This window comes from Gossypium raimondii, chromosome 11 (genome assembly GCF_025698545.1).
Source record: "Gossypium raimondii isolate GPD5lz chromosome 11, ASM2569854v1, whole genome shotgun sequence".
NCBI classification, from domain to species: domain Eukaryota; kingdom Viridiplantae; phylum Streptophyta; class Magnoliopsida; order Malvales; family Malvaceae; genus Gossypium; species Gossypium raimondii.
In genome coordinates, this window is record NC_068575.1 from 14567154 (window position 1) to 14639242 (window position 72089).

A 72089-nucleotide genomic window follows, 5' to 3' on the forward strand; every position below is an offset into this window, starting at 1 on the left:
TGTGTTTCAACAAATTAAGTTGTTGAGGTAAGTAGGTTTGTTATATTTCTTTAGATAAGTAATGTTAAAATAATGTTTAGGTTATGTAATATATACGTAAACGATAGGTACAGTATGTTTGAATTTAGTAATTAAGTAAGTATAGGTTAAGAATTATAATTTAATGTATGCTTGTAAATATTGGTAACTACTTACTTTAGGCCTATTAATAGAGTAAATGAATGTTTATATGTTCTAGTGTATTTTGGATTAAAACTTATGGCTTGGATATGAAACTTGAAATGGCATGTTTCAATTGTATAGGTTGGTATAAAATAATGATTTAAGTGTATATGTATAGTAGGTTAATGGGATGGCCTATAATAATGAGTATGATATGTGTTTTATATCATAATATAAATATAATATGGATTGGTTGATACATATACAAAACTCGAATATGTAATGTCTAGCTTAGTATGGTAAAGAAATATGGACTTTGAAAATGGTATATTTGAGACCATATATGAGCAAGTTATAAAGGAAAATATGCATGTTTTGATTCTTGGAAGTTTTAAAGTAAATTGTGTAATGTTTCTTATGATTTTGATTAATAAACCTTATATTAGGTTTCATTTAATATACCAAAAGTAGATATATTATTAAGCATAAAGTGTGTGCATAGTAATTATATTTATTATTTGAATAACTTAGAAGAACATGTGTATTATTGAACTATCAAATGTGGTATGAAATAGTGTAATATTCGGTGATATAATTAATGGTATATAATATGTTAAGTTGTTCGGTCTTAGTATATCATTAATTTATGCAGCATATATGTATAAGAACAAAATAAAAATTGGGACTTGTAATATGGTTGTTATGTTTTTCTTTAATATGTGCATGTCGTCAATTTTAAGAAAATGAAAATGATATTACCTACTGATTGGCTATGAGTTAATTTCATTGATATTTATTCGATGTATGACAAATAAGGATATATGGTTGAATATGTATTTATGAAGTAAATGCCAATATTGTTAAAGTTATATTATAATGTTTGAATTATATATGCATTGAGTGCTTGTAACATGATTTTTGTTACTCATTATTTATTTCAATATGTGAGTAAATAGTAGACATTGACATGCTTAAAATTCTAGAATATGACTTACGGATGAATTTTAAGTTGTGAAGTTAATTTGAACTTTAGTTGATTAAATGAATTATATGTATTATAATTATTTGCATGTGTTATGATTTATAAATTATGTTATATTGTTTCAAATTTAAAATTGTATGTGTATTGATAAGATTGAATTACGAAAAAAAATAGTGAATACTTGTTTTAATCTGTGTTATGTCTAGTAATACCTTATAACCCTAATCCGGCGACGGATATAGGTTAGGTTGTTACAGGGAGTAGCCCTCTTCATCTCCTTCAACACCTTAAACTTTGATGGCAGCCCCACAACTGAGACCTTTGGAGTCAAATGGTTGTAGAACAGAACAACCAGACCATGTCTTAAACGTCGGGATGCAACGCCTGTACACCCTTATGCAAAGCACCCATCTCCCTTTACCATGGCTTTGCATGCCCTCCAGCAGTCTCTTACTGGAGAGGCACGACACTTCCCTAAAGATCAGAGTGGTTGAATTGTGTCTTCCTCCTTAACTCTTCATTTTGCCTCAGTAGCTCTTGATGAAATAACTGCTGCTACTCAAAACTGATGCTTTATTGTGCCATTTGTTCCTTCATGAGTCACAACTGCTCCTCTTTGGCCTGAACTACCCAAGTTTTCTGGTCGGTCAACAAACCAACCAATAAAAAGGTCCATCTCTCGGAGTTGATTGCTGGCTTCAAAACCTCCGACTCGATATGTTATGTGGTAAGTGGTAACAAAGGAAAACCATCTCATTGATGCCTTTTCGAAATGTTATGTGGTAAGTGGTAACCATTTCACGATATCATTTATCAATTTTCTACTATCAATTCGAAAATTGTAAATAGTGAACAACATATTTGCTCTCGAAAATTTTTAAAATTAATCATTCAAACTATAATATACATTGATTTATCATAATTATATATTGATTTATTGAACTAAATTAAAATTCTTATTTACTTAAATATATATTAAATAAATTAGGGTAAACTACTTGTGTGATCATCCAATTTTAGTATGTTCTATTTTGATCACTCAATTTAAAAAAATTCAATTTCATCACTAATATTTTCAAATTTTAAAATTTTAGTCACCCACAATTAAATATTTAATGGAAAGTTGACATAAACATTTTTATGGACCTAATAACAAATTAGCCCTCTAATGTTTACATAATTTATCAATTTGATCCTAAATATAAAAATTTAACAATTTTAGCCCTCAATGTTTACAAATTTTTCATTTAGTTCTAATTCTAAAAATTTAATAAATTTAACTATCAACATTTAAAAAATTATCAATTTAGTTCTAATTTTAAAAGTTTAAAAAATTAAAAAAAAAACCACTTTTGGGTAAAAATGTGTTTTTTAAATATTTTTGAACTTTGAATCATGGCTAATGCAGCCAAAGGCTCGACCTTAAGAACGTCATCTATCTTTCTCCGAGTATCACCAATCTCAACAACATCAACTAAGAATCAAAAGAAAACGAAAACATCAAGACTTGCAAAGCTACATTTTCACAACAATCTTATTAAATAAGAAATGTCAGACAGTCAAATACTGAAACCAAATAGTGGAATTACCAGGGTCATTTAGAGTTTGATAAAGAAGGGCCTTTCCATGTTTGTGGAAGCAAACCTGTAATTCCAGTTTATATTATAGTTGAGGCGCAAGTAATGGGATTATAACAAGACGCCGAAACGAAGTGCTGAAAATAGCCCCAAAAGCATTGAAATGAGTAGAAAATTAAACACACTCAAAATCAAAGAATCTTACAGGCAGTGGTGGATCTAGAAATACGATTTAGGAGGCAGGGGTGAAATTAGAATTTTATTTTAGGGGACCGAAACTAAATTATATATTTTTATGATAGTAAAAATATAATTTTGTCATTTTAATAGCCTATATTTTTATAATTTTTAAAGGATTAAATCAAATTTTTATCATTTGAGGGGTCAAAATGTAATTTTATCATTACTAATTTAAAATTTTATAAATTATAAAGAACCTAAGTAGAATTTTTTTTTTCATTTTAGGGGGTGGTAGGGATCCGCCCTGTAATATTGAAGCTTGCCCTTCTTAGTATCCTGTTTAATGGAAGTGTATGGCTCATCAGTAGCAACCTCCATTTTTGCATTTTACTCTTTGGGTATCTCCACAATAAAGTTAATGTTAGGATCGACCTGATTAAGCAACAAGTAACAAAAAATAGAGGAATAAATGGAGAAATTTAACACATAAATTTAACGTGGAAAAACCCCTCCAAGGAGGATAAAAAACCACAGGCAAAAGATAATTTTACTGTAATGACAAAACGAAGAGTACAAAAGATGGAGATAAAAAACTAAACCCCGAAAAACCTAAAAACAAAGAACCCTCAAAACGTAAACACAAAATTCTCTAAATGTGTTATGAGTTATAATCTCTAATGGTGTATTTCTAAGGTTGTAAAAGAACCTATTTATAGGCTAAATTAGTAGGTCAAATAAACTATGCTAATAAATACTAAATACATTATACTAATAAATACTAAATCTTCTAGAAAGAAAATATATTTTGTTTAACTTGACTTGCAAGCAATCTCTTAGAATTTGGGTCACACAACTCTAACAATCTCCACCTTAACACGAATTATTACAACGCCATCTTTGCAAAAGCCTGCCACGGGCCTATCTTGAACTATGCAGGAAATTAACTGAGTCGAATCTGTGCTTAAAAGCTGGAAGACTCCTAGCCTTCGACTTGTGCACTGCCAAATCAAAACTAACCCGGGTTTGATTTTTACGAACATAGTGCCCTAACTTTTCAAAACTTGTATCCAAAAGAGAACATCTCTTCAACGAAACGGTCATACCTTTTTCCCTCCTATGACCAAGTTTCCTCTGCTCTAAATGAGTTGACTTCGACTCCATAACGAACGAGGGACGTCTGATTTCACCAGTCACTGTAGAACTTTTCAAAATATAAAGACTGTCGATTCTTTTATCTTTAACAAAACGAGAGCTCCACGAGATACTTTAATGTCGCTCGACTCGATATTGATTTGGCATACTTTCAAGTCTAAAATACTTAAGGAGATGAGATTCTTTCGTAAATAAGGTACATACCTAACATTTAAGAATGTCCTAATCGTCCCATCGTATATCCTAATTTTAATAGTACCAATAACAATTACCTTACTAGATGAATTGTTTCTCATGCGCATAACTCCACATTCAACTGAACTGTATGTGGAGAACCATTCTTTATTGGGACACATATGGAAAGAACATCCTGGATCTAGGATCCATTCGGACGTGAGCTTGGAGTTATCACTCGTTGACACTAACAAGAAATCATCACGCTTTCATCGGCCAAATTAGCCCCAACTACATCTTCCTCGTTACTCTCATCAGCTTTTTTATTTCACAGTTTATAACAATCTGCTTTGACGTGACCTAACTTTTTACAATAGCGACATCTTTTGTCTCGTTTCTTTGATGCTACCAAAACGGAAGCTTGCCTATCTGCCTTGCTATCCAAACCAAACTCATTGTCGAGTTTGTCTCTACTCAACAAATGACCCTTCACATCTTCGAAAAAACTTGTATGAAGGGGGTAAAGAGCATAATAATAGCATAGCCTGATCTTCATCATCAATATAAACCTCAACGTTCTTTAAATCATTTAAAAGAGTAATGAATTGACTGATGTGATCTCTAAGAAGCTCACATTCGTTCATGTGAAACGTAAATAGACGTTTTTTTTAACACTAAACGGTTAGCCAAAGACTTAGTCGCATAAAAAGTTTCTAACCTTTTCCACAAGGTAGACGAGGACTTCTCCATCAACACCTTCTGTAATACCGTATTCGCAAGGCACAACTGGATTGCAGACAAGGCCTTTTCTTCAAGCTCTTCCCATTCTGTTTGATTTAGATTCTTAGGCTCTTTCCCGATAACAACCTTTTTCAAGCCTGTTTGAGCTAGAATTACCATCATCCGAACTTGCCACAGATTGAAATTTGTCTCACCATCGAACTTCTCAATTTCAAACATTGTTGTTGCCATCTCTAAACGGGCTAATCTATAAAAATTGAACTAGCTCTGATACCACTTGTTAGGATCGACCCAATTAAGCAACAAGTAACAAAAAATAGCGAAATAAATTGAGAAATTGAACACACAAATTTAATGTGGAAAAACCCTCCAAAGAGGATAAAAAACCACGGGTAAAGATAATTTTACTATAATGGCAAAATAACGAAGAGTACAAAAAATGGAGATAAAAAACTAAACCTCGAAAAACCCAAAAACAAAGAACCCTCAAAACGTAAACACAAAATTCTCTAAATGTGTTATGAGTTCTAATCTCTAATGGGTGTATTTTCTAAGGTTGTAAAAGAACCTATTTATAGGCTAAATTAGTAGGTCAAATAAACTATACTAATAAATGCTAAATATATTATACTTATAAATGCTAAATCTTCTAGAAAGAAAATATATTTTGTTTAACTTAACTTGCAAGTAATCTCTTAAAATTTGGTCACACAACTCTAACGGTTAAAAACATCATCTCCCAAGTGCAATGGTATTTCATGCCAAAGAGAAATCTAAATCACCACTAAATCTCAATTACCATTCAAATACTTCAACAAATTATATTTCAAAGATTTAGAAATAAAGCCCCAAAAGAAAAGTTGAGACAAATACCTATTTTCGTGGAGTATCTTCGAAGAAGACTTTGTAATCAAGGGTTTCGGGTTGACCATCATGTTTGATTTGAACCTGAGGGTTATAAATGGCATTGCAAGAAAACAACCTTTTGGATAAGCATCTTCCATTGTTGAAGGTAAGAGCATTACGATAGCGTTAAAAAGCGAAGGGTGCTTTGAGTAGCAAGTAGGAATAGGAGGCAACAATGGAGCTGTCGGCAAAGGATACCATTCTAGCTGTTGTTGCTGCCACGGTTGATTTATATGAATTTTTTAAAATTAATTTTTATTTTTTAAACTTTTAGAATTAGAATTAAATTGAGAAGTTTTGTAAATGAGTAGGCTAAATTTATTGAATTTTTAAAATTAGAACTAAATGAAAAAAATGTAAACATTAATAGCTAAAGTTCTTGAATTTTTACATTCAAAATCAACTTGATAAAATGTATAAATATTGGAAGGCTAAATAAAAAAAGTCCACATCAGCTTTACATTAAGTATAATTATCAATAACTAAAATTTTAAAACGTTAATGATGAAATAATTGTTTTTGGAACTAGATGACTAAAATATAACCTACTTAAAGGTTGGATGACCACCCAAACTATTTACCCAATAAATTATTCTTACCCAGGTAATTATCCCATCAAATCATCAATCATCAAGTTCCTAATTAACTTATTAATATTAATACTCTACTTTTCTTTTAGATATTTTAACTTATTAATATTTATAATATTCGATATAAAAGCAAAAGCTAATAAATAATCTTAAAAACAATTAATTATTTTAAATGCTACTTAAAAGTGTTGATACTAACGCATCTATTTATAGTGATATATTTAGTTTTAATTGATATATTACTATAACATTAATTAAGTAATAATTATTAATTTAAAATAATAAGTGTAATTTATCAGTATAAAAAACACACATAATTTGTCTGTATTTATGATATAAGAATACTATAAGAGGATAATTAAAAATAGGTTTCTTGTTTATTTCTCACAATAATTGTTTACTTAATTAAATTAAGTATGTTGCTTATTTATTTATCATTGTAATTTTAATTATTAAAATTAATTCACATATCAATCACTACTAATTAACAACTATAGAGTTGTTTAAATATTAAAATACTTTGTATGAGTATGAATTTGTTTAATTAATGAATTGTTTTAATATATTATTATAATTTTCTTTTAAAAATTTTAATTATTAAGAAATTAATTATTTTATTTAATATTTTATTATTTAAATATTAATTTAGTAATATAATGAACAATAAAAGATAAATTCATCAATTCAAAAATTTTCTCAAACACATGCTTGTATATATTACACATAATTAAAGTTTTCATTTGAGTAAAAAAGTAATTCCATTAATAGGAACCCTAAACGACAAATAATATAAAGACATGTAAGAAAGTACAAACCACTAAATGTTGTTGCACAATACCAATGTCATAAAAAAAACCCCAATAGAGGAGACAATTAACAATAAACGTGACATTGGAAGTTTCATAAGTTAACTAGAAATGTATTACTTTGATCAACAGCCAATAACTTAGATCTCTTCGACAATGAACTCGGATAAACTAATTTCCTACAGCCAAAGGACCTTAAGAGATCCCACTACATTCTCGATGCATGAAAGCCATTAATAATGACGTATCCTCCTCTTCATTATCTTAGAGTTAATCTCCTGTTAAGAATCAATCTCATGCTCACCATCATGTTGCTCTATTTTGACAAATCCTTCTTATAACATTTCTCAATAAAATTAGTGGCACACTTGCTTTGATAAGTCTCATAGAGAACACAACAAAAACTAAAAGAGATTAAAGTAATATGGTTTGAGAAAATCATTGTTTTTTAATTATAAAAGTATTAATAAGCTTTAAAAAAATAGTGTCTTTGGATGAGAGGTTTGAATGTGAAATTTCATTTGTATCAAATTTTAAAATTTTAATAAATATTTTACTTGTTTGGATAAACATAACAAAGAATTTTAAAATTTATGAGGAATTTCAAGTGGGAATTTGAGTACCTTAATTTCATTTTTCAGATTCCACCTAAAAGGTATTTTTTTAATATTTTCATAATTTTATTTCATTTAACATCTAGTCCCGCTACAAAATAAATAAATAAATTTATAGTTCAAAACTAATTTTATTTAATTCCAATATATTTAAATTTTATTTTATTCATAATATTTATAAAATTTTACAAATCTAATGATATTTGTATGGTATATTTTTATATAATGATTCTTATTTTATAATTATTTTTATTTGTAGAACTCCAATAGCTTAAATTTTATAAAATAATTATTTATCATAATAAAGTAATTACAATTATTTTTGAATTAATGATTTTTAAAATAATAGCACTTTAAAATACCTAAAATTTTAAAATTCTTCACCCAATTAGAGACTCTAAATGTGTGTTTGACCGAAAAATTTGAAAGATGAATTCCATTTCAATCAAGGTTTTCAAAATTATAAAATGAAATTGCATTTTGGGTAAAAATTAATGGAGGATTTCAAAATTTATAAGAAATTTCAAGAGGATCCTGCTGTTTTCAAAATTTCTCATTTCTTATTTAATCTAAAACATATGGTCCGATTATAAAACAAAAAAATTTAAAACTTTAAAATATAACTTTTATTTAATTTTAATATATTTTTAAAATTGATATTATTAAAAATATTTACAAATTTAATAGTATCTATATTACATTTTTTATATTTATTTATTTTAACATCATTAATTATTTTATGATTATTTATTTAACTCATGAAATTCTAATAATCTATTTTTAAAACAATTATTTCCAAGCAATACAATTATAAGTATTTTGAAAATCTTCACAATTTTAAAATTAGGTTGTTTATGGTTAATGCAAAGTCTTTTTATTGAACTGGTGGTCGAAGCAGTTATGTCACCAATTCATCGGTCTGATTGTTCAATTGATTCAATCAATTTGATTAAAAATTTATTAAAAAATTTAAAAAATAATTTTTTTAAAAATACTCGATTCAACCGGTTCATACCAATTCCCGATCTAATCAATTCAGAGTCACCCTCCAAACCAACATCCCGACTTATTTTCGATTCAACCAATCTAATTCGATCCGAACAACATTAGTTTAATGGAATTAAAATATTGTCTTTCTAGCCCAATTCCAATTAAGAATTGCTAAGCAGGATTCAAAGGCCGAACTGGTTGTTGGGCCTCATAGAAAATAAATATATTCACATTTTTTTCCAACAAAAATGAAGTATTTTTAAATTTTTGTATTAAGGGTTAATGCACTATCCGAGGTCTAGATTTAGTCATTGTTTTCATATTGGGGCATGAATTTTTTTTAGCTTAAGAGTGTAAAAAGTACTCTAACTTTTTTAAAAAAGCAATGAAGTCTTTTCTTTTCTTTTCTTTTTGCACTCAATTGAGCACTTAAACTTTTAAAATACATCAAAAGGGCTCTCAAACTTCTTCAAAAAAAGCAATTAAGCAACTGTTTTTTCACTCAATTGGGTACTTGAGTTTTCAAAATGCATCAAAAAGACCCTCAAAATTTTTCAAAAAAGCAATTAATCCCCTGCTCTAATTAAAAAGTAAAAAAAATATGAAAAATAAAAAAATAGAAAATTATTAAATTTTATGAAAAGATTTAAAAATTAAAATTTATTAAAATTAGAATTTTTTATAAAAACGTAAAAATTATAAAATTTATAAAATCATAAAAAATTTAATGACCCTAATTTTTTCAATTAAAGTCATCATGTGTTGCAAAACAATTGTGACATGTGGCGAAAATTGATAAAAAATAAAAATCAATAAAAGTTATAGAAAAATTATAAAAGGCTTCTTTTGGTACGATAATTTTATAAATTTTTTATGAAATTTATATTTCTTACATTTTGTATAATTTTCTTACAACTTTATAAAATTTTATAATTTTTTATATTTCTATATATTTTATATTTTTTACGATTCTTATATTTTTTCTATTTTTAATAAATTTTTAATATTAAATTTTTTATTGAATTTTAATAAAATTTGTAGCTTTTAATGATTTTAATTATATATATATATTTCTAATTTTTAATAAAAGCAAGGGTTTAATTGCTTTTTTGAAAAAGTTTGAGGGTCTTTTTGATGCATTTTGAAAGTTCAAGTACCCAATTGAGTGCAAAAGAAAGTGGGGGGTTAATTACTTCTTTTGAAAAGGTTTCAGGCTTTTTTTTATGCATTTTAAAAGTTTAAGTACCCAAATGAGTGCAAATAAAGAGAGCTGAGGCTTAATTGCTTTTTTTGAAAAAGTTTGAAGGCTTTTTGCTTCCTTAAGCCATTTTTTTTTGTTAAGGTTAGTTCATGAACTTGACAACTGTTTTTATTTTAGGGTCTAACTTTATTTTGACCAAAATTTTTTTGAGAAAATATCATAGACTCACTTGGATTAAAAAAAATTCAAATCCCAATGTGGGAGATAGAATGGTCAAGTTTAAAGATTAAATTAGACCAAAAAAGAGTTCAAGCCTCAAATCTAATAGCAATTATCAAGTTTAAGTCCTAAATAATACATTAACCCTTATATTAATTGATGTTTTGGTTTTAAATAAGTTGCCTAACAATTATAACTCTTAGGTCAAAACATCTTCCATAAAATGAGGGACAATAATGAATTCTTAGATAATAATAATTTTTTAAATTTAAGATATTTAAAAGATTATTTTAATATTCTTATAAAATTTTAAAACCCTAAAATTAAATTCCAAATTAAAAACAAAACAAAAATCCATGCTCAGCGTTGTCCAAAAGTTGAGCTTATCATTTTCCATCGTAAATATTGCTTCCTCAAGCGCATACCCCCTCCGTTGCTTCTAGCACCTTCTCCTTTGTCCACCTCGTTCCCAATTAGCTATGATGCAAATCGTTTAAATGATCATGTTAATATAATAGCAGAGCAGGGTTGAAATACATGGAAACCAGTGACATAATTTAACTATGCATTAAATCATAGATTTGAGAATAAATTCTACAAAGATGGCAATTGCAATATCCTCCTTGTCAGTAATAGATGGTTTTCATTTAATTCTAGCTACAAAAATTTTATTATGTAAGCTTCATAATAAGTTGAATTTGTGTTTAATCATGATATATGTTTCCTGAACTTGGTCAGATTTCTTTGATGCCATGCATGAACTGAGAGATGTTTAGCTGATGATTTCTACCAACAAACCTTGTTCCATACGAACACTAAACTTCTCCTTAAACCTAAAATTTAGCTAGGTTACCTGTTTGTTTCTCCACGTCTTTTTATCAGTCCAAGTAGCTTCAAATGGAGTTTTCCTTACCAAAGAAGGAGATCAAACTTCATAATGGAGCATAGATGGCACCTAATCTACCAAATTCTAAATTTGTTTTGTTTATGGTTTGACTGTCAATAAGTCCTAAGTGGCCCAGGTAAAGCCTACTGTTTCTCCAATCAGTATCTTAAAGTCTTTCTGTTAAAATCCCACATCAGTAAGTCAGCGTGAGAGAAAGCGAGAAGCAGCTTTTAAAGGAAGCCGACTTGGACAAGAGAAGGCATACCTTTCTCGGCCTTTTGGCTAAGATCAAGTGTAGTATCTGTTCTTATCAGTTTAATATCTGATACGTGGGCCATTGGCTCACATGATATTAAATTTATTTTTTTAGGGGGAATGCCCACCACAGTAGCTTGCTACTGGGGCTTTCGCGCGTCGCCCCAGCGTTGCACTATAGCTCGGGCCAGGCGCACCCCACCCAATACCAGTTTAAAATTTATGGACATTATGTAATTGCTTAAGTAACAATGTTTATTTCACGAGGTATTTGTTGAAGTTCTTGACTCCGATTTTCTCTTTTGCCACAGCTTCTGATCCTAGTCCTCTTCAGGACTCTTTTGTGCTGCATTCTATCCTCGCTTTCTTCAGGACTTTTGTGTAGCACTCAAGGATGCCAAAAATGGTCCTATCTTCGCCCTCTTAGTTTTTATCTGTAGTGTTTACAATATCTATGTTTTGAAATGCTTAGTGTATGTCAAGTGTCAACTCACACTTCCATCATTCACGCTATATCTGTTAATTGCTAGTTCTGAAAGGACCCAAAGCATGTCCTTTTCAGGACTCGACATGCCTGGAAACAGATCAAATCAACTAGGATCAAAAAGTCATTCCTGTCAATAACAAATATCAGGACTTAATGCTCTGTTATTACGCACCTTATGACCTAAACCCTCCTCACACTCACCGTCGGGCCAATGAGATCTTAGTAGTTCTAGAGGCGCATTCTATGTGGCCTGTCACATCCAACCTGAAGAACCGTTTCATCGCTAAAGTGCTATACCATGGAGATGCTTTCTTAGTCCCTATTGATCTATTCAATTCCAGTTCAACATAGGGAAAACTAATGCAGCTGCCTTTGCTGGTCTTAGCAGCCAGAATCCAAGTATGGTTACCATTGCGAATGTAGTGTTCAGATAAAAAACTCCTACTAATCCTGATGTTTTTGCCAAGGCTTTCCAGCTGGATAACGATGTTGTTACTTATCTTCAGTCACGGTTCTGGTGGAAAAACAACTTGATTGTTTTCAACAGACTTGCAGTCTTAAAGTAGTACTTGTTGCTGATGATGTTTTTTCTGATTATAGAAAATTAAGGTTCCTGTTGAGGTGTGATGCTGAGGTTTTTTATGTGCGGTATCTTTTATAAGGTTCTCATTGTGTTGTTTTGAGTTTGTTAACAAGATTGCAGGTTATTTACAAACTTGGACCCATGTCAAGGTGTAAATCTATTTCCATAAACAGGGGGCTATGCAACATATGTATAAACATATATGCACAGAGAGAGAGAGTATTAAGCTTGAGAATATTTTCCTGAGGTACTAAATATGTGAATATTTGGATGAATAATCGTAAAACTACTGCCCAAATTCACATGAAACGTAAACAAATTCCAGAAAATGGCTTTTAAGAATTTTTTTAAGTGAATAATTTAAAAAAGCTAACAAGAAAGCAGCAACATTTACAGGGGGCAAAGATTTACAAAAAAGCCAAAGCTTGTTTCATTGTTTGTCTCCTAGGATGAAGAATTGCTCCCTTTGTTGTTTCCTCTCTAACTTGCTTATATTAATTTTTGACAATATTGTATAGACAAATCTTGCATGGTTAATTATATAAGATATTTATTCAAAGATAAATCACCATTCTGAAAAAATGATTGGAAAATAAAGGGAGAGAAGCTGATTTCTAACATTTCATCATACGTTGTGATGGTTTAACATGTTCCATTCTCATTCGGAAATAGTAGACAAAATTTTAACTGCTTATGAATATGCTTCTTGAATAGTTGTTTATTTTCCCTACATTCTCATTATTTGTTGACTAACATTGCCTTGAAAGGAAGATTTGACGACAAACCCTTGATGCAATCATCACAGCTAAGCCAAGCTTATTTCACAAACCTATGATCGCCATTCTTTCATGCAGAATCCAGTCCCTTCAGAACTCCAAAACCTTTTAATTTTCTCCCACATCAAGCTCGGATGACAGTAGGAAGCGGGAGACTTCTTATAAAAGGAGCAAGCTTATCTCGGAGAACGCATACCTTTCTCGGCCTTTTGGCTAAGATCAAGTGTAGTATCTGTTCTTATCAGTTTAATATCTGATACGTGGGCCATTGGCCTATATGATATTAAATTTATTTTTCGAGGGGCAAAGTTCACCATAGTAGCTTGCTACTGGAGCTTTCACGCGTCGCCAAAGTGTTGCACTATAGCTTTGGCCTGGCGCACCCCAACCACTACAAGTTTTGAACCGTTATTTTCTCCGCCAGGATTTGGTTGAAGTTAATGTTAAATTCTTTTGTCTATCTGTTGATCCTGAAGTTTGGTAAGGACACCAAATTAGAAAAAGTGTAACATCCGGAACAACTATTGAAGCAATTCCCACCACAAAAGTCGGCCTTGATGCAATGGGAAGTGTTCAGATCCTCTTACCAATGTTGTGGTTTTCTTTGGCACAACTATTTCAATCGTTTTGCAATGCATGGTGTATCCGTGTATTTCAATCATTCATACAATGTTTGTTGATGGAAACTAAAACAAAATATTCAACATAAGAGGTGAATCCTCATTAGGTACTAGGGCTGTTGCCTCCAAAATTTTTGAAAAATATTATTAAATCTTTGAAAATTTTTAAAAAATTCAATTAGACTCTAAAATTTTTAAAAATCCTCATTAAAACCCTCAATTTTTTTTTTAAAATTTGTTAAATCCCTCAAAAACTTAATGCCAAGGTCCACCACTAATTATAATAATATATAAAGTGACTTTAACACTCTCGAGCTTAGGTGGAATCAACAATGCACCTCATTACCTAAAATCCTCCTCACAATTACTCCTGAGTCACACAAATTCTAATACTCCACACTCTATGCCCTACATGATTATCTCATCACTAAAATGCTATAGTTTAGGGACGTTTTTGTTTTCTCTTGGTTCAACATCGAGAAAACTAACACAGTTACCTTTTCTGCTTACCATTACAAGTACAACGTTTGGACTAAAATCACCCATTAAGCATAATGTTGTTGCCAAGACTTTTCACCTCCTACATAACAATCTTGTTACTTTTATTGTGGAATAACACTTTTTTAAGTACTCAAACTCGTAACATGAAATCTGCAAAGAATGCAAATATCATAAATGCAAAAAATTGCCGAAACTTCCCTATTCCCTAGCGCAATAACAAGATTCTGGAGCAAAGATCAGCTTCCTCTGTTTTTCCCCCATTTTATCAAATTTCTAGAGGAATTTGATCTCAATAACAAGATGATTAACTAGCTAGTTTGATGTGTTTGAGAAATGTTCATTTATTCAGTTAGAAGATCTTTATATTTATGTTCAATTAAAATCCTTTAGTAATAGAAAACATTATTTCTTTTGCTAGTGATACTAATAATTAATCCAAAATACTAAATAAAAAATGCACCAATCAAGCAAAACAAACGGAAACCATTCATTGATGCCTTTTCGAAAATTGTAAATACTCAACGACATATATGCTCTAATTTTTTTAAAAATTATTCATTCAAACTGTAATTATACATTGACTTATCATAATTATATATTAATTTATTAAATTAAATTAAAATTTTAATTTAATTAAATATATATTTAATAAATTAGGTAAGCTACTTGGGTAATCATTCAAATTTTAGATAAGTTCTATTTTGATCACTTGACTTAAAATACTTTCAATTTCATCATTAATGTTTTCAAATTTTAAAAATTTTAGTCACCAACCGTTAAATATTTAATGGAAAGCCGACGTAAACATTTTCCTATTGACCTAATAACAAATTTAGCCATTCCATGTTTACACAATTTATCAATTTGATCCTAATCTAAAAACTCAATAATTTAGCCTCAATGTTTACAAAATTTGTCATCTAATTCTAATCTAAAAATTCAATAAATTTAGCTCTGAACATTTACAAAACTTATCAATTTAATTCTAATTTTAAAAGTTAAAAAAAACTTTAAAAATTTATTTTTGAATAAAAATGTTTTTTTTTTAAATATTTTTGAACTTTGAATCATGGCTAATGCAGCCAAAGGCTCGACCTTAAGAACGTTACCTATCTTTCTCCGAGTGTCACCAATCTCAACAACATCAACTAAGAATTGAAAGAAAACGAAAACATCAAGACTTGCAAAGTTACATTTTCACAACTATCTTATTAATAATAAATGTCAATCAAATACTGAAACCAAGCAGTGGAATTACCAGGGTCATTATCACCACATGCTCCTTCAACTTCAGAGTTTGATAAAGAAGGGTCTTCCCATATTTGTGTAAGCAAACCCGTAATTCCAGTTTATATTATAACTGAGGCGCAATTAATGGGGTTATAGCAAGAAGACAAAACAAAGTGCTGAAAATAGCTCAAAAAAACATTGAAATGAGAAAATATTAAACACACTTAGGTCCGTGTGTTTGGCAGTAAAATATTTTCTGGAAAATGATTTCTGCAAAATGTTTTACTTTTCTGAGAATAATTTACATTTCTGGTGTTTGGATTAATCTGTGTAAAATATTTTCTGTTGTTTAGCAGATTTCCTGAAAATATTTTCTGGAAAAGCTGTTTTTACATATATTAATAAATTTATATTTTAAATTATTTTTACATATATTGCAATGATTTATTTATAAATAAATCAAATTAAATATATAATAATACTCAATTTTTAAGATATAATATTAACCGTCATAAATTGAAAACAACCAAAGTCAAATAAATTATTTATAATTATGTTATAAAAAATAAAAAAAGGATTGAATAATTATAAATTAGCTTCCAAACCACAATTAATACTAGAAATTAATAATATTATCCAAATACATAATTAGTAGTACACCACATAATAACAACAACATTGTCCAAGTGCATAACTAATATTACACCGCATTAAAAAAAGTATCAATATCTTCAACCTTGAGAAAATTTTTAAAGCCAGATTTTTTTATGCTTCTTACTTTTAACTAAAAAAGCTTTGGCCTCGGATTCATGATTCACTAGATAATCAAACACAGCACACAAGAAGTCATCATCAAATCCTTCTTCCTCCATTGACATCACTTCTTCGTAAAGACGTTGTGTCTTATCTGTAGTAAATTGTTGCAAAGCATTAGCAATTTTGCCAAGTTGTTCACCCACAAATTTAATTTGTTCATCAACGGCACTTTCTTGAACATTTTTTCTTTTACGTTTGGATGTGCCAGATGAAGATACATGTGTTCTTACCTCTTCAGTCTCTTCATTGCCGCAGTCTATAGGCATTGAATCTTGGTTACCATCATCAAATCTATGTCAGCAAATGTTCTGGCAAAACTCCCAGTTGCCATATCTTTGCCAACAACCAAAGTCATTTCATCATAATGATCAATGCTTTTATTCAAAAATGGTCCATACTTCTTGTGTGCATGTTGGATATTATACACAATTAGAATAACAAGTAAAAAAATTGAAATATACTTAACATATATATACATATATTACCATCACTGTTGCATCATATGTCACTCTATTACAAGTGATCATTTTCATGTTATCATCCTATCCAAATCCACTTTCACCCCGAATTGTGCATATAATCTGCCACTGGTTTTTTACAGTCCTCAAATGATTTTCTACATGCTTCGCATCGCATTGGACTTCAAATCTTTCAGAAATAGCTTCGACAACTCGATTAATAGAAACTGCTTTGAAAGTATTAGAAGACTTATTTCCTCTCTGGGCCTCCTCTGCTAAAATTTCAAGAAAAAGATGTTCCATTGGTTTTGTCCACCAGAATTGCTTGGAGGTCCCTTCTTTGTTGCCCTTACCCATTCTACATTAATAATTGTCATTGTCAATCATTTTAATATCCAACAAGCTTAAAACATAATAAATTCAATAACCAACAAGCTTAAAACATAATAAATTAAATATCTAACAAGCTTAAAACATAATCAATATCTAACAAATTCAAGACATAATAATTTCATAATCCAACAAACTAAAATTACAATATCATTATCCAACCAACATTAACAAAAAAAAAAACAATTTTAATACTAAAACATACATAACATACCCTAAGCCTTAAACCTACCTAATATTTCTAACCATATAATTAGTCCACATAGTTTGTGCAATTTCGTCTCTCTTAGCAGACCACTCTCTTGCTTCTTCTTTTTCTTCTCGCTCCATAAGAGTTGGTATTATCAAATCAGACTCAGGCTCCTCATATAATCCTTGATTAAGTAAATCACTAGGATCAACTCCCATTATATGATTATGAATGATACAACAAGCCAAAACTATATCTACTTGAGTTTGAAAATTCCAAAATGGTTCAGCATCTAATATACGAAATCGTTTCTTCAAAATCCCAAAAACACGTTCAACAGTGATTCGTAATGATGAATGACGAAGATTAAAGAGTTCCTTTACATCTTCAGGCCCCTGAGCACTAAACTCTTTTAAATGATATCGGACACCACGATATGGGTAATATATCCATTTCGGATGGCAAATCTAGCATCAACAAGATAATATTTACCTACAATTTTACAAAACATAATTAATACTAATAAATTATGAGCTTCCTAGAACTATTTGGTATTTAGTAATAATTATTACCTTCCGAAATTCTTAATCCTCTTGGGCGTGAAAGTGCATCACTTAAAATACGAGAATCATGTGCACTACCTCCCCAACCAGCTAGAACATAGGAAAATTTCAAATCAAATGTGTTGTCCCTCCTTTACGGCTACGAAATCTTCCTTGAATGCTCAGTGGAACGGATGCACGAACATGAGTTCCATCTAATGCTCCAATACAATCTTTAAAATAAGGATAAAACCTTGGATTGTTTCTGATTTCACTAGGAGTTGACTCATCAGGTAATCTAATAACTAGTTTATACAATTTCAAAATAGCTCTCAATACAACCCTAAAGTAATGGTGAATTGTCTCAGTTGATCTATAATATCTAGATCCAATCACTCGAAACCTTACATTATGACCAATTATATGCAAAAATATAACTACTTGCTCCCTAATATTCACAGATTTAGTTGATTGTAACAAATTATTCCTACTAAGAATATCACACAAATTAAAAAAGTCAATCGGTCTCATCCTTATCACATCAATGCAATGCTGGTCACCACTATATAAAATACTATATTAATATAATTTTCTCTTTCATAATCTCGATTCACACGAGGGTGAGAAACAATTTCCTTTCTAGTTTTTAATTTTTTAATCCAGAGAGCCCCAAAAGCTAAAACTGAAGCCACGACTCCGACAATTGCATTTTGATCTTGATTACGATCCATCTACACAAAATAATGTCACACAAATATTTGATCACTACAAAAAAGATGCAAGATTTTCATAAGATCACATATATCACTAAAGTTACAGTGACTAGAGTGCATACATACATATTAAGCTAATTATAATTGCATTAATAATTTTTTGAGAAATTAAGCTACTTTCTTTGTACCAATTTTAACATGATTTTTAACATAAGTTGACGTAATCCTCTTCAACTCATGACATCTAAACTTCCAATCCACCATGTAATTAACAATGGAGATATAATCATTCATGAATTTAACACTTGTGCTATGTTTATCTATCATCTATATCAAAATTTCCATTGTATCTACCAAAAGGAAAAACTTATCAATTTTAGTTATAAGCTACGGTAGTAGAGAGAAATGAGAGACCAAACTTTCCTCAACAGATTTTGGTGGAGAAAGATGAATAACTAATTATGTTTAATATTATAATTTTTACATTTTAATCAAACATAATTAATGAAAATTCAATGGTCATGATTTTCTCAAAGTTTCAATAGTGGCAATCAACCAATCATTTCATGGCAATCCACTAAACTAAATTTAATAATGGTTTATTAGTCTTTTAATTCTTGGCTTAATTGCACAATAAGGGCTTGCATAAAGTTTTAACCAACTCTCTTCATTTAATTAACCTTGCAATTTACTTCCTGTATTATTTGTATAATAACTTAATCAATATAATTACACACAAATTTCATTTCTCACTCCCATATTCCACTCATGACGTTCTCGTTTCAACTTTTTAGATGAATCGAATTAAAATTGATTCCTTACTCTGTTGATTCCTTTTCGATATTCTCTATATATTTCTTACTCTGTTGATTCCTTTCTGATGTTCTCTATATATTTCTTTTGTTTCCTCCCAATTTTGTCTGCTCCTCACACATTATTATCAGTCAATTTCAGGTTTTCCCAATAGTCTATCTCTTGCATTTTATATGGTACAATTATCCAAAAGAAATCAAGGCAGAGCAGTGGAACAATAAAATCAGCAGTTCAATTACAGAAATATTAGTAAGTTTTGAAACATAAAACACAAATGCAATTATACTTTCATCCACTCTGGTTTATATACAGTTTTCAAGCATTATAAGATGAAAACACTATATCATGCATCCATATTAAGGAATTCAACTTACATCTTATATGGTATAATTATCCAAATGAAAACAAGGGAGAGCAACAGAACATGAAAATTTGCAGTTAATGATAGAAATATTGCTAATTTTGGTACACAAAACACAATATGCAATAATACTTCAATCCACTCTGGTTTATACAGTTTTCAAGCATTACAAGATGAAAACACTATATCATGAATCCATATTAAGGCATTCAACTTACATTATATATGGTAAAATCATCTAAATGAAAACAAGGCAGAGCAGCAGAACATGCAAATCAACAGTTAATGACAGAAATATTACTAATTTTAAAACACAAGATGCAATTATACTTTCATCCATTTTGGTTTATACACATTTTTCAAGCATTACAAGATAGAAACACCATACCATGCATCCTTATTAAGGCATTCAATTTTCTAATTTCTATCTCAACAAACATGCAAAACCATATAAATTATATACAAAAAAAACAAACCAACCTTCAACAATGGAATAAAGAACTCAACCAAGTCCTGCTCTTTCATTTGAGCACCAATTCTACACAACGACTCAACAACCTTATCCCTCACACAATACGAATAATTAAATTCATCTTCACTTTCCTTACTTCAATTAAAATCCAAGCCAAGATTGAATCAGACAAGAAAAAGCCAATATTATCTCAGTTAAATTCTTCAATGTTTCTACATTTTTTTGACTAATCAAAAAAATCCAATTTCACCAAATGAAATGCTCCATTTAACACTGTAAAGCCAGTTTAAGCTCAAAAATTACCCCAGAGCTTCCAATCAAGAATGTGAGTAGAAATCTACCTTCGATGAATCACGAGAAGAGGTGACAAACAAGGCTATAATTTTTAGCAAGCTTAGATTGTTTAAATTAGGGACACGATTAAACAGATTAGGGAAGAAGATCTAGCAAACCTAAGACCAAAATCTATTCATACAGAAGCATTTTGCTTCACACCTTTGCAACAAATTAATAAGATCCTTCAATATAAAACATACAGGAGCAAAAAATAGTAGAGAAAAGGAGGAGAGGCACACCCAAGAACAAATCATGATCAACAAAAACAATAGACAGAGAAAAGGAGAACAAAGCCTGTTGATAACAAGCACAACCAAGAAGAAGAAGCACACCGAAGATAAGGAGGAGAGGCTAACATTAATGGACGGAGAGGAAATGAGAGGTTGACCCAAGAAAAGGAATGGAAAATGTCTTATAGAAAAAAAATCTGTAAGACATTTTATGCAAAAAGGGGGATATTTTCCCGTGTTTCTGAAGTTGATTTTCCTGAAAATCAATTCATTTGGTCAAACAAACAACGTAAAAGACGAAAAATATTTTCTGAAAAATGAACTACCGGTAAACAAACAGACCCTTAAAATTAAAGAATCTTATGGGTAATGTCGAAGCTTGCACTTCTTAGTATCCTATTTAATGAGAGTGTATGGCTCATTAGTAGCAACCTCCATTTTTGCATTTGACTCTTTGGGTATCCCCCACAATAAAGTTAAAGACATCATCTCCCAAGTGCAATGGTATTTTGTGTCAAGGAGAAATCTAAATCGCCACTAAATCTCAATGACCATTCAAATACTTAGACAAATTCAATTTCAAGGATTTAGAAATAAAATAAAATAAAAGTTGGGACAAATACCGATAGATGTTTCAATAGAGGTGTGGGCAAAACACAACAAGTAAACAAATAGGAAGAGAAAAATAAACCCCTTAAAGAATGTGAGTCAATGAGATAAGTAAAAATAGAATCAACACATTATTTGTTAACGCAATTCGGATTCATCAATCCTATTATGTGTAATCTTATTTAGAGAATGATTTTAGTCAATAATTCATTTGGTACAATTATTGGCTAAAGCCCAATCTTCCATTTTCCAATAAATAGTTGCAACCCCAAAGTCGAATTTAAATTATTACAAATCACTCTCCCCAAATGCCTCATATTTCATACAATATCTCTTCAAAAAAATTCTTAAACAATGAGTATCTAAATACACCCCTAAACGGCTCAATGAGGAAGTCTGTCAATAGCCTAATACAAGAGTCCCTTTAGCAAAGTTTATATCTATTTACCAGTTTACTTTTTAATTTAATACATAGAGACTAATTTATTTATTTTTTAAAATAAAGAAAGTAAAATGTAATTCGATTATTACCTTTTTAAAAGTTATATTATATACAACATAATTACTACTAGATTATATTGGAACATTTTCAAATATTTATAGTGTTCCAATAACTATAAGTGAAATGAAGTAATTAATTAAAAGTTAAATCTTTTGATTATTGGTTAAGAGTCATATCACTTGAATTTAGACAAAACTATAACTATTCAAATAATTGTTAGTACAAATATCTGGTGAGGAAAATCTCAAACACATGAACGAAACTCGAATAGAAAATGAAGAAATAGGACAAGGCTCCAAGGCGTGTATCAAGCCACTATCTTTAAGGTTATATTCGCCCCCACCTATTTTCACTGTGCAAAAGAGTTTCAAGAAAATTAACCTCGAGAATACAATGAAGTTGATGACTATTTGCGTTTTGCACTGACGAGAATAGTCCATTAAGCACTGAGTAAGGTATAAAAGGAAACTCAATTTTTACAAAGGATTTCTATAGTAATACTTTATAGAATTATCTAATAATATTAAAAGAATAGAGGAAAGGATAGAAATAATTTTAGAATTTGTTGGTGTGATTTCCAAATGAAATCTCATTCCTATTTATAAGAACTCTCATATCTCTTCATAGAGACATCTTTCAAGATGTATTTTTCTAAATAATAATTTGTCAAAATCAAGTGATATGACTCTTGACCAATAATCAAAAGATTTAAATTTTGATTAATTACACCATTTCATATAGTTATTTGAACACTATAAATATTCGAAAATGTTCTAACAATCTCCCCTCATTTTTAAAATATTTTAGATTTTGATATTATTGGAAATCAATTTGCATAAATGAATGTGTCTTACGATTGAACCTTCACTTATTGAAAATATGTTAAAGTTAATCAAAATTGTATGGTAAAATAAGCTTTGAACCAACTATTCTATTTGATTAACCGAACACATCTCACACTAGGGGTGTTCAAAAATACCCATCCCGTTGACCTAGTAAAAAAATAAACGGGTATTTTTTTAAATTTCTGGCTCGGGTACCCAACCCACTATTTTTTACAGGTTCACAGGTTGTGCCCGGGCCGCAATTTCTAAATTCCACGGGTACCCAACTCGATTACCTATGTGTATTTGTATTTTTTTTATTTTTAAATTATTTTCATTTTTTTAGTTAAAACTTAAAAACTGATTCTTACTTTTTTTACCCTAATTACTAAATCACTATCCCACTCGTTCAATTCTTCGACGCAAATCATCTCCGTCAACCCCACTCCCACCGATCGACTAACCATCTCTGACCACCTGACACCCGCTGTTTGACCGTTCCCACCATCATTGTTCGACGTTGTCTCAAAGCTCAGGTAAGCACTACTATTCAATATTTTAGTGTACCCGTCTCTCTCTTTGTCTCTTCTCAAACTTCTCTGTTTTGTTCTATTTTTGTTTGTTTTTTCTTTGGTATACTAGTCAGTCAGTTTGAGCTTTTGTTTTCTATTTCACTATGGTGCTTTGCAAATCTTTTGGGTGATAGAAAATTAGAAATTTTGAATATTTTATAACAACCGTAAATGCTAAAGCTTGATATTTACTATTATTATGTTTAAAGATTCTAAATTATTACTTGATTGTTTCCATTTTATACCTCATGTTGTGACCCTATAGGAATGAGGAGATAAATGATTTGCTATTAACTTTGTCTAGTATTAGACAATTAGACTTCCATCAATTGTATTTTGCAATCTGTTTAATCATAGAAGAAGACTTTTTACTTCTTTTTTTCTAAATGCACTTTGTTCTTGCCTATGCCTTATGGATAATTTCTGTTCATAAATCATGTTCCTTTCTTCTTATGTTATTTGTTGACTGTAATTTAAATTGTTTTGACGATACTGTCTCTGATGAAAACTCATTTCTTAATTAATTGTTTTGACTGTAATTATTATCTTAATTGTTCTCTTGGTTCTTATTTAGTCCACTTTTTCCACCAGCTCTGTGAGAATAAGTAATTGAGTTATGGTAGTTGAATTATATAATTTTTAGCTTATTTTTTTCCAAATTGGTTTATGATAAAAGTTCAAATTTTCAGCCAAAAGTATTTGTTATCAGGTTTTCGTTGCTTTCACCTTTCATTGTATATGTTGGCAATTTGACTTTTTCTTTATGTTGTCACTTTTTGCATGTGTTTAATGTTACGCCCTGAATAATTTATTTTTGTTTCTGTGATTTTTGTCATAAATGAGTATCCGCTTTAGTGGTTAAGTACTCTGGATGTGTGTTTGATGTCTTGGGTTCAAGTCTCACTTTTGAAAAATTTTGTTATTTTAGATCCTATCCTGATCTTTGGTGGGTTGGATTATATTTTACTGTTAGTAAACTCATATTAGAATAAATTTGTTGGTTTGGGTGGTAAGGAGTTAGCTTGTTGGAGGTGTTGTGTTCAAATCTTTGCACGAGTATGGGTGTTAATTTTTGTTTCGATTGTCAGTTAGAGGTTCGGTGGAGTTGGCAGACTGAAGTAGTTGGATGTGGTTAGTGGGGAGGATATTATGGGATGTGTTTGTTAATGGGGAGTTGGGTTATTAACCAAATTTATTATTTTTATTTTTATTTTTATTTTTTCTCAAAATATTTCTCTCTCTTTCCAAAAATATGATGTTAGTTTTGTTCTTCCCTTTCTCTGCACTTTCATTTCTTCTCTTCTTTTTGTTGCCTCCTCCTATCCTTTTCACAAACTATCTTCAAATCTCTGTGTTTTGATTATGTGATCCCTGCTCGAATTATGGTTGGTAAGTGTACTTGAAGTTTTGTGCGATTGTATGTCGTTTTCGGATGTGTTAATATTGTGAATTCTAATGGTAGGTGCTAATCAAGGGGATCAAAATTCATCGTCTATCGTGTTGTGTGTTAGGGCTATCATAATTGTTCTGGTAAGTGATCGAACTTTTTGTTTGTGTACTACGTTCAAGTATGTCGATTGGGGTTTTGATAATTGGTGTTTCGGTACTTAGGATTAATTGTTAGAATGCTATTTTTAGGTTCTAGTGGGCTCGAGATTACAGTAGCATCAAAATCATACCAGGTGTGTACCTAAAACACAAGAAAATGAGATTTGACGAAAGTCAAAAAAAGAGATTGTCGACGTCACACGGACGTGTGCCCGGTCGTGTGCAAGACACAACCCTGTGACGGTGAGAGTGTGGTCGTGTGGGCCACACGAGCTAGCCAAAGTGGCGTATGGGTGACACAGGAATGTGGGTTCTAGGCCAAGCTGTGTGGGCCACACGAGTGTGTGGGCCCACATAGGCAAGCCACAAGGGCATGTGGGCCCAAAATTATAAAATTTTCTCTAGGATCGCACGGGTCATTTCGATTGACTGTGGGCCCTCCATAGGATTGACTGTAGGTCATATAAAGGTCTCATATTGACTCAGTCACACTATGTGGACAATATTCTTGAGAAATTTAATAAGGATGATTCTGGTATAGCCAAAACTCCAATAGATATAAGCCAACATCTATCTAAAAACAAAGGTGAAAGTGTTAACTAAGTGAAATATGCAAGGGCCATAGGCAGTCTAATGTACCTTATGAGTTGTACTAGACCATATATTGCTTTCACTCTAAGTAGTTTAAGCAGCTTCATAAGCAACCAAAAGGAAAATCACTAGAAAGCAATTATGAGGATACTAAGATATATCAGACATACTCGGGACTATGGATTGCATTATTTCAGAAATCATGTTGTTTTAGAAGGATTTTCTGATGGCAGTTGGATATTTGATATTCAAGATACCAAAGACACAAGTTGATATGTTTTTACATTGGGAGGAGGAACTGTGTAATGGAAATCCTCAAGACAAATGATTATAACCAGATCAATGGAATCTGAGTTTATAGCTCTAGAAAAATCTAGAGAAAATGTCGAATTGTTTCGAAACTTCTTGGAGGATATTCCTGACTGGCCAAAGCCTGTGCCTACAATATGCATATATTGTGATAACCAAGCAACAATTGGTAGAGCATAGACTGTAATGTACAATGGTAAGTTGAGACATATGTGTCGTCGACACAATACTGTTAGACAACTGATCTCAAACAGAGTTATCTCTATTGATTTTGTAAAATCAAAAGATAATATTGCGGGTTCGCTAACTAAAGGCTTAAACAGAGACCAGGTTGATAAAATATCGAAATGAATGTGACTAAAGCCCATGAAAAATTAAAGGCTCTATGTGAAGGAAAACCCAACCTAGTTGACTAGAGACTCCAAAATCTAGGTTCAAGGGGACAACCTACTTGTATAGACATTGTGAGGTCACTGTGGGGGTTTTATCTTGAGTCCGTTCCTATGATATAAATAGTGATTAAAAATGGGATAGGTTAAGCAATACTTTTAATGACCGTTGTGAGTTTCAATGAGCCGAGAAATATAAGTCGGTTATGTGAGAGTTAAGTGAGGCCACTTTGAAGAGACTATTGGGGGCATAGTTCTCTCAAACTCTTGTAGAACTAGGAGATGTTTACAACCATATGAACAAACCCATGAGAACTAAAATTTTGTCAGGGGGTAGTTGTGTGAGGTATATCATTATTTGCACAAAAGGAGGAACAATTCAAGGATATCGCTTCTACTGGTTGGCTAGTAAAGTAAATATATTTTCACAAAGGAAGGTTCAAGGGTTGATGTTCACCTTCATAACGCTGCCTATATAAGAGTACGAGGGCCTACTAAGCAAAGCTAGACACGGAGGCCTAAATTAATGTATTGTCGCCACTAACCAATTAGGGATAGGTTGGTTAGCCACCTATCGTCTAAAAGTTTAGAATTAATACTACGGAAAAATTCTAAAAGTCTAGACTCAATCTCATCACCAAATTTTGGGTTCGGGAGTACAGTTACGTGTGAGGAAGGTTATAGCACCCCCACAATGCCTATTCGGGGATAGTCCTACGGGGTCTTAGGAGCTAGGTTTTTTTATTTAAGCATATTGATGTCTTAATTTAGGCTAAAATCTTATGGAAATCTTAAATAAAAAGTCTAAACAAAATGCCTCCGTTTTATTTGTAACTCAATTAAGATGTGTTCACCAAACTTATCTAATTTGAAACTTAAATTAGAGATTTTTACTTTTAATGGGCACCCTAAAGGTTACCTAAATAATTCTAGTAAAATACTTTCAATTTCTACAATTAATTCTATTTTAGAATTCTAAAAAACCTAGAAATTACCAATGAATTAAGAGAAATAATAAAATTCATCTACAACTTATTCGCTCTTTTATTATTATTAGCTTTTTTAAGATTTAATTAATAATGTTGAACCTATCAAGATCTTATGAAAGCATCCTATTCGAGTTTATGATTTATCTTACTTTAAAATTCTTGATCTAAGATTTAAGTTCATCAAAATCCTAAAATAATATATCTTAAATAATATTTATTAGCTTTCTTAAAAGGTTTCTAAAATAAAATACTTAGAAAGACCTACTCATGATTACAATTCACCTACAAAAATCTTTAGTTTTAATCTAGAATAAATTTCTAAAGAATATTTATATATTAATTTAATATTCTAAAGACAAATCCTATACAATATTTAAAATTAGTTTAAAACCCTAAAAAATATCCTACATATTATTTATAATTTTTCTAAGGTAAATGGTAGATAAGATCTTAAAGACTAACCTAAATCCAATTTTAAAACCTTTATGGTTTCATTAAAATATAACACTTACTTAACTAACTTCATGTCAACAATTATAGGATGGAAAAATGACCTAAAGTTCCCTCTTTTAAAACGAATAGTAATAAAATAGGAAAATTAATTAAATTGGCTAAAGTTAATGAAAAGTTAAAACTCTTTCAAAAATGAAAATAATAAAAGAAAACTTAAATAAATGAAATAAATAAGACATTGACATGATGATGATAATAATAACAATAATACACCTTATTCATAATACATAAAAAGAATCAAAGTAACATAAATAAATAATATTAAAATGTATGTAAAGGAATCAGAAAAAATATAAATATAAATAGGCACGAAAATAAATAGAGACAAAATAAGAATAAATAAAATTATACAAGTATGAAAAATTATAAAATATTAAAATAAAGTGCATAATTGACATTAAATATATAAGGTATAAATGCAAATGAAAGGGAAGATATAAATGTAAATAATTTATTAAAAATGGAAATAAAATGACATAGCTTGATTTTGGGACTAAAAGATAAAAAATGTAGAAGATAGTGGACTAATGTAACAATTGATTTGCTTTTAATTTTGAAATTTTGGATTAAATCGAAGGTTTGAATATACAAAAGGGTTATGGGTGTGCGGTGTTGCAAAAAACGAGGTATTTTTTATAAATTTAAAAAGTAAGGGGGTGGGAATAAATTACCCATTTTCGGCACCTAAAAATGAAAAAAAAAAACTATTCATTCTTTCATTTTAACCTCATTTAAAAAAAAAAAACATCTTCCTCTTTCTCTTCCTCCTTCTATGTTGGTCATGGCTCCACCACTGGAGAGCCCAATGGCTCTACGACCTCCGGTGGTGGAGCCATCGTGTACGGTGGCTGGAAATTTTATTTTATTTTTTGCAAAATCAAAGTTTTCTTTTAAAAAGTCATTACTTTTCTTAAAAATTAAAACTTTATTTCAAATGGTTGAAAAAATCAAAACTTTTTGAAAAAATTTAAACTTTTCCTTTAAAATGACTAAAAAACAAATTTTTATTTTAAAATTTAAACTTTCTTTTTTTTAAAAAAATCACTATTTTTCTTAAAAATCAAAACTTTATTTCAAAATAGTTAAAAAGATCAAAATTTTATTTTAAGAATTTAAACTTTTCTTTTAATATGACTACGAAAAAATTTTTATTTTAAAAATCTAAACTTTATTTTTAAAAAAAAATCAAAACTTTTCTCAATATCAAACATTTAAAAAAAACATTTATTTTAGAAAGGGGAAGGAAAAAATGGGATTTTTGGGGCTCCTAAGGGTAGAGGACCGACGTTCTGGTGACGTCTCCTTCATCGGAGCCCAAACCCGATCCCTCAAGATATGTATATGGCAAAAAAAAAAAAAAAAACTAGAAAGCTTTTTGTTGTTGTTTTGTTTTGTTTTTACTCTTTTTTTAAGAACAAAATATGAAAAGCCTCTTTTTTTTCTTTCATTTCATTTCATCTCATCTATATATATTATTTTTTAAATTTATTTATTTGTAAAAAAAATATAATAATAGTATTTAATAATAATAATTTGGGCCCTTGACAAGCCCAAAAATGAAAGAAAAATAAAAGAAAACCAAAGGTCTTAAATTGACCAAAATCGAATGGGCTTCAAAAGGCCCAAGAGAGAAAAAAATTTAAATGGGCCTCCAATTGGGCTTGAACAAGAATGGGTGTCTACACCCACCTATCCTATGCAACTATCAAACGTAGATTCTATCACCACATCGAGTCAATGTTTTCGTTAAAACTATCAATTTTCATTCATGTGGGGGATTGTTAGAAAAAATGGATACTTTAGAAGCTTTGAGCATATTTTTGATTAGTAAAGGTAGAGATTTGAATCATAAAACTATGGTTTTATGTTCTACTCTATGTCATCTTTACAACGGTATATCATATACTCAAAATGGTTGAGTAATGAATGAGAAATTGATGCTCAAAGTAAGTCACTTGTGAATTAAGTTGAGAAAAATGAAAAGCTTAGTCCCATATTGGTTAGATATCAAACATGGAATATGTTTATATATGAGAACCAACTTAGTAGTTATTGAATCATTAGATTAACACTCTCTTTCACGTGTAGGGGGTATAAATCCAAACTTCCTAGGGTTGGGGGCACACCTACACGATGTGGGAGACGTGAAGTGTCTGGACCAGTCAAGCCCAAAAAGGACTTGCAAATATTATATAGAATATGTTTTAAAAAGGACAAATATCTCAATTTGATTTGATTTTATTCAAATTGATTTAAAGGCTCATTTAATACAAATTTGTATCTTTATTCATTAAAATTTCCAAAATTCCTCCATACTGAATGCCTATAAAAGCCTAGAGAATACTGCAAAATTCTTTACAGACACACCACGAATTTATTTCACTCTAAAAAATTCTTTTCTTTTTCCTCTCCAAATTTTCAAACATTTCGGTGATAGAAAAAGGCAGTGTTTGTTTGTTGATCACTACAAAGGTACTTTTGTCGTGATCATTTTGTTGTTATATCCTAGGAGATAGATGAGCAACGTTTCTCCAAGTACTATAGGAGCAGTCGAATCTATCTTAAGGAAACTGTGAAAACAAGCCTTAACATCTAGTAAAACTCGATTTTCTTATTCAATTTCTGGTTTTCAAGATCTTGTTTATTTAATTGTTTTTCAGATCTGATGTTTTAAATAAATATAAGTATTTATTAATTTTTTTTTTGTTTAGATTTGGTGTTTTTACATAAATATAAATATTTGTTTATATTATTTGTTTAAATTTTGTATTTAATATAAATATTTATATTTATATTTGCTCGCTAACGTATTTTATTCAACAAGTTGCCTGCAGGTAATTCCAGTCCCAATCAAATCTCATTGACATTTGCATGAAAGGCATCTTACCCACACTGTAATAAGCCAATTTTAGCCTGGACCCAAATTACAAATAAAACAAACAAATATAGTCCATTACAAAAAAAAATGCCCACAAACCCAAAACAAATAAACCCTAGCCCACTCTTAATATTTCAAAAAAAGAAAACCCTAGGGCTAGCCTAAGAGCTTCAACCACCACTCCTAGAAGCCGCCTCTAGGCCTGCCGCTGCCGCATGCGCTTGACACTTCTTTGCCACCACCTGCAAAAAGAACAACACACAAGAGGCCAAGCAGAAGAAGACAATGGGGAAACAAACAAAAAAATATAAAACAAACCGTTTGTAATGGTCTATAAAAACAACAATAGGCATTTTGTATTTTTTTTCTTCTTCTACGAACGCACAAAAAAGATACACAAAAAAACAAACTTTGAAATAAAAGGTGATTTTTCCGGTATATTTGTGATTTTCATTTTTTTGTATTTTCATACTTTTTATTATTTCTTTTTTTTCTTTTAAAAGTGGTATGATAAAAGAAAAGAAGGAAACTCACCTGAGTCGTTTCGCATATTCGTCGGAAACCTTCTCCGGTGTTGAAATTGGCTAAAAGAGGGGTCAAAAGTTTTTAATTTTTTAATTTTTGGGTTATTATAACCCCAAATCCAGGTTTATTTCGAAAAAGGAACAAAAAGGGTCTTTTTACTTTTCGGCCACCGTGTACAGTGGTGCCGTTACTGGTGACCGATGGTCGGCACGACTATGAAATGCCGGAGTCAAGGGCGGTCAAGGAGAGGATTGAGAGAAGGGGAAAGCTTTGAATTTTTTTTTATAGAATGGCTGAATGAGTTTAAAAAAAAAATTGATTTAAATAACGGCACGAAACGGTGCCGTTTTGAACCACGGTCACCAGCGTCAAAACGGCGTCGTTTAACCTTGACTCGCACGCGACCAGACCCGCTCCAGGGGGATTCGCGTGTTTTCGTTCAATGGGATATTTACGCCCCTAACCCTTCTGCATTCTGTTTCTTTTTAATTTAGTCATTTTGCTTATTTATTTATTTTATAAATTTGACCCAGAATTTATTGCGCGTTTCAATCGAGTCCCTGGCCCACTGACACGCTGGAAAGTGGACACGTGTCCAGGGATTGTTTTTTACATATTTTTCCCTCTGCCCTTTCGCGCCCTTTTATTTTGGTCCTTTTTTATTTATTTTATTATAGTTTTTACCTTTAATTTCATTTTTGTCCTGATTTAGTCCCAAATCTGTTTGATTTCAACTTATTTTCGCAAATTTGTTATTTATTTATTTATTTTAAACATTTTCTCATATATTATTTATTTTAAATTGTTTTATTATTTATTTTAAGTTTTCCACATACCATGTATTTTAAACTATTTCAAACTATTATCCATTTTAAATTTTTATATATTATTTATTTTAAACTTTCACATACATTCTTTATTTTGAATTGTTTTTTATATATATCATTTATTTTTTAATTGTTTTGTATATCATTTATTTTAAACTTTTTATATATTATTTTAAATTGTCTTATATGTTATTTATTTTAAATTTCTTTGTATATTATTTATTTTAATTTGTTTTACACATTATTTACTTTAAATTGTTTTATACTATTTACTTCAAATTGTTCTATATATTATTTTGTTTCGTTTTCTTTGATTGTCAATATTGATATTAAAGTGACATGTGTTATGTGATTATTGCTATTATGTGTATTATAATTTGTTTATTCGTATTTTCATTTTATTGTGATTCATTAGTGTAACATTTTATTCGTAAATTGTTACTCCATGTTGTATATTATTATTCCACCACATTTCATTAAAATCACTTCAGAGGTCACGTTTAATTTTTTCCTTTATCCATAATGTGCCATTTTATTATATTTCAACTAAATAACACGCATCGTTTAGGTTTTGTAATCGCTATTATTTAAAAAAAGAAAATTTTAAAAATAAGGCGATGTTTCGTTTTTGAAAATTCGAGAAGTCGTACCCTAACTTACATGGTTTCGATTTTCACATTAAATCTAAACAATTGAACATCCTTCTAAATTTAAAATACCTAAGTTTTGAATAAAAATTAAAGGCAAGCTTATTCTCGAGGGTTTAAGTGTTGCATCCTAACTTACAGGTGAGGCATATTGTTATCACGGGACGAGTGGGCCGTTGATGCTCGTTTCAATTTGATTCAAGCGTTTTTAAAATTAACGTTAATAAAAGGGAGGGATCGTATTTTAAATTCTTTTGAAGTTTTCAATTTCTGACATTTAGACATTAATTAATCAATTAGGTACCAATTTTGAGTGTTAAGAGGGTGCTAATCCTTTCTCGTACGTAACCGACTCCCGAACCTGTTTTTTTGAATTTCGTAGACCAAAATTGTTATTTTAATAAATTAAATCATTACGAGGTGACCCGATCACACCTCATAAAAATGATCGGTGGTGACTCCCTTTTTTTTTCGTTTTCGTGTTTTTTTTTTTAAAAAAAGTCGACCCCTTTTACAAAAAATGATTTCGACACACACCACACACTCTCTCTCTCCCCTTGGGTCACATCGGTTTTGTATAAATTTTCGGGTGGGCAAAAGTCCGACCAGTTGTTGTCTGGCCATTTCTGTTTGTTTCTTCGGAGGGATTGAAGAAAACTCCGAGAGAAGAGGTAAAGTTGGTAGCCTCCTTTGTGGAGGAAATAAGGGCATGCTCAATTTTCAAGTCAGGCAAGGTTGTCAATTCAAAAGCACCAAGGTATAAATTGGGGGTGTAGGGGTATTATAAACGAGAATGCAGTAAAAGTTAAGCATGTTGACGACCCAAGAAGCATAGAGGAAGTATGGGTCAAATCCTAGAAAAATACCAGTAATGAGGTTTTACAGATCTTGCGATCTCAAGCACACTTGAGTCCGGATGGGCATCAAACCAAACCATTAATAAATCACAACTGAATGGTAAAACATCACCATAAAGAGAGATGCACAATTTGGTAATTGTATAGAGAAATATTCATCTACCTACATTGTTCATTCCACAATATCATGAGCAGTACCATAGACAAGCATATCACCATATAGAGTGGGGCAGAGAGAGAACGCTGGGTGAGGGCATGTGAGCCGATATCTATAAACCCATAACTCTGAATTTCACCATTTCACTATACCAAATTTGTAATTTAGACCCTAAAATCTCACAAATAAAGTTTTATCAATTGATTATAAATATATATACTACTAATTGAAGTATAGTAATCAGAATTTCACAAGATTAAAATTTGAGAATCAAAACCTAAAATTTTAATATAAATCTAAAAGATTTAATATATGTATAATCGAAAACACTAAATCTAAATATCAAATTCATAAAATTTGAAAAACGAATCAATCCAAAACTAATAAAGAATCAATTCGTTCTCAACAACATGACAAGACTCGGATGCCACTTGTTAGAACCATAAAAACAAGATATGATATAAAACTTTATTAACCAGGATCTATCATGCCAAATCATTAAGAATAAATCAAGAACAAAACTAGATGCGGAAGCATACCTGAATCCATCGATTTCTTGAAATCTTCGAATATTATAGTTTTTTATCTTCTAAATTAGCATGCATGTAATTCAGAGAATGTAACTCTCTTTTCTAAAGATGAGATATTAGAAAAATTGCATATGTGTAATTTAGAGATCACAAACCTAATATATAACTTTTGCACATTAACTCTAATTTGTAATCAGCCCATCATCAATCATCAATTAGAAATTAGTTACCGAGTATCTACACACATTTGACTCATACTTTATTTAATAACTAAAACTCAATAATCCTTAAATAAATTAGATTACTTTTAATTTGAACTAATATTATATAATAATAAACAATGACATTTAATTAATTAATTATATATTATACATGTGATGTAGATACTTCCCTAAAAGAACTGAGTGATTGGCATGGGTAAAATTCGAACTCCCATCCTCCGCTATTATATCAAAAAGAAATAAAACTGAACTTATTTCTAACATGAGCCAAATACATAAATAAGCGATTAGTTGTGATAGGTAGTAGCGCACTAATGCCCTCCACCATTTCCGCCAGCAGCAAGGCGACTCCATCCAGATTCAACCCGCTTAACACTTCAGCTAATAAGGCTTCTGCAGCTTTGGCTATCAACACCAAGGTTGGCCATGTCATTCGCCACTTTTGCCTTTGCTTTGCTCTCTGAAAGCACCCTCCTCAGCGCTTCCAGTGAACTTTCATACAACATGTGCTTTGCTTCGTTCCATGTTTCCTCCTCTCTCACTCTTGCCTGCATTGAAAATTAAAAAGCAATAATTAATTTTTTTAAAAATTTAAATGACTAAATTTACACTAACTCAATTCTTACTTATGGTTAAAAGAAATCACAAATAAAAGAACAAATATCCGGTGAAATGATAACAAAATCCAAATGGAATGCCAGGAATTTAACTACAAAATTACAAATACAAGCAAATTACCATGTGTGCCTGCAAAAACTGGTATGAAAAGTATCAGACTTGTTGTGAGAGTGAGAAACTGAACTGGAAGTGGAAAGGCTACCAATCAATTTATAAAAAAATTCACGTTTATCAATTATTTAAAAAAAATTACAATTTATATATAACTCAATAATGAATCCAACTTTTTGACTAGTAAATTAGAATAATCTTCGGGTTAAATTATACCATTAGATTCTGTCATTTTTAATTTTTGTGCTCTTTAAATGTTAAAATTTCAATCCTCACCAAAGGATAACGGTTAATTTATTAAGTTAAGCTTTGGTATTTCTAGAATTAATCTAATGCAACAAACATATTATCGTACATTTAATGTCATGTCAACTTCTTATTTCTACATATTACTCACTAAAATTCAATTAATAGATTAACTACTACAATTTACGCCAAGATTGATATTTCAAAATTCGAAAAGTATAGGGACTTAGAATGATCCAATTGGAGAATATGAAATAAATCTACAACTATATGCAATGTACATACTAGTAATTGTATTTAAACAAACAAATCTAATTGTTGTCGTTTCGGTGAGGACTAAAATTTTAAAATTGAATAAACTAAAAAATTCAAAATTCAAAAGTATTAAAATTAAATTTGACCAATATTTTAAAAATATAAATACTAATAACCGAATTTAATCCTTTTAAGAACTCTATTAAAAACAATTAATGAAATTTTTTATTTCGAATTAAAATAAAGTTTATTATTTTAAACTTAGATGCCAGATTAAAATTCTGGAAATAAATTTTAATATATGTTTTAACTTTTTCTGTTTGTCAAAAAAAGTTAACTTAGTTCTTAACATTAATATAAAAGAAAATTAAAACCTTCAAATAAAACAATTTGGAGTAAATCTTAACTTTCTTTTACTTAGTGTAACTTACATAGAAAACAAAATAGTTACCGTTTGATGATATATTAATGTATTTTTTTCTTTACAAATAAATTTAAAAAACATTTATTTTTAATATTTTATTATACCTTAAATATTATTTCATCTTTTAATACAAGTAAAAACCTTATTTATAAATTCGGTAAGTATTATTAATAGTAAAATAATTTATGGATACTCATTTGTTCAAAATTCTGGGTTTTTTTCTTTAAACTTAGTACTTCTTGTTAAGGTTTTATATCTTAATAGATATTTTAATATTCATTTATAATTCATTTTCAAAATTCGTAATTATACCTAATATTTGTTAGTAAAATAGATATTATTTATCTATATTATTATTTATAAAGTTTTTGGTTGAGTCATGAGTGTAGTTTTAAATAATATTAATCCAGTAGCAAAATGACAAATTAAAGGATTAAAGTTGAATGACAATAAACTTATGAAATAGATGGTGCGAAAATACGACAATGGAATAAAAAACCAAAATAATAGGTCATCCCATTCGTCACTCTGCAAAAAGATGGTGTAATGCTAGTGAATGACGAATATGCGTTTTGGCGCCCCCTCTCGGACCGCCGACGGAAGATGGTGCGAAAATACGAAATGGAATAAAAAACCAGGTATGAAATTAAATATGAAGTGTTCATGGTAGTGGATGACGAATTCATTTCAACTCTTACCAAACCTTTTCCCTACGAAAATTTAGTTAATTAATTAAACAATCTGCTAACAAGTAAACACTAATAAATCTTCCTCACAAAGAATTGGTTATATATGCCTTCAATATATATAGGTTTAATTAAGTAGCATATTGTTACTCAACATTTTACTGTGAATTTAGCTTTCCCATATCACTCTAGGGTGGTTTTTGGAATGTTTTTCACAGTAAAATTTTGATTGTTGGATCAATACATTGAAACTTATTAGATAATATTATGGCACTTAAAGATTTTTTCACAAACTCCAGAAACCAGTAAAATAAAACAAAGTATCACAATATTAATTGTGCTTGCTATAACTGTCCTCATGACCTCCACCACTTCCGCCAACAACAGGGCGGCTCTCGTTCAGCGCTTCGGTGAAGGCCCTTGTAGCTTCGTCTATCATGACCATGGTTGCCTGTTCAATGTTGAAATCATTATCAATTACTGCTTTGATTACCAGGTTCACCAAGTCATCAACCAGTTTTGCCTTTGCTTTTAAATCCCAAATCATTCTCTTCAGCTCTTCGAGTGAACTCTCCACAGATAGTAGCCTCGCCTCGATGCCTATTTCCTCTCTTGCAATGTCCCTAGAACTGCCCTGATGCCCTCCGACATTTCTGGCAGCAGCGCGGCGGCTCCCGCGAGATTGAGCCTCGTTCGGCGCTTCAGTGAAGGCCTTTGTAGCTTCATCCATCAAGACCATGGTTGGCTGGTCAATATGGTTTAGATCCTTATCAATTACTGCTTTAATGACCAGGTTCACCAAGTCATCAACCAAATCTACCTTTGCTTTTAAATCGCAAATCACACTCTTCAGCTCTATCAGGGAACTTTCCACAGATAGTAGCCTTGCCCCGATGCCTATTTCTTCCTCTGGTATTCTTGCTAAGTCAGCTTTTACGGCCTTATCTAGACCCTGAATTGAACAGCAGTCATAGAAAATAAATAAATTTATATTAATGTAAAACAAGCAAAATTGCTAGTTCTTTAATTGACATGAATAATTAGCATTAGGTTATTCATAAATGGAAAAAAGAATGGGCAAGTTGCCTGCAGGTAGTTCCAGTCCTAATCGAATCTCATTGATCTTTGCATGAAAGGGATCTTACCTACCCAGACCTCTCTCTCTCTCTCTCTCTCTCCCCCCGGGTCACATCTGTTTTGTATAAATTTTCGGGTGGGCAAAAGTCCGACCCGTTGCTGTCTGGCCATTTCTGTTTGTTTCTTCCTGCTGTAATGTGGGATTTAAGGGTTTTGCTTTTCAGGCTGTATCTTCGGAGGGATTGAAGAAAACTCCAAGAGAAGAGGTGAAGTTGATAGCCTCCTTTGTGGAGGAATAGGGGCATGCTCAATTTTCAAGTCAGGCAAGGGTGTGAATTCAAAAGCACTGACGCATAAAGGTTGGGCGAGGGCATGTGAGCCGATATATATAAAGCCATAACTCTGAAGTTCACCATTTCACTATACTAAGGGTGAGTTTAGATGAACGGTGCGTTTCCATGAGGTTAGTGTAAAAACAGTAGTGGCGGTGAGATTAGATACTGTAGCGATACTGTAGCGTGAGACAAAAAGTAAGTTAAACGCACAGCACCGTACCCAATCGCTTATCCAAACTCACCCTAAATTTATAATTTAGACTCTTTATCATAATTTGTACTTTCTAAACAATTGTTGGTAAAAGGATATATCTATCTCGGACTTTTGACTAGGATCAAATATAATTATTTGTTCTTTATCAGCTTAAGGCTATTATAAAATATATATATATATATATATATATCGAACCACCATAAATTTGTATGTTTAATCTTATTAATTAAAAATATTTTATAAATTAGTAGCAAAATTTTTCCAACATTACTCAAAATATATGAACAGAGGAAATAAACAACTCACTCCTTATTAGTCAGCCCCCCCTGCGCAAACGAAAGAATCTTTTACTGTGTTACTGTTACATGTAAATATCCTCTCGCTTAAAAAAATATTGACAGTAAAAACACACACTAAAGTCTGCAGATATTCATCCAAAAATCTAGTTGTATATTCAACGGCAGTGGTGACTAAGAAACACTTGAAGAAGGAAAAACATAAGACCTGATTGGAATCCAACGACAGTGATAGATTGTAAAGAAGCGTTTGTGTGTTTGCTTATGAAGAAAAATGGAAAAAAGAAAATCACTGAGGACGAACGTGGTGAGAACTGAGAAGGGTGGTTTGATTGAGAATCTAAGAGAAGGGTATGGATTAGATAATCAAGAGATTCATGATCCAACTTTTTGAAAGACTTCTTTTCTTTTTGATAATGGAGGCTGCTAATTCAAAACATAGAATTCCTAGTCCCATGAAAGACCCACATGGTACTTCTCCATTAAAACCCGAAAGGTTTCAAAACTTACCACTAACTCAAATCCAAATATCTATAATCCAGATCTCCATTAATGAAATCTTCAAAATCCCAGAAATATTCATCCAAGAAGCAGTTGTGCGTATATATATAATATGTTCAAAGAATCCATTCCCAAAATGGTATATTAAAGGAATATGAAAGGTAAATGTTTGATTTCTTTATTCTTTGCATCATTTTGATTTTCATCAACAAACACCCCCCTCCCCTTCCACTAGTGCTCCCTCTTCGTTTCGTGAATGGTTGGTGGTTTGAGTAACAAATCTAGAAACACAAACCACCCCCTTATTCCACAACAACAGCAACAACCAAAACAAAGAGCAGTTTTGACATGATTAGTTTCCATGGTGAGTTTAGGGATTGAGAGTAGGACTGGGCAACGACCCAGAACCTAGCACTACATCTGGTTAACAATTAGTAGCATTAAGAAAAGGGTCGACAAGGACAAGCTGGTAGCGACGAGCCTGATGATTAGCAGAGTGGATGTGGGCATCGCAAGTGACTGCAGCTGAGGCCCCTGGCCTACTCGCACACCCACACCCTCTCATCACCAGAAGAGACGAGCTTGCTTTTGCCAGGGTGAACTATGGAATCACAACTCAAGGCACACCCACTACGGGGAAATTGGAATTCGGGCAAGAGGAATCGAGATCGGAGAATGTTTTGGTTCGCTTTTCAATCATAGGCCAAGGGTGATTCCAAAGCTTTTTCTACTGAAACTCACCGAAGGAAATCTCACCGGTGCCATCTTTGTCGCAGTTATTTCACGTTTCCAGAAATCACAACTCAAGGCAGTGAGGCACCTCTTTTAAGATCTAGAGGTTTTCTTTTTTTTTTTTTTTTTAAATCGTGGATATTGAGATAAAGTGCTGGATTGGAACCGGTTATTTATAGACGATTTGTTATTTGAGCACCTCTTTTGCAATAAACCCCAAAGTCCAAATTAGGGGTGAGCAAAACTCGATTCGACTCGAAAAAATCAAAAAAAAATTCAAATTTCGAGTTAAACGAATCGAGTTATTCGAATCAACTCGAATTTTTTTCGAATTTCGAATTCGAATCGAGTTGAGTTTTCAAATTCGAATAACTCGAATAATTCGAATAATTCGAATATCAAACTATAATATTTTACATTTTTACCCCAAACTCCCAAATCTTTTTACTTTTCCCTCAAAACTTTTACTCCTTTTACTTTTCCCTCAAAACTTTTACTCCTTCCCACTTTCCCCCCTAAACTTTTACTCCCCTCCCCTCCCAACCCCCCAATCTACCCAAAATCCATTTCCCACCAAAATTTTACTCTCCCATTTATTTTTTCTCAAAATTTTACTCCCAAAAATTCTCAAAACCTTTTATTTTCCCCCAAAATTTTTACTCCCTCCCACTTTTCCCCTAAAACTTTTATTCCCTTCTCATCCCACCTCCCATTTATCCCAAACCCTCCCCCCTACAATTTTTTTTTTAATATTTTTCCTCCAAAATTTTACTCCCCCTTATTTACTTTCACTCAAACTTTTATTCCCCAAAACTTTTTATTTTTCCCCTAAACTTTTACTTCTCACCCTTTACTCTCAAATAAAAATCAAAATTATCCAAAAAATCACTAAACATAAATAGTAATAATTTTATTTATATCTACTATTTATATTATTAAATTAAATTTCACATTTTATATTATTTATATTATTGAATTGTTTAGTCATATTGAATATTTATATTAAAATTGAATTATTAATTATGCCATAAAATATTCGTGTTAAAATTTTATATTGGTATTAATTTCACATTTTATTTTAAAATAACTTTTATTAAAAATTATATTTTTACATTTAATATATTTTTAATTCTAAAATACATAGTGACAAGAATCAAGATAATTGAAATAACTAAGCAAGTAAAGAAGCTAACCAATATATAAAAATTAATAAATAAATTATGAAGCGATGAAAGTTAATAAAAAATTTGATTAATGTGGACAAATTTTATTACGATGGGTGACAATGGTTACAAGGACCCAAAATTATTTTTTAAAATTTAACTCGAACAAATATATTCGATTCGAATTCCATCTCACTCGACTCGATTCGAGAAAACTTCAAATAAAGTTAGGATGATAAAATGAAATTCAAAAACTCGATTAACTCGAAAATTTTCGATTCGATTTGATTCGATTCGATCGAATGCTCACCCCTAGTCCAAACCCAAGATAAGGTTTGTTCCTAGCAAAAATTTGAGGCGGAAATAACAAATCCCCTATCAACGGTGGAACCATGTGGTAGAGTAGTGAAAATTTAGGCCTTAACCCTAAATCAGTCAAACTAAAAAGAGCAATATTTAGTACTTAAATTAAATAAATTTTTTTAATTTGTTACGAAAACTTTTTTTATTCTGATTAATCTTTAAATTTAATTTTTATAATATCGAGGTGATGATATAATGCTTTAATTTTATCATTTCATTACTTAATTAAAAAATTATATGAAATATTGTAAATTATAAAACATATAAATATATATTTAATAAAAAATTCATATAAAATTATTAAATTTGAAAAACCTAAAATCTTAAATCAAATAAATTTAATTGTGGACATAATTTAATTTTATTACAACCTAAAAGGTGAAACCCAATTCAATCTTATTTTTAGTAGTCTTAAACTAACATAATTTTAATAAATATACATTAAAACAATCTTTTTATCAAGTTAAATATCATTCCACCTAAACTAATCTAAAGTAACTCTAACAGCGTGTTTGGTTCGCTGTTTTCCCCCCTCTGCATGCATATTCCCTCCTATGCAGCGGGCCCACCAGGAAACGGTTGTTTGGTTCGCTGTTTTCCCATTCCCCCCCGAATCGGTTACTCCCCCATTACATTGATTGCACATAATAGGCATTACGCCCCCTCAGCGCCGATTACCCATTCCGCGTCTTTTCCTTTTTTCTCTTCCGTTTTCTGCCCTCGTCCTCAACGCTCCGATTCTCCCACGCTTCCTTGCACAGGTAATTTCTTTTCCCTTCCACTCACTCTGTCGTCGATTATTGTTCATCGTTTCTTTGATTTTCTTCATTTTATAAAGAAGGAGAAATCGATCCTTCCAAGGTCACCCCTTTTTCTCACATTCATTTCACGATTTATTGTTTGATTTTATATTTCGGTGCTTGGGTTCTTAGGAAGAAATGATTTTCAAATTATTCTTTTTTGGAACTACGTGTAAAACTGGAAGTCTTCAAAATCGAAAATAAGGTAATTATTTCAACTTTTTGTTCTATTCTAGAGTTCTATCCTCTGACATTGCTTCATGTTGATCTTCAAGGCTGGGGGTCGGGGGTGGTGAACCAATTCTGAGTAGCACATTTGTGTGTGAATACGTTGGGGAGATCTTAGGCGAGCAAGAGGCAAACAATAGGCTTACCAGGTTTCAATCTCATTTACAGAGATCTACTTTTACTTTGTGCTTGCTTTTATGCTTATATGCTTTATGCTGAATCGGCTGTATGATCTAATATCAGGTATGGTAGAGATGGTTGCAACTATCTGTTTAACATTGGTTCTCAAATAAATGATATGAGCCGGTTGATTGAAGGACAAGCACGATATTTTATTGATGCATCCAAATATGGAAATGTTTCGCGTTTCATCAATCATAGGTGAGGATACACTTGTATGCATCCACTATCGCATACTGAAATGTTTTCCCATTCTGGCATTTCCAAGTTGTAACTTGGCCATAAAAATTGTGTGACTAAAGTTCCAGAGATTTTAAATATGTTCACCATTTTCTAATTATGTGTAATAATGACTTTAGCATTTATGACATTTCTGAAGGAATTAGTTTAGCCAAGTAGCTCAGTTCAACTTGCTGTATTCAGAAAATGTTGTTATATCTCTACTTTTGAAATCCCAAGTTTCTATCAATGCACTCATGAAAACTTCGTATTCTGTCCTTGAATTTTTCTTAGCTGCTCGCCAAATCTTGTGAATCATCAAGTTCTTGTGGACAGCATAGATTGTCACCGAGCTCACATTGGTCTCTATGCCAGTCAAGATGTAAGCGCTTCTAAAAAATATTGAGTACAAATCTATTGCATATATGAAACCTTAGATGATCTATTGTTGAAAATGGTTTGTGGAATAAGATGTGGTTTAGATGGCTGAGTTTAATCGAGTGGCTAGTTATCAAAAAAGTTTAGTTGGGTAAAGAAGCTTTTAAATAGGCATGTCTTTGACATTTCTTTCTCCTCCTATTTCACTATTTTGCAGATATCTGTAGGTGAAGAGCTGACTTTTGACTATCGATATGAACTCCTGCCTGGACAAGGATATTCATGCAGATTGATGTTTTCCTAATATGCTCGAATGCAATGCAGTATAATGCACCAGATACAATTTATTTTTGACAGGTTTGTCTAGGTCTCAATTGTATTAATTCCTTTGTCATGATCTGTTGTGGTCTCAATTGTATTAATACCTTGAGGATTATTGTGTTTCTAATTTTTGATGTTACAAATATATATTCAGTTGTCGACAGTTCTTAGACTAAAATATGCTGTGATGTTCTCTTTTTTTTATGAATTATGGAGAATGTATGGTAGATTTCTGAAATTTCAGGTAGGCAACGTATATGTTGTTGGGTTTTTAGGATGAGATGTCAAAAATTTGTCTGTTCAGGACAGGATTTTTGAGAAAACATACTTCATAGGATAGGAGGTTGCCTATAGCGGTTATCTTGCAGGTGAGACAGAGAAAGGTGCCGGTAGAACGAAGCGGGTTGCCGATGTCTTAGAGATATGTCAATTTAGATGTAGTAGATATATATTCCATCTTGTTGAAGTGTTCAAGTCCATTCAAATGATACTTTGCATAAAAAAAATTAGTGTTACATACTGTATAATGCTTGAAAAATGTTTATGGAAATGCTACTCAAATATGCATAAATTTTTGCTTCTTATGCACATTTGTGTAGAATTTCCTTCAAAAAAGAAAATTTGCTTCTTTAGTATGTGAGATTGATGCTATTCCTTTATGTCTCGCTTTCTCTATCTCCATCCTTCAGTTTGTTTCTTTGTTATCTGGTTTTTTTAGTCTATATTTCTCGGGTTTGTAAATCGGTTGTTGATGACATTGCATGACATTGAAATGAATAACAGGAAAGTTAAAGTGCATCAAGGTGATGGTGGTTTTGAGCATATGAAATGGATGGATTTGAAAGTGGGGGGTACCATAGTTCAGATATGAAGCTTCGTGCTTAAATTCTTTTAGGCGGTTGACTTGTTATTGGCTAGTTTTAATTCATAAGATCAATGGTGGACTTCATTCAGCTTCATTGTTTAGTTTCCAGCATTGGTCTTAATACTCACTGCATTTGCTTGCTTATGTAATTGGTATTTGTAGTGCTTTTTACTTGCAAGTTTAATGCAATGTAACATATGTTAACCAAAACAGAGTGTCAATACTCAATAGCGAATTGATGGTAGATCTTTGGAAATGTCATTATGTTTGGAGTTTTACCTATAATAGAAAAATGAGGAGCAACAAGCTTTTCAAGTGCTTCAATTTCTTCCAATGAATGCTTGATTTATGTTTGTGCATGAACTGAGATATTGAGGCAGTACTGCAACTTGTCAACAGATTTGCCTTATTGATCTTATTCAACATTGAGCCAATGTAAATTGAAGCATTTTCCTAAGCTCTTTTTGGATTTAGCAATAAGGAAAAGCAGAATCTTTTTAATTACTAAAACTTTAAGTTACATGGCATTATAAAATAATCAGAGACGTATATAATTTGTGTTTTTTTTTTCATATGGTAAAATAAAAAACAGAATAAATTATAATTAATTTTTTTTCTTTTACCATCGTAGTAAGTATATATAATCCTTGTTTTTTTATAACACAATTATATTTAATGTTAAGAATTTTAAATTTTTTATAACACAATTATATTTAATGTTAAGAATTTATATAAGAATATTTGATGTTAAGAATTTTATTAAATTATATATTTTATTAAATTATATTTAATAATAATTATTTTAAATTATATTTTATAGTATTATATATTATGATTTTAGTAAATTCATATAAGAATATTTAATACTAAGAGTTTCATTAAATTATAAATTTTAATTAAAATATATTTAATAATTATTATTTCAAATTATATTTTATAGTATCATATATTATGATTTTAGTAAATTCATATAAGAATATTTAATACTAAGAATTTTATTAAATTATATATTTTAATTAAAATATATTTAATAATAATTATTTCAAATTATATTTTATAGTATCATATATTATGATTTTAGTAAATTCATATAAGAATATTTAATACTAAGAATTTTATCAAATTATATATTTTAATTAAAATATATTTAATAATAATTATGTTAAAATATGATTAAATTATTTATTATTGATATTAATAATCTTATTAAAATTTAATAACAATAACAATAATCATTTACCTAAACAAATTTATGCTAAGGGTAGTCTAGTCATTTGAGTTTTTTCCCTTATGTTATTACACTTCCATTCCATTCAACCAAACACAAGAATACTATTACGCCTCTATTCCATTACATTCAACCAAACAATTGAATTGATATTACGCCTCTAATCCATTACGCCTCTATTCCATTACAGCGAACCAAACGTGCCCTAATTAAATTTAAATTAATCTTACCAACCAATGTTAATAAATTAAAAATCAATAAATCAAGAATATAGATTTAGCTTTCTCAACATTAAAAAAAAAAGTATTTGTCAACTGAGTATTAGCTCGATTGGTATGGACATTGTTGCCAATGCAGTAAAATGTGAATTCGAGTGCATTAAAGCGCGTTATTATTCTATTTATAAGTTGGGATAGACTATGAGTAGTTTTGGGAATTTATAGTACGGAGGGATGAAAGGAAAGAATAGAGATGTAGGAAGAAAATATATATTTTATATTCTTCATGTCCATGTTACATCCTGAACCATAAAAATCATTTTTTTTCCAGATTGTAATGATAATAGGAGAGAAAATAAGAGCGAAATGTATGGTATTTTAAAATTATGTATTTTTTAAATATTATATTTTATGTCATTTCATTTTCCAACTCTAATAAGTAAATGATTGAAAGAAAATTACTTTTTCTTTCAATTTTTTATTTTCTTATCAAACACACCTATAAAAATATTATATTTTTCATCTTTCTATTTTTCTACCCTTCAATTTTTCATTTTCTTAATTTTCTTTTCACTCTACTAAGTAAAGCTTCATTAACACATTCCATTTTAGATTCATACCAATTTACTTATCTTGCAAATTGCACCCTTGTATATTTGTTGTCAATTCCAAATGTTCCTCCAAATACTTAAATCATATCTTTTTCCCATCAACTTATAGGACTTGACTACATTGGGTTGTTTTACTTTCGCCCTCTAAAATAAATATGGCTCAAACCACAAAATGATACTAAAATAATGTTTTTTTTTCTCAAGTTGGTTGTAACATCCTTATTGTAATAGCCCGTTTTTCAGTGGTGTCGAAAATAGTGATTTTGGGACCACAAATCCGACAAGTAAATTTGTAAATGTTATTATTTAATATTTAAGAATCAAATTTGGTATTCAAAAATAAATTTTGAGTTGGAAATTTATGCTATTTGCTTGAATAATTAGGTTCAAGTGGTATGATCCTAAAGTCAAGTGATTTTAGAAAATGAGGTATCGAGACCTCGTTTCTATAAACCGAGCTATAAATATTTTATTAAATATTTATGGAGTGTTATTAAGGTCGTATTAAATTTTGGGTAAGAAATTTTAATATTTAGGTAGTTAATTAAGCAAAAAGACTAAATTGTAATAGTTGAAAAATTCAATCACTATTAATTTAAATGTGTTAATTTATTTGGGAAACATGATTGGATGGCCTTAATTGGTAAATTATTCATTCTTAAATTAGTGTGACGTTTTGGGCTTAAATCTACTTTTAATTTATATGTTTTTTTATTATTAAAATAAAGTAAAAACGTTAAAATATGAAACATAAAGCCATCTTCTTAATTTATTTCCTTTCTTCGACCGAAACGCCATTGTTGGGAGCTTGGAGCTTCGGCTTTTGCTTCCCTTGCATGTGTATGCTCTTAGGGCCCATTTTTAGTATTTTTTTTACGTTTTTGAAATCGTGGTGGTTTAATCTAGCTAATTAGGGGTTAATTTGTTAAATTGTTAAATGTTTAGAATTTTATTATGGATGAATTTGAGATGTTTTTGAAAGTTTATGGTAGAATCTTAAGCTTGGTTGCTAGATAGGACTATTTTGTAAAGTAATTTTGGTAATTTTAATGTTTAAGGACTAAAATGTGAAATTAGTAAAAGTATAAGGACTTTTGTAAATAATAGTAAATATAAGCTGTAATAGGTTCCAAACAATTTAGCTAAACTTGAAATTGAATAAAATGGTTAATTTGCATGTTTTGGGTTAGGGATTAAACGTATAAAAGTAAAATGTTGGAGGAAATTTTGTAAAAATGTCAAAAGGACTTAATTGTATAAAATGAGTTGATTTTTCTGCTAGAATTAGTGAATTGAATGAAATTATTATTTTAGATTAAGAATGAGTGAAAAATCGAGGAGAAGAGAAAATAATCAAATAGCCCATGTATTTAATTATTGCTGCAATTTAGTCTGGTAAGTTCGTATGAACTGTAATCGTTATAATATTATTTAAATTAAATGTTTACTACGTTGTTTTTAATGTAAATGAATCAATATATATGAGAATGTATCCACATTGTGACGAATCGACGGATATCAAGTCCCGGTTGAACCTTAAGAATTCTTAGGATACAAATGACATGTCATTAAGGATTTCATGTTTCGGGTGCTGGTCTTGAATGTGCTACTGATGGCTGAGGTCCTACATTTTTTGAGGATTCTCCACAGCTCGTATGACCAGCATACGAACTTACCAAATTAAATGTTTACTATGTTGTTTTTAATGTAAATGAATCATATATATGAAAATGTATCCACATTGTGATGAATTGACAGATATCAAGTCCCGGTTGAACCTTAAGAATTCTTAAGATACAAATGACATGTCATTAGGGATTTCATGTTCCAAGTGCTGGTCTTGAATTTCCTACCGATGGCTGAGGTCCTACATTTGTTGAGGATTCTCCATAGCTCGTGTGACCAGCATCGTGTAGCTTATATTTTGACCCATAGCTCATGTGAGCAGACCCATTTCATAGCTCATGTGAGCAATGATGTAAAGGAAAGGTTACGATTATATGTAAAGGCACACTTCGTGTGAGCTTTCTCGAGTATACAATGTAATTCTAGATGGTTCAACGGGTAAGAAAATGAATGGAACAGTAAGTGACTTAATGGAAAGGTTCAAGACTATATGAAAGAGTTTATGCTTATGTAACATATCTTATGAAACTCTACTTATGATGTAAATGGTTTTATATATGTTGTTGATGGCCTATTAACATGTGAGTTCGATGATGCTGAATAGGTTTATACTAAACTCAAGGCATTGGTAATGGTTTATGCTTAACCTCTGAATGGTAAGATTTGGGAAATAATAAGTACGCAAATGGAATGAAACATGATCATATGGTAACAATGATGAAATAAATTTTATGTGTATGCATGAATGATTTCATATGAATCATGAACAAATGTACTAACTTGTGAGTTTGATGGTGTTATATAGGCTTCTACTAAGCTTATGGCATTGGTAACGATTTGTACTTATTCTATAAATTTCACTATCGAAATTGTAGGTTATTTTTTAAGTTTATACGAGCTTACTAAGCATTCATTGCTTATGTAGTTTTTTCTTTGTTTTTCTAGATTATCGAAAGCTCGATTGGCTGAAAGCTCATCGAAGACCTAGCACACTATCCAATGGACAATTCGGTAGTTTTTGAGTAATTTGGCTAAGGTTATAATGACATGTATAGGGTGATTTGTAATGGTATTATGGTGTATGTGTTAATGGTGTTTTGGCTTGTATAAGCTTTGGAAAGCTATGTTGATTTGGTATACTTTGATGCCTTACCAAATTATGTTGTTTTGATTATTTTAAAGTGCTTATTTATAAGATTAACTTGGCATGATGATGATGGCTTGAAAATGATTACTTGTGACATATTTTAGTTCATACTTGAATTAGGTTATCATGTATGGAAACGACAATGTTAACATGTATAAGTCTTTTGTGTTGATGGTTTATGGAATTATAAAATAGTTGATTTAGTATGCCTAGGTCTTTGAAGATGATGTTAGTTGATGAACTTATAAAGCTTGTTAAGTAAAGTCTTGTTGATTACTTTAGGGTAACTGAAATGGATGGTGTTATGGTATACTTGTAATGGCTTGAAAGTGATAAATGTGGTATGATTTGGAAGGTGTTTGAATTAGGTATTTATGTTGTGGTTAAACATATAATGGAATTAGTCTTTATGCATGGAATTAGGTAATGTTAACACATTTTGGTAAATGGTGTTTGAATGTAATTATGGTGCATTTGAATGGAATATTGGTTAGGTGATTTAAGTTGTTTGAATTTGTAAGATTATGTGTTTTTGAATGATGTTTAAGTTCTTTAAAAGTGTGCACAAATGGTATAGTGAGTTATGCATGAAATGGTTGTGAAATGCCTTATTTATAGGTAAATGTTGGGTTCATACTGCTTAGAAAGGGTGTGTGACATAACTGTGTGAGGCACATGGTCTAGCAACATGGCCATGTGTCATCTAAGGATTTCTTAGGGTTCAAGTTAGTGAGTTATATGGCCTAACACACGGGCCCGACACACGGACGTATGGGGCAGCTCAGAGAGTTACACGGCCTGGTACATGGGCGTGTGACACGACCGTGTGACCCTACTCAGTAAGTTACACGGGTGAGGACACGGACTGGGACACTACTATGCGTCCCTTGTACAAAAGTTACACGACTTAGGGCTACGTCACACGGCTATGTGATTCCTGTTTTACAAGTTTTGCATTTTTTTCCTAAACTTTCCAATTTGTTTCAAATTAGTATCAAATTGCTTCTAAGCTATTTTTAGGGCCTCAAGGGCTCGATTTAGGGACAGTATGCATGTGTATGAATGATTTATGATGTGATTAAATTATTAAATGATATAATGTTTAAATGTTTTCGATTGTATAGTAATTACATAAAATTATAGTCTTATATGCTTACAGAGTATCTAAAGATCCAATTTCAAAATCTTATTCCCGGCCCAAAATGGGCTCTATAATCAGACCAAAATGGGCACTACAATTAGACCAAAATGGGTCTACACGACCTAACAAGCTAGCCCATATGGCCTATATGCCCTACTTGATTTCCCCGTCTAATTGCACATGCTCATATGCTCTACAGGGCTTGGCACACGGCCAACCACATGCTTATGTGGTGCACATGGCCTACCACACAACCGTGTGAAGCAAACTGCAGTTCGAAAATAGCTCAATTTTCCATTTTTTGAGTTTTAAATCGAAGTTTTCAGCTTAGAACACACATTTGATGCTACTAGAATAACAACATTAAAACAACAACCACACTTCCTGAAGAAAATATCCACACTTCCTGAATCCGATCAAGACCAATTATCAAAACCGAAACTCTATTTCGGTATTTAATACTTAACATGAACAACCCAAAACCAACACTAAACCACTTACCCTTGCAAAGCAAAAACCTAAAACGATGCCTAGATTGCTGGAGGACCACCAAATGTCTCACGATCTTCCCCTAACAGTGCAATAAACGATTAAATTAAATACTAGAAACCACTTGTATAAAATCACTCCCTACGTATAAAAGTTAAGAACTAAAGATTTCCACATCAACCACTAAAACAAAAATCATTCGCTTACTCAACACAAAATTTGAAAGACCCAAAAATAATTTGAGCAATGGAAACACACCGCATCAACACAAATTTGAACCAACAAAAGAAAGAAAGCAAGAAAACTATGAACAAGGCAATTTTGGTGAAAAAGAGAGTAGAGAGAATGGAAATTGAAACAAATGGAAAAAAAAAGAGAGGAAAAGATGGGGAAAGAATGGGACGACAAACTTGGGAAAGATAGAGAGAGATTTTTTGGGATAATTTGCAAAAATTAAATCCCACTAAATCCATCCCCTAACCATTGATTAGATTTTTATAGAATTCAAATTCGATCCAACCACTATCATATGGGAGGCACCAATTGGGGAATTAGTAAAAATATTTCCATTACACATACAAGAATTTGAACATGAGACATTAAGCAGACATTTAAGGCGCTCAACCACCAAATCAAACCAAATCACTTGACATAATTTTAATAATTCAAACTTAAGAAAGTTAGGGCGTTACAGGGAGGAGAGGGATGCAATTGAAAACTTTAAAATCTTTGGTTGAGTAATGTTGTTTGGAAATGGAGGAGAAAAGGGGGCGAAATTGATATTTTAAGAACCCTAATTGCAATAAGGGTTTCAACAATGAAGAAGAAGAGAGAACTTTGAGAGTTTTTCTTGAAATTTTTTCTAAATAAAAATTCTAGGTTTTGAAAAGATTATTTATTTATGAAGTTTCTTCCCTAGTTGAAATAGAATTAGGAATTATTTTATAATTATGATTGATTTAAATTAAGGACTAAATTTAAAAAAATGCAGGTTTTGATCTAGGCTGGTTTGAAAATTCGATACTTTATGGGGGTAAATAAGAAAATTAAATATTTTGGTTGAAGGTGTACAAAGAGTTTTGAACTTGGGATCATTAGGGATACTATGTCTTAACCATTGAACTAGCAGGCTTATTCTCGACATAAGCTTTTAAGAAACTATTTTTAAGGGTTTTGGCCAAGCATTAAGGGAAATTGGAAAAAAAATTTCAACAAAGGGGTGCAATCAAGGGAGTTCAAACCTAGGACCTTAACTTGCCTAACACTTAACCATTAAGCCTAATGTTCAATTCTTGTTAATTATTTATCAACAATAATTGTTAAGGCATTCTAATTTCACTTACCCTATTCTTATTATGCTTTAAAACCTAAATTTTATCATTATTTCTAGCCCTAATTTTGGGATATAACAGTTGTACCACATAGCAAAAATTGATATTCTACATTTAAAATAATTAGAAATATAGAAAATAATAAAAATATAGAAAATGAAAAACTTTATAAAAGTATAGAAAAGTTATAAAGATTATTACAAATGACAAAAAAATATAAATTATAAAAATGACTAAAAATTACAAAAAGAAACAAACAATTATTAAAATAACAAAATTTTAAAATTTTAAATATATATATAAATTAAGAAAAATAAAAATTGTAGAAATGATGAAAAGTATTTAATAATATAGAAAACTATTAAAATATTATAAAAACATAGGAAAGTGCAAAAGTTATAAAAATGTAAAAATTACAAAATTATTACAAATTATTATTCAAAATTATTTAAAAAATAGAAAATTATAAAATTATAAAATTATCTACAATTTTATATATAGCCTCAATTGTCATTTGCCTTCTTAATATTTTTTTCCCGCTTTAGTTTGCATTTTAGAAAACTCTCTATTATTGAGAGCGTACAAAAGGATGTAAGCTTTAGGGAGGTTTGCAATGGACATATATAATAGATTGCTTCATGGATCAAATAACTATTTTACAATTTTTAATTGGCGATTTAGTGTTAATGATGGTTAGTGTACAAATAGAAAATATTTTTTATTATAAATTTTCATATATTTTAATCTGTTTTATAATTTGTATGCTTTTTATAATATTTTATAATATTTTGTAAATTTATGTGCTTTTTAATATTTTTAATATTTAATTTTTTCATAATTTTACAATTTTTCTTCATAATTATATAATTTTTATTTTTATTTTTACTTTTTAAATGATTTTTATAAATTTTCATTTATATGATTTTTGTAATTTTCTATCTTTTATAATTTTTAATTTTTAATTTTTTGTATAATATATATTTATTATTTTCTATATATTTTATGGTTTTGAAATGATTATAAATATAAAGAATTAATTTTCACTTCGTGGCACAATCATTGTGTGCCATGTGACCAAAATAAGCCCAAAAATAGTTGCCATTACTCTTTAACTTTATTAACTTTAATTTTAATGGTCAAAGGACTGAGTGCAAAAAAAAAATATAGGGACTTAATTGATATTTTTAGGAAAGTGTAAAGTCTTTAAAGGCCATTTAGCCAAATTTTTTATTATAAATTAAATACTTTAAAATTTCAATTAAGCACTTAAATTTTTAACAATTTTATTAATATTTAAATTATTTTAATAATTTTCTATATTTTTAAATATATTTCACTTTTTATAATTTATCTAGTTTTAAATTTTCTTATTTGAATAATTTTTAAAATATTTTGTTTGCAAAATTTAATAATCTTTATAATTTATATAATTTCTTTTCATTTATAATGATCTTTACAATTTTCTATATCTCTTATAATTTTGTTTTTGCAATTTTCTATATATAGTTTTACAATATTGTAATTTTTAATAATTTTGTATAATTTTTATGATTTTCTATAAAATTTTATTTTTTTTCTTTATAAATTTTATGATTTGTAAGGTTTTCGGTCAATTGTTAACTAAAGAATAATAATGATAACCTTCTTTAACGGTTAAAAAGATGAAGTGAATAGAATTTTAACTTTAAGTGATTAATTGAGTGCATGAAGACCTAATTAAATTTTTTGGAAAAATCCAACAATTTAAGGACCCTTTAGCAAAAAAAGAAACTTGACAAAATTTAAAATTAGGGACTAAACTTGACAAAAAGGAGGTATAAGGATCAACTAGAAAATTACAATCAAATTCAAAGGTTAAATATTTTTTATATATTAAGATCAATAAAATATTATATGATTCAAATACTCCTTTGAATTGTAATTAAAATAAAATATATAAGAAAATTGAGATTGGGGTCTTTGTACTTAACAATTTTTCCCGATCCCAATTTTTATAGTCCAGCCATTTTAATGAAATATTATTTATTTAAAAAAATAAGGAGTAAAATAAAAATTCAAACATTAACATGAAAACATTTGTCACATACAGTGAATTAACCCTTCGTAAAACATACAATGTCTTCACCAGTGAATAGCTTAATGCTCGAACGAATATCCTGAAAATCGAGCGATTGCGTTTGTGGACCAAAATCGCGTTCACCTATCGCCAGTCAGTAGACCAAATCGAAAGATTACCTGTGAATAGACCAATTCTCGCACGAATATGCAAACTCTCGAGCGATTGCGCGTTTTACAAGGCCCGATCGTCCGATGCTTGAACCAATATTCCAAAATCGAGCGATTGCGTATGTGGACCAAAACTGCGTTCACCTATCGCCAGTCAGTAGACCAAAATCGAAAGATTGCCTGTGAATAGAGCGATTCTCGCACGAATGTGCAAACTCTCGAGCGATTGCGCATGCGCACCGATCGCCAGCCAATCGATCAATGTTGGTAGGAATATCCAAAAATCGAGCGATAGATAGGCGACTCTACCAACCTCCCAACCTAATCAGTGAACAGCGTCTTGTCTTTAGTTTTTCTTATAGAGGCCAAGGAATATGCTGTCCAGCTAAACCCAAAACCCTGAATGACGTAGCCTAATGGCCGACCGCCTGCATTTTGGTGACTCATACTTGTTTCAACAAAAATAACTAGGTTTTTAAATCGATTTAACAAATTTCATTAATGATATGCATGGTTTCGAATTTTTTAAAGTCCGAATGAAAATCCATCTTTTGGAGGAAAATCATCCAGATTTTTGGTGTGTTTAACAATCCAATCGGCGACACAATTACTTTTCTTAACAATGTGACAAAATTCAACTTTCGAGCAAGAAGATAGTAAATGGTGAACATTTTGAACAATTCCCAAGGGATTTTGCATTTTTGTTTCAAGCCATTAGTAAGACCTAGATTGTCATAGAAATATTCAAGCCAAACTTTTTATGTAATGCTTTAAACAAAAAAAATAAAAAAAAGATTTACAAGTAATGAAATATGATCCCTCAATTTGTCGAAAATATTTTCAACGTTGTGTGTGGGGATTTAAGAACAAATTGACGTTAATGTACTTTTAAGTTAAAAATTGAAATTAGAAAAACAAATCATGTATAAATATCAATAATGTATATAAAAGTGAAAACATTAAACGTGTTAACGAAAACGTAATATGTAACATCTCATCAGAAATGAAAAACATGAACTAAAAAAACACCCCGAGCAGGGAATATCAAATCAGAAATTAAGGGGAAAAATGTTTACTTATGAAGATGGGTCCTAAGGTCATTTTTCTGGTTTTGTTTAGACTTAGAACTGATCAATACGGTTGGGCTTAATATCATACTTTTTTATGACAAGCAAGAGGTTAGAACTTATGATTTTAATAAGAACTTTTTGAGTTTGATGATGAGAAAATAAAGTGATGAGAAAATGGCTACTATTTGGGAGGAAGACCTAATAAAACCATTGCACTTGTTGATATCTGATCAATCCAGGGAAAACAAATTGAGGATGGTGGTGGCAGTCGCTGTAACCTGGGGCTGCCTGTTGTTACACACAACAACAAGCCCGAGGTTTTCTGTAAACCATGGAAAAATAAGAAGAAGAAGATGATTACTCTTTTTCACATCATCGAAGAACAGCTCATATTCTTTGGTAGATCGATGTTGAGAAATTTAAAAGATAGGAAGAGATGCTAAAGGAGTTGTAACTTTTCCATAAGGGAATGAATGTAAACTTAGTGCTGCGGAAAGGCCTTGCAAGTATCCGGGGGTTTAAATAAAACTCTGCCACCTTAAATATGCAGCCAACCAACATCAATTTCATACCTGTCCTTGTCATTGCTACATCTCAAGGTTGAATCGAATTGATCAATTATTCGAATATTATTATTTAAATCTGAATTAAATATTATTAATTGCATCTGACTCTACATTACTATATGAAATCAAATTCAAATAGTGAATTATAATTTTTTTTGAATAATTTCATTTTCTTGCATTAGCAACAATGTTTATGCCAATCGAGTTAAGACTCAATCAACAATTAAAGTATAGTTTTAGTTATTAATGGTTGTGCTTGAACCTGACCAAAAGGAAAATATTCTTAAATATTTTGTAACCAGCTATCCAAATCTAGATTTAGATCTCTGTATTTGGAGTTGTGTTATTAATGCGGATTCAGATAATGGATATTCGAGAGGTCTATTCGCTTCTACAGCGGATAGTAATTTTAATATCTAGATCGGATATCTGAATTCACAATCCAAATTCCCATGTCTATCATATGAATTTTAGAACACTTTTAGTTTTAAAAATAAATTAGTGTTTATAAATTTACCAGAGTGAAGCTACAATATTGCACATTGTTTAAATGGTAAAAAACAAATTTATATTTTGGGGCCAAAATCAAGATAGTTAATATTGTACCGATATGTATACTATGTTTTTATTGGTACTAATACATTATGGTAAGTTTTGATGCATCACTTTGCATTTATCATTTTAAAAAATTAAGGTTAAAGGGTATATATTGAATTTTGTAAAAAAATTAATGAAGCCTTTGACCAATATTTTTTTATCTTTGATCGTTAGAGATTAATGATGTTGACGTGATAGTCCATGTCGGTGACAATTGTTGATTGCCACATTAATAAAAATAAAATATTCAAAAATTATTTAAATTTTTTAGGTTTGGGGTGAACCTAGACAATGGTTGTCCATGTTCACAGATTCATTTTAGATTTATTTAAAATTATAATTTTTGAAAAAATTAATAAATTTTAAAACATTATTAAAATTATAAAATATTAAATAAAATGAAAAAAGTTCAAAAAATTAATTAAAAGTTTAAGTCTAGGATATTAAAATATTTTTCTTTAAAATATAAGATGTGTATCAATGTTTTAACTTTAATGGTACCATTAGGTTATATAAAATAAAAAAATAATTTACAAAATATAATATATAATATTTTAATTTTATTAATAATACTTGTAAAGTTAAAAAATTGTGAATATATTTCAATTAAAAAAGTGTATAATTTATTTTCACATGTGTAGTCTAAAAGGTTAAAATAATTGAGATATATCCGCACTTCTTTTTAAACTTTACAAGTATGATTATTAATTTAAAATACATTTATTTATTTCCTAAATTGTTTTTTATATAACCTAAAAAGTATCAGTAGAATTAAATCATTGATACCCACTTTATATGGTTTTATAAAAAATATTTTAATATTTTAAAACTTTATATAATTTTAAAAATCATCTTTAATAAATTTGAGCAAATGATTTTATAGATTCATTTTGTGCTTAAACGGTTAAATGATTTTTAATAATTTTAAATTTTAAGCTTTTTAATTTTATTCAACATTTTATAAAATTTAATAAATTTTTACAAATTTAACAAAAGTAATTTTTTGTAATTTATAAGAAAATTAAGTTTGAAATGAACATAGACAAACCGGTGGTAGGTTCAAATGAATCTGGGCAATTAGTTGTCTAAGTTCATTCCAGACAAAAAATTTAAATAAGATTTTTTAAAAATTTTAAATTTTCTATTTTGCTGACCTAGACTGTCACGCCAACACTGTTAATGGCTATATCTAAAAATATTGGCCAAAGGGCCAAAATATAATAAATATATATAATACACTAATATTACATGAATAAATTTCTCTTCATTTTATTTAAAATATTATATTTATTAAAATTATTTTTCTTACTATAAATTTTAATTGATTTTGATAAAATTAACTCCATTTATCTAGATTTGATTTATAAACTAAGCGATTAAAATATTTTAAAGCTTACATATTTTATTTCTTTAAGCCCAAAATTATTGATTAGTTTATTTTTGGCCCTTTTTCAAGCCCAGTTTATTAAATGAAAGTTGATAATATAATTATAAATACAAACAAAAGTATCCTGACGGTATATTCACAAAAGGGTCACGACCGTTCATGTCTATTTCCAGAGAGCAACTATTCCGTCCAAAATTCTTCAGCTCCCAACCCTAATCCCCTTTAAGCCAGTCCATGGGCATGAATCTATAAATCCTAAATCTTGCTTCCCATGTTCTAATCTAAGGCGTTGTGATCATCCTCAAAATCTGTAATTCGGGGTGCCACCACAATTTGCAATGACAATTTTAGAGTCAATGGTGGTTGAAGTGCAGCTAAAGTTACAATCTTGATTTTTTTCTTAATCGAGTTTGCATTTTGTTGTTTATAAACAATGCTGTCTTCATTTTTATCAGTCTTTTAGGTCTTCCCCAATACAAATATGGATTCTCGACTCCAAGCTTTTATATAAAGTTAATGTACTAGACTTTTCGTCTATTAATTATAAAGTTATTTAATTATGAGTGAATACAATAAAAGTACTATGATTGATTTCTCCATTATATACAATTACAAAACTACATATATTAAGCTTTTAAATAATTTTCTGATATTTGTGATACCTTTGAGGACATTCATGATCTCTTTAGGTTAAATACATTCACCTGATTCTATCCATTTTATCTTATGGTCATCATTGTATCTTCCACAATGAAAATGATCATTATTTACAAACAATAACAATTAGTCATTTGTATGACTCATGACTTTATTCCATTTTCATAATTCATACAATACTAGTGAGAGGATAAAATTTACTGATTTAATCGAGTTATCATTCCATTATTGCTAGCAAAGTAATTCTATGCATATGTTATGTGTCCAACATACCAACTTTCGGCCCACTATTAAGAAAACACAAGTTTTCAATATATCAAAGTACATGACTTATATAAAAATGGGCATTCAGTTACTCAAGATTAAGATAAGTCACATCATGAACATCACAAGTGAATAAAGCCATAAATGGATATTGGATAAATTCAATTTTAGTTTTGCCCGATGTATTCTCAGTCTAGATAATCAAATTTATGTCTTTATTTTTGGGAGTCAATTCAACTACGATGACCAAAACAAACTACCTCCTGAATTAAACTTATAGACGACATAATAGTCCCTTTAATGAATCATTTGCTCAATCTAATTCGGTGGACTATGAACAATTTAAATTACATGCTAATGTAGATTGTTTTCTTTCATTATAATCTATCTTATTATTAGTTAAATATTAAATAATTAAGAGTCTAATATTTAGTTATAAATTTTGCTTTTCATGTAAAACTGTTGAAGACAAATCAATTAAATAATAAAAAAAGAGTTAAATGTGGTTATAATCCGAGCCTAAAATTTAAATTTTAATGATGGCTAATTTTGATTTTCTTTGCTAAAAAATTCAAGTATATAGATTTTATGTTTAAAGAGAAGATCAGGAGCATTGATTTAGAGAGAGTTGTTGGCTTAATTTCTTGATTGTATTATTTACTTTTGTAATCTTTGAATTTTTGTAGAGTAGATTTGTATTTCTTTTAGTTGTTATCTCAAAGAGAGTTCGCATTCAACCTTCACTGGTAAACATTAGTTTGGATTTCTGGAAGCATACTTGAGCATTCTAAACTCTATCTTTTCCTTTTACTAGCTTCTTTGCACACGATTTTATATAATTTTTAATTAATTAAATAATATTTTTTTTATAATTTCAAAATATATATTTGTACTAATTAAATGAAGATTAGTTTAATTTATACTAATTGAGAAATAAATTAAAGCTTTAAGAATAATAATAATAATAAAGATTTAATACATAAATCTATTAAAAATATAAATAAATTTGGAATTATATAAGAAAAATTAATGGTCACATTTAATAATAATCAATAAAAATAATTTTGAAATTAAATTTTTTGTCAAAACAAATTCACAAAATATTTTTCACCTATACCAACCCAATAATGAATAAATAAAACGGAATTAAAATTGTTTGCTTCACATAATATAAATGACTTACAATAAAAATTAAAATAATATCATAATATTATATTACGTGACATGATCCTTGCTACGCATTGAAATAACGAGTAGTGATTTTAAGTTTCTGGTCATTCTTAACAGGTATTCTCTCGAAATATGGTAAGAATTACAAATAAAAAAAATATAGTTTGGATATAACTCACGAACCTAAACAAACTAGAAATGGACAACGTTATAGAACAATGCGACCTGGTTTCTATAAGGCAGTTTAAAACTCAAAAGTTTAAGAAATAAATAAAACCTTGACTCGCTATTTATATGGAGATAAGAACAAAAAGTATAGGGTTGATTGCCACACTCACAGACTTGGGAAGAAATTAGGAGTTATAAGATCAAAAAGAGGTGAACTCCACAAGAACAAATTTTGATAAGTTCAGTATAAGTTCTTAAAGAACAAAGAATTTAACTCACAATATAAAAATGTTGATTAACTTTTTACAAATTGATTTGACCGAGTATTTATAGGACACTAAGTAGATGAATGGCGATATTCGGCCTTTAATGTTGTACATGAACTTCATTTGAACAATTAAATGTATTTATGACTTTTCTTCAACCGAACAAACACATGATTTTCATCTACCCGTTTCGTGCTTGCTTAGTGATTAAGAAAACCACCAAAAGGTACATTCATCTCCTTTGTTGGATGGTGGCACTTAATGAGACAATGTTTGGCCGAAATGGTCACCTTTCAAGCTGATCCGAATAGCCAGTTTAGGTGTGAACGTCCTTGATAATTATTATGTATTAGGATTATGTTTGTAACTTAAAACAATGCCTCAATGAAAATTAGTAGATGAGAGATCATTTTGATATTATTTTTTTAGTTTCTTTTCTTTCATATTTTTCCTTCTTTTTTGCTGATAACCTTAATAAATGGTATCGAAAGCCTATCATCTTTGAGGGCCTTTGTTTTTTGCTGTTTGTTTGGAAAGAAAGAAACATTCCTTGTTGTTTGTTTGAAAAGAAAGAAACAGAAGCTATTTTTGTTGCTATAAAAACGAGTTTTTCACCTCCACCACCACCTATTTTTGCTGGTGAAAACTACCACATATGTGTAGTGAAAAGGAAGACTTATTTGCAGGCTCATGATTTGTGGAGTATGGTTAAGGCTGATACAGAACCACCTCCATTGAGAGCTAATCCTACCAAAGCTCAAATCAGATAGCACAGTGATGATCGTGCTACGAAATACAAGGCAATGTCCTGCCTGCAAAATGGAGTCTCGGATGTGATCTTCACTAGAGTTATGCCTGTGACTCTCCAAAGCAGGCTTCGAAAAAGCTGAAGGAAGAGTTTTAGGGGCCTGATAAAACAAGGTAGCAAAAATTGATCAATTTGAGGAGAGACTTTGAAAATTTGAAGATAAAGAGTCAAAATTGATGAAGCAGTACTCTGATAGGATAATTGCCACAGTCAACAACATTAGATTGGTTAAAGATGAATTCAATGAAAGAAGAATTGTTGAGAAAGTTATCACAATTCTTCTTGAAAGTTATGAGTAAAAAATCTCTTCATAGAGGACTCGAGGGATTTATCAATCATCTTATTGTCAGAGTTGATAAATGTTCTTTATGCACAAGAGTAAAGAAGGGCCAACAGATTAGAGGAGTGTCTTGAAGGAGCTTTTCAGGCCAAAAGCAGGGAAGGCTCGAGCTCAAGTTATAAGGGAAAGAAACCTTGGTTAGATAAAAAAGAGAAACTAAAGAAGGATGCTGGGAAGAAAAAGTTCCCACCATGCATTCACTGCAAAAGTTCCACGCACTCAAAAAGATACTGCTGGTATAGACCTGATATCTAATGGATGAGTTGCAAGCAATTTGGTCACATAGAGAAAGTTTGTAAAAGCAAGGGAAAAGCACAACCACAATAGCAGAATCAAGCTTAAGCTGCTGAAGACATTCAAGCTCAGGAGGAGCATGTTTTCACTACATCCTGTTTTGCAACCTCAAGCAGAGTTAGAAAGAATTGGTTGATTAATAGTGGCTGCACTCAACATATGGCATTTGATGAAAGAATGTTCAGAGAGTTACATACCATTTTTGTTTCAAAAGTTAGAATTGGGAATGAAAACTTCATTGAGGCCAAAAGAAGAGGAAATGTTGTGATCAACATTCACTCAAGTAACAAGACAATCCCAAATGTTCTTTTTGTACCTGAAATTGACCAAAATTTGCTTAGTGTTGGTCAGTTGATAGGGAAAGGTTAGTATCTTATTTTTAAAAACAAAGCCTGCGTAATTGGGGACTCACTTGGTCAAGAGCTAATAACAGTGGCTATGATTGATAGATGTTTCATTTTAGATGTAAATTAGTTATATATAAAGGCTTATGCTAGTTTAACTGATGAATCATGCTTATGGCGCAAAAAGGTTAGGGCATGTTAATTATAGATCACTTAGTTTGCTGCACAAGTTGGTTCTAGTTGAAGTCATGTCTAAAGTTGATGTCAAGGATGAAATTTATGAAGTCTGCCAGCTTAGGAAGAGGTTAGATTGTCATGTCCAGTCAACAAAGCATGGAGAGCTCATGACAAGCTTCAATTGGTCCATACTGATAGACTTCCTATTTAAATGACAGCAAATACTTTGTACTGTTTATTGATGAATGCACAAGATTTTATTGGGTGAATTTCTTAAATTAAAAATCACAAGCAGTTGATTTCTTTTTCAAGTTTAAAGCCTCAGCTGAAAATCTGGAAAATTGTAAGCTTAAGGCCTTTAGATCAAACAACAGCACTGAGTACTTGTCAGAAAAATTTCAAAAGCTTTGTGAAGAGGCTGGAATTTAGCATCAACTAGCCACAATTTATACACCTCAGTAGAATGCTGTTTGTGAAAGGAAAAATTAAACAATGCTAGATATGGCTAGATGCTTGTTGTATGAGAGCAAATTGCCAAGCAACTTTTGGGTTGAGGCAGTGAAAGATAAGACACATTTTGAAGCTTGGTTTGGATACAAACCATCTGTCTCATATTTGAGAGTGTTTGGCTGCATTTGCTATGCACTTGTCTCAGTTGAGAAAAGAAACAAGCTGGAAAGAAAGTCAATGTATGGAATCTTTATTGGTTATAGCAACACAAAAAAAGGGTATAGAATTTTTTATCCTTCTGCCAATAAGATTATTATGAGCAGGGATGTGAAGTTCAATGAAGGCAGTATATGGAAATAGGATGGCACTGATGCAAGTTTGCTTGAGCAAGATCAGCACGAAAATGATCTATAGCCAGTTGAAGATAAAGTTCACATTGAAGTAGGGTTTGATGATATGCCTATTAGGGGTACAAGGTGTATCACTGATATTTATCAAAGGTGTGATTTGGCCATTTTGGAGCCTTCAAGCTTTGATGAAGTTGCTAAAGAAGATAGTTAGAAAGAGGTAATGCAAGCTGAAATAGAGATGATACACAAGAATGACACATGGGAACTAGTTGATAGGTTAGTCTAGAAAAGAGTCATTGGTGTGAAATGGGTATTTAAGACCAAATACAATACAGAAGGGTCACTAAATAAGCATAAAGCAAGACTTGTTGTGAAGGGATACAACTAATAATATAGTGTTGATTTTTCAGAAACCTTTGCACCAGTTGCAAGGTTAGACACTCTAAGGTTTTTATTTGCCTTAGCTGCTCAAAAGCAATCGAAAGTACACCAACTTGATGTAAAATCTACTTTTCTGAATGTTTTTCTCAATAAGGAAATCTTTATTGAACAACCAAAAGGGTTTAAGGTGATTGGTGAAGAATTAAAAGTCTACAATATTAAGAAGGCTTTGTATGGCTAAAACAGGCTCCGAGGGCTTGGTATGATAGAATTGATGCTTATCTATTAAAGCTTGGATTTGAGAAGAGTACTGTGAGCCTACTCTTTATGTCAAGAAGGCAAAAAACGAAACTTTTCTAATTGCCTCACATTATGTGGATGATTTGCTTGTGACTGGTAACAAAAAGAGACTGATTGTTGAGTTCAAGAAGTATATGCAAGATGTGCTTGAGATGTCTAATTTAGAGGAGATAACTTACTTTCTTGGTATGGAAGTTTGTAACAGCCTAACCCATATCCGTCGCTGGAATAGGGTTACGAAGCATTACCGAAAACTGTTAACATAAAAACATTCATTCTCAAACGTTTCATAAATCATATCATAGTCCATGCAAACACTTGCATAACCTCCCTTTTTCGAGCCCCCGAGACCTTAGAAACACTTTAGAAATGATTTGAGACTAAATTGAAAACATTTAGAACTTCATGGAAAAAGATAGAAAAATTCATACTACAGGGGTCACACCTCCCATGATCGTGTGACTCACACGGCTGAGACACACGCCCGTGTCTCATGTCGTATAGGTATTGGAAGTAGGGACACACAGTCGTGTTCTAGACCGTGTCCATGCCCGTGTAACTCTTTGACTTGGTTCACACAGCAAGCCACACGCCCGTGTGCCAGGCTGTGTAACTTTCGAAATGTAACCTATAAAAACTTACAAGGGACAAGCCACATGCCCATGTGCCAGGCCGTGTAACACTCGAAATGTAACCTATAAAAATTTACAAGGGACACATGGCCGTGTCGCGTGACCGTGTGTCACACACAGTTAAGACACACGCCCGTGTGGACAAGAAATAAGCCATATTCAAGCCATTTCTTTCACCCAAAATATGCTCATACATACAAGCCTTTGTACCTATTTCAAGCATTCCAAAATATACCTAAAACATGCATAATAAATCTAGATCAATATGGTGTTTATCCATACAATCAATATGCCCAGAAGGCACCTCAAAGCAAGCACTCAACTTAACAACACAGATGCATATTTGATCACCTTGCTACACTTTTAAAACATGTCATGCTTAACTTATACCTTGTCATTAGAACTTATCATTTGAGCTATAGTTTTCATACATCCCAAATATACATATATCTAACTTATACATATTTGACCATAACTTATCCATATATACATATATATAGTTTAATTCCATACCAAGTTATACCATTTCAACTTCCATCATTTAAGCATCATAAAGACTACAAAATCAACCATCATAAGGCCACATACATATATCAACCTAACAACCATTTCAATCACTCAAAATACCATAATTATAAGTCAAAACATAATGGCTATAATATCAAACAAAACACCTATACATGTGCATATTTAAACAATTATCACTGAACTTGTTTTCATGCCCAAACATAACATAATTGATACATAATAACCAACCATTTTAGCCATTTAAAGATACAAATCTAACCATATCCCGATGGTTCCAACAATCAACATGTATACAAATAATATGTCAATCATGCACATCTATCCAAAACATTTCCAAAGCATACCATATCTTGACTATGTTAAGGTCAATTCATCATATATCACTTTGCTCATTCAAACATACTTTAACACATTATCAAATTAACACATATCAATAAGGCACCAAATGTACCAAGGCTACATCACCCCAAATGACATATACATGCCAAACTCATCAACTAAAATTCAACCGATAATCAACCATAAGTCCACCTATACATGCCATTATAACCTTAACTAAGATATCAAAATCTACCGATATAATCACTGGATAGTGTGATAGATCTCTGATGAGCTTCCAACCCGATCGAGCTTCCGATAATCTAAAAAGTAAAAGAAAACCAACTAGGTAAGCAATGAATGCTTAGTAAGCTCATATAAACTTTAGTCATATTAATCCATTTCAAATATGAAATTTATACATATAAAAAATAATCCTATACCAATATCGCAAAATTCATGAAACCATATTCAACAACTCACAAAGTGAATAAATTCACAACATCACATATACATATCATGCCTAGCATAGTAGGATTTTATAAAACTTTAAACCCTTTAAAATTTTCTTATTTTAATTTGCATTTTATTACTTTCCATTGCATTTACTTTCTTTAGCTTAAACAACAACATCAATTCAACTCATCATTCCCTTTTTCATCATTTTACACTTCAAGTATGAACTTACTATTTCATTACCTTTCCACACCTGTTTCATATGCATAACACACAAGACATAAGCATATCATCAACTGTAGCCACAAGCTAGTGCATTTAAACATATCTCTTTTGGAATTAACCACATGATAAACCATTTCATAAGAAATTACATAATTTAAACCTTACCATTCTTTCATAAACACAAGCATATTTCCATTTGAGCACTTACCATTTCAATGCATAACTTATAAGTAAGCATAATACAATCCATCCAATAGCTTGGCCAAAGCCTAAGAATTCACACTAAACATGTTAGCAATATAAGCATAAGACATAGGCAATTTACTCATGGATGATCACAACATTTAAACATGTAACATATGAATATATCGTCCATCTCAACTTACATTTATCCATGTATCACCAATTCAATGCAATTCATATGTGAACATGTTTTAGTTCGTATCGAACTCTTATAATTTCCTCTCAAATAATGCCCATTGAACCGTTTAGAATATTATTGGATACCCGGGATAGCTCACACATAGTGTGCTAGCTCAGATAACTGTAATCCATCAATTCCTGTACATGTATACTCACACAAGCTATTAAAATGGACTTGCTTACACAAGCTGTGAGTCAGAACGTAGCTACACGATGCTGCTCACACAAGCTGTGGAGTATCTGCAACACATGCTGGACCTCAGCCATCGGTAGTATATTCAAGACCACCACCCGAATCATGTAAATTTGTATCCTACAACTTCCTAAAGTTCAAACGTGGCCTGGCAGTCATTGAAACATCGTTGGATTTTCAATCGTTTCATTACAAGATAAATTGCATACAAACACATATATATTGATTTAATCACAATATAATCATATATTAACATTCAATTTAATCAAAATTATACAAAATACAGTTCATACGAACTTACCTGGCTAAATTGCAGAAATGTCAAAGTACATGGGTATTTTGGTAATTTTCTATTCTCCTCGATTTTTCACCTGATCTTGATCCAAATTAATAATTTCATTCAATCTATCTATCTATCAATTTAGACAGTAAAAAAATATATTTTATGCAATTTAGTCATTTTTGACATTTTTACAAAATTGCCTCTAAAGTTTTACTTTTATTCAATTTAATCCCTGAGCCTAAAACATGCAAATTAACCATTTTTACCCAAAATTGAGCCCAGATGAATACTTATGGCATCCAAAACATCCCAATCATTAACAATTTCACATCAAATCCTCGTACTTTTACTATTTTAACAATTTAGTCCCTAATCAAAAAATTCATCAAAAGTCACTTAATAAAATACTTTTAAATAAAAAATAATATTTAAAATTCATCATTTAACTTTTAAAATCACAAGGTTCATCTATGGAAATGTTTAAAATCTTTAACAGTTTCAAAATTGAAGGTACGGGCTAGCTGGACCTAGTTGCAACGATCTCAAAAACGTAAAAATTATTAAAAACGGGACTAATATGAGCTTACATGCATCTTCAAAATGAAAGCCAAAGCTTCAAGCTTCTCCCTTTCTATTTCTATGGCAAATTCAGTGATGAAAGTAAAATGGGGAAGAAAACATTTTGTTTCTTTATTTTATTAACCTTTTATTTTTATTTTATTAAATAAATAACATGTAAAACATTAAAATAAAAAGAAATTAAGCATCCAACCACCCCAATAATATATTATATGGTATATTTACCATATTAATCCATATTCTTTCATTCATTAAGCCATTTAATCACTCAAATCAAATAGTAATCAAATTTTACATCTTTTACGATCTAGTCCTTTTAATTAATTAGCTTTCAAACGTTGAAATTTTTCAACGAAACTTTAATACCAACTTAATAACACTCTGTAAATATTTATAAAAAAATTTACAACTCGGTTTATAGAAATGATGTCCAGATACCTCATTTTCTAAAATCACTTGACCTTAGGGTCTTACCACTTGAACTTAATAAATTGATTATATAACAAAAATAAATATATCAAAACCTTTTTAAAACCATGTTTCACTAATAAATATTAAATAATAATATTTACGAACTTACTCGTCGGATTTGGTGGCCCTAAAACCACTGTTTTCAACACCACTGAAAAACGGGCTGTTACAAAGTTACTCAAACTCAACATGCCACTTTCATAAGACAACAAGCATTTTCCTAGAAGATTTTGACCAAGTTATGTATGGAAAATTGCAAACTTGCAAGCACTCTAGTGGCACAAGGTGACTATGAAAAGGTGGATGAGAAACGGTATAAAAACCTTGTAGGTTGTCTGCTATATTTGACAGCATCAAGACCTGACATTATGTTTGTAGCCAGTCTCCTATAAAGATTTATGCACTGCTATAATGTTGCTCACTTCAAAGCAGTTAAGAGAGTCCTGAGATATGTCAAGAGAAATCTCAACTATGGAGTGAAATTTATGAAGACTGAAGAGTTCAAGCTGGTTAGATATTTAGATAATGACTGGGCTGGCTCGGTTGATGATATGAAGAGCACCTCAGGGTATTTTTTCATTCTAGGCTCATGAGTTTTTTGTTGGAGTTCAAAGAAGCAACAAACAATGGCTCAATCAAAAGCGGAAGAAGAGTATATTACAGTTGTTGCAGTAGTTAATCAGGCCATTTGGCTAAGAAAGCTTTGATGTGATTTGAATGAAAGTCAAGGGGAAGCAACTGAAATCAAAGTAGATTACTAGTCAGTTGTTGCCATTGCAAAAAAAATCCTATGTTTCATGGCAAAACGAAGCACTTTAGAATCAGAAATCATTTTGTAAGGGAAGATGAACAATCAAAGGAAGTCAACTTGATCCATTGCAGTTCAAAAGACCAATTTGCTTACATTTTAACCAAGCCTCTTGGGACTACCAAGTTTGAGAATTTGAGAAGAAATATTAGTGTTTGTTGCATACAGACCAAGGAGGAGTGTTGAATGATGGCCAGTAATGCAACAACAAAGATGTTTTGGCACTTAACCATGCAATTATTTTTTGTTTTACTTTGAAACTAGTCTAGCTTATTTTGTAATCAGTATTGTTGATGTACAAAGACTAGTTAGCTGATTAGCTTGGTTATGTACTGATGTTTAGGTGCTGATTTTAGCTAGTAAGTCAGCTTGTTTATGTGTATAAGTTAAGTTTTGTAATTTTCAATGTTATTAGTGGGAGTTGTTATGTATTTAGTAATTGTTTGTAACTTAAAATAATGCCTCAATGAAAATCAACAGATGAGAGATCATTTTGATAATCATTTTTTAGTTTCTTTTGATAGGTGTTCACCGGAGAACTCTTAGGACTTTCTTTTTATATATAGTTTATAAATGTGCCATGCCACTGTGGATATTATAAAACATAAACATAATACTGGAAAATAGTTAAAACAAAACAAGGAACACCATACAAACACATTACAACATAAAAAAGATAATATCAATACAGATAAACAGCAGCTACAGTCACATTAATTGTTATCGCTAGAACTGCCCTGATGCCCTCCATTTTCGGCAGCAGTGCAGAAGCTCCCGCGAGATTGAGCCTCGTTCAGTGCTTCAGTGAAGGTCTTTGTAGCTTCGTCTATCAAGAGCATGGTTGCCTGATCATTGTTGAGATCATTATCAATTATTGCTTTAATGACCAGGTTGACCAAGTCATTAACCAAAATTGCTTTTGCTTTTAAACCCGAAATCACTGTCTTCAGCTCTTTGAGTGAACTTTCCAAACATAGCAGCCTTGCCCTGATGCTTATTTCCTCTCCTGCGAAGTCAGCTTTCATGGCATTTAGTTGATCCTGTTTGAATAGTAAAATATATAAAAATAAATTTATATTAATTAACACAAACAAAATTGGTAGCAAGTTGGATGAGAACGTTGGGTTCAATAAAACACCAACAAATTGTAAATATGCTTTTGGATTTTTCAAATTAACTATAATAGTTGTTTAAAGAACTGTCTTATGCAATCAAAGTCGGGGAAGGGAAAAAGATTTCACAAAATTTGAACTTTGAAGAAACATATATGATTTTCGTTTTCGTTTGAAGAAAATGTATTTAACTGAAATTTTAAAATTATTTTTGAAAAATAAAAATAAAAATATGAAAATATTAGAAAACAATAGATAGTTTATTTTATTCTAAAAGTGAAAGTGCTGAAATAAAAGGTTTTAACTTCAAATGAGTTGGTCTTGGTTCAAACCCATATAAAATGTAAAAATATTTTTTAACAGTTTTTTAAAATTAAACCCTGTAACTTAATTTGAATCCATATAAATGTAATTTTTAAAATTTTATTTTTTATGTTTTTATTATAAAAATAATTATCAAACATGTTTTTATTATTTAAATAAATTTTATTTTTATTTATCGGTTTTCAATTTAAAAAAAAGAAAGAAAACATATTGAGTCTAAGATTTCTGTCACCAGATTAAAAAAAAAATCCATTTACCATTATTGCTTACTTAGCCAAAGGTAGTGGTAGGTTCTTTGGTTGGAGTCCTATTGTAATTAAGGGTAAACTTCAAAATACTTTTGAATTTCGACTTAATAGATTTTCAGTTTTTAATTTTTAATAAGTAATTTAATTTTTGAGTTTAAATTGTTACAATTAAAAAACTAGATAAATCAATTAATAAATTGATATATATATTCATAGACTCTCTACAGTTTTGAAAATGAGTAAATTATTTTTTTATTAAATAAAAAAATTAAAATAATTTTGAAAATTTCCAAAAAAAAATATTTCCAAAAAAAAAAACCTATTTTCAAGAATTATAAATTTGAGGCCTTATGTTATGTAAGAACTAGAGCTAATCATGAGTTGAGCCGAGTCAAGTAAAAAATTTAGCCTCGAGTCTAGCTCGAAAAATGAGCCTAAAATTTTGCTCAAACTTGACCCATATAAAAAATGCTAAAACCCAAGATTGGCTCGGCCCGCTTGCATTAAAATTTTTTATATTATTTTTATATAAAAATAAATTTAAAAATATAATACATCAAATACACTAAAAATTAATATAAATGTTTCTCAAAAATAGAATAAAATTAAAAATATATTTAAATAACACTAAGATAGGTGAAACTTAGCAAATAAATACCTCTAAAATAGTAAAAAAAGTAATAATAAAACAAGAGTTTTTTTTTTTTTTTTACAATATGCAAACAATAAGAGCAAAATAAGAGCAATATAATAGTGAAATGATAACAAAACAATAAAAAAATTAAAAAATAGGAGCACTTTTTAAAAAATTTTCGAGTCGGGCCGGGTTAAAAAGAATTTACCTAAGGTCCTGCCTGTTTAGAAAATATTTTTTTTCCAATCTCATTTTTCAAGTTTATATTTTTATCCAGATCCTTCCACTTTTCGAGTATAAACTCTTTCTATTTTTGTTGTTATCGCTTATTTTGGGTTTTATAATTGAAATTGTGCTTATTTCCAGACGAAAGATAATATGGTATTATAGAACAATATATAAAATTCAATATTGACATAAAACGCAATACAATTCACCAAAATTCTATAATTCTTTCCCTCCTCAGCAATTCAAAAGTATCATTACTCTCTTTCCAATATTGATAATAAAAACAGATTAAGTTAATACGCAAGTTATATAATTATTGATTTTTTAATTGGTCGAAATTTCATTAGAGTTAAGTATTAAACAAGTAAATTAACAAATCAAATTTAATATGCCAAAGTCTCTTTTCTTTTCTTATTTTGCTTTCAAAATATTTTTAAATATATATAATCTCTAATTTTATGTGTTCTAACTTGGGATTTAATCATATTGCTTACAAATTTTAATATGATCTATTTAATTTTTTAATTTAACTCAAATAAAATTATTCGACTTGACTCAAATTCATTTC

The 72089-nt window shown here is 30.4% G+C and overlaps 2 protein-coding genes, 1 long non-coding RNA gene, 2 other non-coding genes and 1 pseudogene across 5 annotated transcripts; 4 read left to right on the forward strand and 2 right to left on the reverse strand.

Annotated features, from left to right (window-relative positions):
* Positions 1-1703: 1703 nt before the first annotated feature.
* On the reverse strand, positions 1704-16714 carry LOC128034748 (soluble inorganic pyrophosphatase 6, chloroplastic-like; annotated as a pseudogene).
* Positions 11442-11637, forward strand: LOC128035034 (U2 spliceosomal RNA). The gene has a single exon (XR_008191438.1). It is a non-coding gene; the product is annotated as a U2 spliceosomal RNA (small nuclear RNA).
* On the forward strand, positions 13474-13669 carry LOC128035057 (U2 spliceosomal RNA). The gene has a single exon (XR_008191460.1). It is a non-coding gene; the product is annotated as a U2 spliceosomal RNA (small nuclear RNA).
* A 6564-nt stretch (positions 16715-23278) lies between the features above and the next one.
* Positions 23279-30912, forward strand: LOC128034548 (uncharacterized). The gene is made up of 3 exons (XR_008190615.1): positions 23279-23424; positions 24923-24990; positions 30634-30912. It is a non-coding gene; the product is annotated as an uncharacterized LOC128034548 (long non-coding RNA).
* Positions 30913-36863: 5951 nt separating this feature from the next.
* LOC105804521 (uncharacterized) lies at positions 36864-40068 on the reverse strand. Its single transcript, XM_052623310.1, has 2 exons — positions 39946-40068; positions 36864-37733 (listed from the first exon to the last, which is right to left on the reverse strand). The coding sequence occupies exons 1-2, from the start codon at positions 39967-39969 to the stop codon at positions 37113-37115; spliced, it is 645 nt and encodes a 214-aa protein (XP_052479270.1). The 5' UTR covers positions 39970-40068; the 3' UTR covers positions 36864-37112.
* Positions 40069-42529: 2461 nt separating this feature from the next.
* On the forward strand, positions 42530-43904 carry LOC105801208 (histone-lysine N-methyltransferase SUVR5; the record flags this gene model as incomplete). The annotated part of the gene is made up of 4 exons (XM_012632541.2): positions 42530-42639; positions 42734-42871; positions 43184-43271; positions 43485-43904. Coding segments are annotated over 4 exons (423 nt in total), but the record flags the coding sequence as incomplete, so codon positions are not given.
* Positions 43905-72089: the final 28185 nt, after the last annotated feature.

Coding starts and splice junctions, on each gene's coding strand:
- LOC105804521 (XM_052623310.1), bottom strand. CDS start 39,969: ATGGCACCGGTGAGATTTCCTTCG. Junction 37,734..39,945: donor CACCGGTGAGATTTCCTTCG/GTGAGTTTCAGT, acceptor TGTTCAATTCAG/GGTCTAGATAAGGCCGTAAA.